Raw genomic sequence first — 60,948 nt, 5'->3', positions numbered from 1 at the left:
AGATTTTGATGCCAATTAAATGGCAAACACTTAGTATAGGGAGTGCACACATTTTCTTCTAATTGTGTGTGTGTGTGTGGGTGCTGTCGTTAAAACCTTTTCTTGCACTGACTACAATACTTTTTTTTATTGCTGCAGGTTTGGAAGATGACACTTGTGCTTTTCTCATGGGTAGTTGATTAGAGTTTGGAAGAGTATGACGGGAGTGGCAGTTCCATTGTTGGATGTTTCAAGCTGCTCCTGGAGAGCCAAGAAATTACCTCCCTTCAAGGCTACAGTACAATGCATGTTATGAATTGTGTCTCCTTGGCCAGCGAAAAAGAAAATGGGGATCTCTCAGCTGCAGCTGGATTAATGATTGGGCAAACAGCACCCCCACCACCACCTCCACCACCCCCACCACCACCCCCTCCTCCATTGCCATGTCCAGACAATGGGTGTCCTCCTGTTCCTCCCCCACCACCCTTACCAGGGGGTCCTCCTATACCACCACCCCCTCCAGGACTACCTCCTTCTTATGTGAATGGACACGGCCCCCTCAGTAAGAAAAAGAAAATGAGGAGTTTTTTTTGGAAAACAATTCCAGAAGAGCAAGTTCGGGGTAAGACCAATATCTGGACAATTGCTGCGAGGCAGCCACAGAAGTACCAGATTGATGCAAAGACTATTGAGGAGCTCTTTGGGCAGCAAGAAGAGACCAAGTCACCGATTCCTAGGAGAGGCGGAGCTTTAAATTCTTCCTTCAGAGACACTAAAGAAGAGGTAAGGATGGAGCCTGGAGGAATAAGCCTTCGCCACCCCCACCCCCATCTGCCCACCCCCACCCCCGTCTCCTCTGTGGGCATGCAGGCACGTGGTGCTTGTCCAACATTGGCCAGAATTCTCTAATTCCACTAAGGAAAGCTTAACATTTGGCTGGTTGATTCCTCTTCCTTGTGGATCCACTGGTGATTGTGGCCTTAATCATTGAAAAGAGAGCTCATCTTGTAGGTGGTGATGCTTTTGCTTCTCCCGTACTACTCTGTAGCATCATCATGTAATGGAAAGAATATTGATTTAGAAATTAAGAGTCCTGGGTCCTGGGCATTGTCATCGGTGGGATCTGTGGGATCTTGTAGGATCTGTATGTATGTCAATCTGTAAAATGCATTTTTTGTACCCTCAATTAAGACATAGTGTCTGGCACATAGTAGCACTTAATAAATGTCAATTGACTGATTTATTGACTTTAATTTTGTAAGAACTAGCAAATTATTTCTTTTTCAGTTCCCTCACCTGTGCTTCATTAAGGAAACAAAAACGCTTTAGCAAACAGGTCCTCCCCACCTGTAGATCCCCTCATCATGTAACATATCATTCCCTACCTCCACTTGTCAGCCAGAGCAATAGGCAGACTTAGAATATTGGATCTGTGCCATGTTAAAATTAGGGTACACATCCCAGGGAAGCACATGATTGGCAGAAAGTGCTGGAGAAGACACAGGGGCTACCACTATCTCTTGTGGTTTTGCAAAGAATGTGCTTCATTGTTTCTGAAGGGAGACTGCCAGTTGAGTCAGATTGGGTGGTGGCCATTGTGGATGGGAGAAGACTTGCCAACATTGCTCCCACAAGGACCTGATTGATTCTAGGCTATGGTGACTCAGGAAAAAAGGAAGTCAAGCATTTAAACAAATAAAATCTAAGCTTTCAATGGGTCACCCTTAGATTCACTCTCAGTATCAAGGTTGTAGGAACCAGGGCTTCCATTAAAGTTAGATCCACAAATGATCTTCTAATGGTCTGCGGATTAGTTTCTTTTATAGTTGATGCTTATGGTATGACAGTGTCTGTGTTTTTTATTCCTGGTATGAATTAAAATTTGCTTGGGATAGGTCCAGCTCTAAAATTATGATCATATTGGTGACTGCATTAGCATCAGCAGCAATTTGGGGGGAATAAAATTTGGGGGAACAGCACTTTTTGGGGGGTGAGAATCATTAGAGGCAGCAAACAGGTTAGGAACCCCATGGACCCTTTTGTCCCTGTGTGTTCTGAGGGTAGAAAAGTTTGAGAACCACAGTCTTAGAAGAAAGGAAAGAGGACTTGTCATGGATGGAATAGTGGCATAACACTTGATACCCCAGTGATGGCCAGTGCAAGAGCAGGCATTTGCAAGACAGAGGTTGAGGGAGAATCTACCCTCATTTAACTTCTTACTTGTTGACAATTGCTTGTCGTAATTTGAGTGAAAGAAGAAACTGCATAGGGTGGTGCATAAAATGCCTCTTAGAATCAGGAAGACCGTTGGCCAAATCTCATCTCTGACACATACTGGCTTCAGGAGCTTGAACAAATCACTTGACCTCTTGTGTGTCCATAGCCATGAAAAAGCAATCTCAGGTCAGAACCTCTGTCACCCCAAGGTTTTGAGTGAAGGCAGTGCTCGAAAAAGGAAGATGGTGCTCTGATTGTGTAGTCAAAGAACAAATAAGAAGTGACTCTTCCCTTGGCCTTAATCTAACTACATTATTTAGCCAGATACAAATATTCCATTTATAGTGAGTAACTCTTTGGGGAAGTGACAGGTAGGGGCTGTTGCCGAATAATAGATCCTTTCTAAAACTAGTTTCCCCACAAATGTGCCCAGTGACACATACATCGAAGCTTTATGTACTTTTTTTTTTAATAACTGAATTATAGATTTAGCACTAAAAGGGACCTTAGAGATCATCAGAGCCAACACCCCTCCTTTTACAGGTGATGAAATGGAGACCCAGAGAGGCAAAGTCACACAACTAGTAAGAGGCAAGACCGAGGATTCGAATCTACTTTCTCTAGCTCCAAATTTCAGTGCTTTAACAAACATCATGCTTAGAAATTTTGGTGAAGAACTTCTTGTGTTACTGTTAGTGAGAGATGTTACATCATCACAGCCTTGGAAGTTGTAACCTAGCAAGGACAGCTAAACAAAATTGCTATCAGCAATAAATCTTCCTTCTCACATGCTGGGTTATCAAGTGCAGTCCAGGGTTGAAAAGCAATAGCTCTTAACCACCTGTACTTGTGATCTGGAGAATGTACCAAGGTACATGCTAAGAAAAGTGAGAGATCCTGAAGCTGGAAATACAATTTTGAAATGTAATAACATAACCCATCGTTACCCAGATTTGGATAGATCATCCCTCTTGATACGTAATTACTGCCTATGGAAAATATGTGGTATTAGGTGGTTAGCTTGCATGTTTAAAAGGTTACAAAGTAACAAATGGGTTCAACTATACTTCAAAGGGAGAAAGGGAGATTTGAAACATTTGATTTGAGGAAGCTTGATTGCATACTGAAAGGACTGTATATCTGAAATTCTAAATTAGAAAATGTTTGGGTAGGAAAAAAAATGAGGGTTGAGATATGTTACTCTGTTTGTTGTATGTTTGACAGTTAACTAGAAAAGACAATAGATAGCCAGATGTGGAGGTGCACACCGGTAATCCTGCCTACTGGGGAGGCTGAGATTGATGGATCATGTGCACTCAGGAGGTGCAGTAGGGGTCAAGCTGATCAGGGGGCTGCACTGTCAGGGATCAGTATGGTGAGCCTGGGGAGTGTGGGGCCAAATGGCTGTGCAGAGTGAACTGGTCCAGATTGGAAATGGAGCAGGTCAGAGTTTCCATGAAGAAACAGGAGCGTTTGTTCAGGCCAATGGATGGCCAGGCATGGGTGAGATAGGGAGATCCATTCTCCAAGAATGGGGGAGGAGGGAGAGAGGGACAGAGCCAGAGCGAGACTGATTAAAAAGGGAGAGAAACAGAAAAGACCATAGTTGTAAAGAGTGGTAACGATGAATATAGAGCATGAGAACATAGGAACGTCTCCAAAGTTAAGACAGTAGGAAATTGTGAAAGAACAAAAACCTATTAAAATAGTTAAGGATACTTCTTATGAATACGAAGGTAACTTGAAACTTATTATGTAAGTAATAGCTGTAATTGTACTATTAAAAATAGCGTACTGCACCAGGGGCTGGTTGTTGATCTGTGTGAGACAATGCATTTATATTTTCCCATGTTGTTCAATGGTTTGCAATGCTGCTTGGAATCCTATATGATCAAATTTCATTTTATACCACTCCTAGGCATAGATTCATAGTCTAGCATTTTGGACTAAGGAAAGGGAAAATTGAAACTATACTCAATCTGGATTTTCCAGTTTTTGTTTATTTACCTTTTGGAGAAATTGTACAACTGTTTCAGTTTGCATTTAACAGAATGCAAAATGAAGTACCACATCGGACTCTAAGGGGAAAGAGAAGAGGGCAATCCCTTCCCACTCTGACTAGGAAGTTGATTTAGCAAATGGAATCAGTCAGTCATGAAGCATTTATTTTGTTCCTGCTGTGTGCCAGGTACTGTGCTAAGTGCCGGAATGGAGTATGTAAAAAGGAAGTCTTCCTTCGGTTATAGAGCAGTGGTTAAAAATACTTTGACCCATTTCTTCTGAATGTATGAGATACAGATTTTATGTCCATCTATAGAGGTGGGGTATGAAACATCCAGGTAAGGAAAGCCCCTCTACCAAAATAGGATGGTACCTTCTCAGCAATTTCTAGTCTTAGTTGACTGAAGCACTGAAAGGTTAAGTGATTTGCCCAGTACCACCCAGCTAGCTAGTATGTGTCAGAGACAGGGCTTGGCCCTACCATGGAGCCTCTCTCCCAACTAAGTGTTATCACTGTCAATTGAAATGCCTTAAGAATAAATTAAATAAGCCTGCCACTTTTCAATCTGTACTATTCCTGTTAATCCAAAATAGTTTATCTTTTGCCATTGGTAGAATTCAGGCTAAATAAAGAATACATGCAGATATGTATGCAGACACAGTAAAACCTTGGCTGTTACTTGGAATGATTCACATTTGGCAATGAATAATTCCCTTAGGTTTATGTAGAGCTAAACCAAATAGGAGACTTCAAGCTTCTCCTGTTCTGCTCCTCATTTCCTGGGTTGATCAGATAATATCAGCTGCTTAGTCTGGGTCTCCTTCTTGAATGACATTTTTGCACTGGTCTGTGTGTAGTATTAGTCCAAGAGTTGTAAAGGTATTCAGAGGTCCAATTTCACTTCACAAGATGTAAGGACTGGTTCAGACAGTGCCTCTCTAGGCTCTTTAGCTTGGAGATTGTCAAGCATTTGGAAAATGAGTTGGCCCCATTGACAACCACTTCCATAACTTAGTTCTAGAAATAGTGGCATTCATTGTAATTCAACAAGTATTCCTATCTACCATCATAAGATTCTGTGCTACAAAGACGAGCAAAGCAGTTCTCAGAGAATTTACATTTTCCTGAGAAAGCAATATGTACATATGTGAGTGGGTGAAAATGTATACAAAATAATTTTGGTGGAATCATGAAAGGCCTCCTGTCCCACCCCCATTGAGAAAACAATTAAAATCCATTACAAATATATACAGGTAAACAAAAATTCCCACATAGGCCATATCACACACACACACACACACACACACACGTATAGATAGATCAGATACATACACACATATGCCTCAGTCTGTACCCTATCTGATACATATATGTGTGTATTATGTCTATATTCATATCTATGTCTACATCTGTCTTTCTGCTTCAATCTTTGAGTCTAGCACCTCTCTTTCTGGAAGTGGGGAGCATGTTTCATCATGAGTCCTCTGGAACTGTGGTTTTCATTTTATTGATGAGAATTCTTAAGTCTTTTAAATTGCTTTGCCTTTACAATATTGTTGTTGTATAAATTGTTTTCCTGATTCTTCTCACTTCACTTTGCATCAGTTCGTAGAAATCTTCCCAGATTTTTCTGAAACCATTCTCTTCATCATTTCTTGCAAAGCAACAGTAATATTTTTTTATCAAATTCATATGCTGTAATTTGTTCAGTCATGCCCCAATTGATTGGCACCCCCTCCTTTTCTAGTTCTTTGCCACCACAAAAAAAATTGCTATAAATTTTTCTTGTTTTTGTGTCTTTTTCCTCCTTTCTTTGATCTCTTTGGGATCCCTGAGCTTTGGGGACATACATCCAAATTGTTTTCCAGAATGTCTGGACCAGTTCACAGCTCCAGCGACAGTGTCATTTTCCTGTGAGGTGATCTCTCAGAGTTGTTTTGATTTGCTTTTCTCTAGCTAGGTGGCACAGTGGATAAAGTGCAGAGTCTGGAATCAGGAAGACCTGCATTCAAATTTGGCCTCAGACTCTAGCTGTGTGACCCTGGGCAAGTCACTTAACCCTGTTTGCCTCAGTTTCCTCATCTATAAAATGAGCTGGAGAAGGAAATGGCAAACCACTCTGGTATCTTTGCCAAGAAGACCTCAAATGGTGTCACCAAGAGTCAAGACACAATTGAAACAATTGAACAATAACAAATTATTAGTGATTTGGGACATTTTTTCATATGGCTATTGTTAGCTTAGATTTCTTTTTCTGAAAACTGTTTATTCATATTCCTTGACCATTTGTGAATTTAAATACATTTTGAATTGCTTTTCTTCCTGGTGTGTTTTTTTTTTAAATGTACTGATAGATTTATTTTAGGCACAACAGATACTTAACCAAACACCCAGAAAATCCCTCTACAAAGTATATTCCCTAATCTATTGTGTTTTTTTTTAAAAACAAATTTTAATTGCTCCCCCTTGTTTTGATATTGCCTACATTTTCCACTGCATTCCTCCCCCATCTCATCACAGAGAGCCATCCTTTATAATAAAGAACGGAAAAAGAGGAAGAAAAAAAGATTTGGCAGAACTAGCTAATGTGTTGAAAAAAATCTGTTGTTAGTATGTGGGATTACAAATAAATGGTCAGCCACTTCTGCAAAAGAACAGAAGGGAGAGGGGTCTTCTCATAACCCATCTTTGGGGCCGAGCTTCACCATCATAGTTTTGTAGCATTCATTTTCAATAACGTTCACGTTATCCTTTTCGTTTATATTTTATAGCCATTGTGTTGTACATATATTATTTTCCTGGTTATGCTTACTTTGCTTTGTTTCAGTTCATATAATTCTCTGTTGTCATTTCTCTACAGTCATCATTTCTTATAGCACAGTATATTCCATTACATTCATGTACCACAATTTGTTTAGCCATTCTGCAGTTGATGGACATTTGTTTCTAGTTCTTTGCAACCACAAAGTTTGCTACTATCCATATTTTGGTCTTAGCCATATTTGGGCCTTTTTCTGGTCACTGGCTTCTGTAAGGTAAATGCCTGGCAGTGGAATCTTTGGGTCAAAGAGATGGATATTTTAATGACTTTTCATGTTAGCTTCCCAAACAAGTGGACCAATTCACAACTCCACCAACAATGCATTAGTGTGCCCATCTTTCTATAAGTTTTCCAACACTGACTCTCTCATCTTTCATCATTGTCAGTTTGCTGAGTGCTAGGTGTGACTTGAAACTTCCGAGTTGTTTTGATTTGCATTTATCTTATTATCAGAGACGTTGAGCATTATTTCATATAGTTAATAGTTTGCAGTTCTTTTGAGAACTATTTATATCTTTTCGCTTCTTTCCCTTGATCTACTCCGTCAACAGAACTGAGGGATGCGTTTCACTGTGACAGTGTGGTACTAGTCTTTACTGTTGTGTTTGACAAGAGTTTTGTTGCCTTTCCATGTCGACACTGTTACAGCCACAATCTATGTTATTCTTTTGGGTCAACCTTCTTCATTGTGTCCCAGTTCAGAAAATCTTCCTACAGCTTTCAGAATTCTTCATATTCGTCATTCCTTATAGCACAGTAATATCCATTTCATTAACATAGATAACATAGATTGTTTCACTATCCTCTAATTGCCGAGCACATACTTTGTTTTTCACATTTGGCTGTCACAGATGATACTGCTGTGAACCTTTTTGTACATGAAGGTTTTTCCTTGCCGTCAATAACTGCCTTTGCATATGGTCCCAGTAGTGGGCTCATTGGGCAAAGGGTATTAACAACTTATTAACTTTTACATAATTTCAAATTGTTTTTCAGGACAGGTGACAGAATCCATAGCTCTAGTAGTAAATTAGCACTCCTGAATTCTAACAGCTGCTCCAGCAATGAGCTTTTCCATCTTTTAGATTTTTTCCTAGCTTGATGGACATAAAATGGTATAAAGCTGTGTGACCCTGGGCAAGTCATGTTTTAACTTGCAGGTCTCCGATCATTCGTGATTTTGAACATGTTTTTCAAGCAGTTTATATGTCTTATTTTGAAAACTTCATAACCTTTTAGAAATACTTTACTTTGCCTTGTATCTTTGCCATATATTAGGAGAGTAGAGTTAACATGATCAAATTAACTCTTTGTCTGAACCCCTGCTTTAGGGGAGTAGAGGAGGCAATGAATTTGTCATGTAGGACAAACCTGAAGAAGGCAGGAGCAGTACATGTTGATAGGGACAAAAATGTGGAAAGGAGTATTGGGGGAAGTATTCTGCAAAGCATTCAGACTGCCTTTTCCAGTGATTTTTGGTGTAGAAAATAATAGAACAATAGAGGATTAAGGGAGGAGGAAGATAATCTTGGTATTTGAGCCCTGGGGAGCAATCAGTGGATAAATCAGGAGTTGATCTAGTAATCTCAGAGAATAAATCAACAAGCATTTGATTTTATAGCAGGAGCTATTACACTAAGTGTTAGGGATACACTCAGTGAGCTTACAGTCTGTTGAGAAGTAAAAAAGCATAAGGGTGGAGGATAGCCTATGGTTTTTTTTTTCGGTGAATTCAATACAAATGCAGACTAAAATTTTGTAAACTAAGGTTTATGTAGAAGAAATATGAATGTAATAGAAAGAGCCCTGAACTTGGAATCAGAGGGCTTGGGTTCAAATCCTGGTTCTGCTATTTAATAGTCGTATGATCTTGGACAAGTCACAGTTTCCTCACCTATAGAGTGGATTGGACTAGATCAGGGATTTTTAAGTTGGGATCTACAGGGACTGTGAATAGTTTTCAAGGAATCTGTGAACCTAGATGGGAAAAAAATTATATCTTTATTTTCACTAACTTCTAACTGGAATTCAGCATGTCCTTCAATTATGAATTTAGGCCAAAAGTATTATGCTGAGCAGGGGTCCATAGGCTTCACCAGACTGCCAGAGGGATCCATGACACACAAGAAGTTAAGCAGTCCTGGACTAGATAATCTATTACGTCATTTCCTCCTCAAAATTTATGAGCATGTGATCCTAAATTCTCATTCCTTTTTTCCTCATAATATGGGCTTTCTCTGTGACAAGGTATTGAGTTTATTTTTGAAATTTCTCTTTCTCATTCTTTCTCTCCTTCCCCCTGCCCCCTTTCTTCAATACTGAAGTCAAACCAAAAGTACTTGGTGGGAGTACTACTGCGCAGTCTGCCTACCCCTTAGCATCTGGAGTTGTTTTTTATGACTAGTAGATGAAAATGATAAAATGAAATATATCCCTTGGGCTGGCAAATCAAGAGCTTGTTTATTGACTCTCATCAGAAAAACTCCACCAAATTCAGTCTTTAAAAAATTTTATTTTATTTTATTTTCACCAAATTCAGTCTTACAAAAGATTAACCTTAAACAAGAAAGTGACATGGCATTGGTTAAAGTGGCTTTACATCTTCTTAGAGAACTATATAATGTCACTGACAGAATCAGGAAACTTTAGTTTGTAATTGAATTCCCTTTTGTTCAGAATAATAACATTCATTTGGAAAGGAAAAGGGTTAAAACAACATTCTTATTTGTAGCAGGTCACCACTTTTATTAAAAAACAAATGGAAAAAATTGTTTCCCCTTTAAGTTTATCTTTCTTCCCCAATCCTGGATTTTTACTTCTAGAGAAATTAAAGACTGGTCCAAAAAAAAAAGTTCAATTCAGCCTGTTTTCCAATCTGATTAGCCTTATCTAATTAATTACTTATGGTGATGCATTTGAATGCAAACCAATGACCCTACCTCAAAGGAAAAATGTGTTGAAATGAAGAATTTAAGCACCCTGGAAAGCTGTAGTATTTAAAAATCTTTCTGCCTGAGGGAGACATGTGAAACAGGCTGCAGCTGAAGTTTGCATGTTGACAATACATTAGAGTAAATGCAGAAAGAAATCTGGGTTTGCATTTTATGTGATGTAGGTTAAGTTGTTTTCCGCCTTTTTAGAACTTCCTCAGTAACAAATGTGTTCAATTTTGAGATCCTTCTTCCTCTGCCCTCCATGCTATTAGACGAGTATTTATTTTTTAAATAAAAGCAACTTTAATTTAGTTTTTTAGGGGGGAAGCATGGATGGAACAGAGGATTTCATGATAGTCATTAAAATATTTAGAGATTTCCTTCACCGTCTCCCAACCAGGGCTGGGAATCACTGTGTATTCTAAACCTGCACTATTAGACTTAACTCTCTCTGTTCAAGCCTCACTGTAGCATGGACTCAGACATCTGTTTCCGAATTGTGGCTATTAATAGTGGGTGGGCTGTATTGTTTCCAAGAAAAGACCACTTCCCCTCCCCCCTCTTTTTTAAAGAAATGGATAATCCTTCATGTTGTAAAAGAAAGCTGTCTAGACTACCAATCCTCAAACTTGTATGTTAGTTGCAATAAAAACTAATTTTATGTTTGATAGGTTTTAGTTCCTTTTCTTTTTTGTTGGTGTTCTAATAATCTTGTGGTTTTTCTCTCCTCCAGATTTCAGTCTTGGATGCCAAACGGTGCATGAACATTGGAATATTTCTCAAGCAGTTCAAAAAGTAAGATCTTGCGTTGGCATAGTTTGGATGTTGACAGCACTGCTATTATTAAGGAAAGTTTCAAACCCAGAGTGTGATGGAGGGATTAAATTTTAATGAGTGAAAATCCCTTTCCTCCCCCTCAGCTTCTTCATCCTCTTTTTAGATGGGGTAGTTGATAATACTGCATGAGTATGTCACTCTTTGCTGTTCTAGCCTGTGAAAAAATAGGCTAGTGATTTTAGATGCAGTAAGAATTATCCCAGGGCTCCACTTGGATCCTGCTGTGTCAGTAGGTTGGCAGGCTTACAGTTATGCTTGCCCTTTAAGTGTGTGTTGAAACTGGGGATGCAAAACTTGGTTAAATGCAAGAAATCTATCTAAAATGAAAAGAGGTAGGCTTGAGTCAAGTTTCTTTACCACCGCCACCACCCCGAAAAAACAAACAAGTAGATATGTGAAGTTTTTGTAAGGAAGGCCAAAGAAGATTTAAGTTAATGTAGTTCTTCACCACCAAGAGAAAAAAAAAGGCCCAGAACAGCTGTTGCTGCTTTGAGGTTCCCTGTGTGGCTGGTGGATTGTTTTCTGTGTAAAGGCAACATTGAACATTGCATTAGAGAGAGTCATGCTGTTTCCCTGGCAATCCAGGCTGCTGTTGGGAGCATTGATACAAAATAGCTTGTCAAAATGGGGAAGTTGTGGGCTTGAAAGGGTGTGTGTTTGGTTTGGGCAGGGGAGAGGGGTGATTGTGTCTTTCATTTCCTCTGGATTGTACCATGAAATGGGACTTGGTCCACTATCTCTTCAAGGTCTCCCCAGTCCATAGTAGAAGATATCCTCCAAGGAAATGGTGAACATTATGGATCAGAAACATTGCGAGAATTTCTTAAGCTTTTGCCGGAGTCAGAAGAGGTACATTGGTTTTGGGAAGGGATGGATGGGTTCTGGATGGGGAGGCTGATTGCATTCACCCGGCTCTTATTGTGATGGAAGTACGCTTGATATTTTGACTGGCTTTTCTCATGGTGAAAGTCCCTGTTCTGATCTCTCTTCTGGCCACAGTGAGAGCTTTTAGTGCACAGTACCTGGCACATGGTAGCCACCCAGCAAATGCTTATTGATGACTAGTGCATATGCATCCTAACAGAAATCCACCTTCCTCATCAGGTAAAACCCAACATAGTTAAGATCCAGTATATAATATGGCACTTTCCCGAGACTCTTTACAAATATTAATCTTACCCCATGTAAATTATTCTTTAATTTTCAACTGGGAATTACAAAGTACAGAGAGAGTTACAGATTGTTAAGATGCATTTAAAATGCCAACCTCCACATTACAACAATAAATTTAAAAAATAAAAGAGGCTACCCTTGGTTCATCAGATTATTACCTCCTTTGCCTCAGTTATAATTTTTTTCCTCTGAAAGGAAAACACATTTGAGAGAAACAGAGTGGAGTAGTAGAAAGAGGGCTGGCTCCAGAGTCAGAAAGATGTGGGTTTAAGTCCCACATCTGACACACACTGTCTGTGTCACTCTTGGCAAGTCACTTAATCCCTTAGTGTACCCTAGGTGACTTTCTAAAACTCTTAAGCTCCAGAGAAGTCCCAGCCTGCATTGATAAGTTCTCCTAAGGAGTTCCCTACATCAGTAAACTCACTGGCCTGGTTTCTGCTTCCTCAGAAGAAAACACTTTTGAAACTGAAGAAAAGTAAAGCCCTCCACAAAGTTGGTATGGAGCAATTTGTAAATAATCCACCAACCCAAATGGTTGAAAAGTGAAAAAAAAAATCCTGTGTAACAAACAGTTTTGTCTGAGAAACAAAATTAGTTTGATTAATTTTCAGAGTGAATTGAGGGAGTAGGGTAGAGTGAATTAACAAATTGTGCACGGTGGTTAGAAATTCTGTGATATCAGTTTGGAGAGAAAATCAAGCTTTGTGAGTTCCCTAAATTATGACACATCCCCTCCTGTCTTTTGTACAACCGGCTCTCCAAGTAATTCATTAACAAGCCCACTTGCACTTTCTCCTGGCATCAGTGGGAAACTCTAGTTTCAAATGTCATGTTTAAGGACTTGATGGGTAACTTGGCATTTTAAATGCACCTTCAGAATCTGTAGTTTTCTTTGTACCTTAGAATTCCTAATTGTAAATTAAAAGGGTAAAATTAATTAATAAAGCTTAATATTTGTGAAGAGTCTTGAGATTGTGAAAGGAACTCTGAAGATGTCATACCATAATTTATACTGAGTCCTAACTATTCTATGTTTTTATTGGTAAGGAATGTTTGTGCATTTCTGTTATGTTATACATAATCTCGTTAATTCAAAGTGTCAGTTCTCCCCTCTTCACTATGGAGTCCTCCCATGCCTGCTGCAGGAGCTGCTACTATGGAAACATTCATTACTTGAATGATGACTCTTTCTGGTCTTAAGTTGGCTGGTCCTTGGATGCCAGAGTCAGCTGCAACCACAGTCCATTCCCCTGGCCATATTGAAGCCTTTCAATGGACTTAGTAGGAGCTGGCAGAAGCCGCCTGGTACAGCTTTTGAGACACCCGGATCACTATCACATCTCAGTGAGACATCAGAGCAGATCAGTGTGGGCACTAGTTTATACATGTTATTTTGGGCAAAAAAACAAACATGGTTTTATTATAACTTTAGCTCCTATTCAGGGGAAACCAGGACTTTCCATAGGCTTTTCTTGCACAGTTGTGTCCTAGTTAGGACTAAGTTTTGTATATCCATCCTTATCTCAGCGGATCCAGTAGATAGCTAAATAAATAATCACTTACGAAATGCTTAGTATGTTCCAAGCACTCTCTTCACTGCTGGGTATACCAGTATAAACAAGCAAGGCAGTCTCTGCCCCCAGGGAGCTTCCATTCTAGTGGAGGAAGACAGCATGTGTAAAGGAGAGCTGGAAGTGGGAGTGCCAGAAAAGTGGCATTGTGTCAATATTGCTGGAAGGTGGGGAGATGTGAAGATAAATAAAGAGTATAAGTTATGAAGTCCTGTGTTCAAATCCACCTCTGATACCATGTGAGTTTGGTTGCATCTCAACTTTTCTGAGCCTCAACTTCCAAATCTATAAATGAGATCACGTGATCACGTGTATAAACTGCTTTTGAAATTTTAAAAAGCTGTACAACTGTCATTTGTTATGATTACCGGAGAGCCTGAAGTTTACAGAAATCTTAAGGGAGAAGAAAGGAAAATAATTGTCAAAACAGTTTATTTTAAAGATTGTGTTTCTTCCCAGAACAACTTGAGGACTGTCAGCTTTGTCTAGAATCATAGAGTCGTTGGATCTTAGATTTAGCGCTGAAAGGGACCTCAGAGGCCATGCAGCCCAGCCCCGTTGCTTTACAGATGTGGTAAAAGAGACCAGAGGAAGTTAAGTGACTTTCCCCAAGACCACACAGGGACTAAGCGTCTGAGCCTGGTCATCAGGCTCCAGTTTCTCACCTCAGGTGGTTGGTTAGCCCCTCCCAGGGCCTGGGAGTGGTCTCCTTAAGTTACTTCCCAGTTCTGAAATAAGCAGCAGCTGCTCCACATTGCTTTCCCTGGTGCAGGATCATCAGCCTCACAATCTGACAAGCCCTGTCACACTCCTCCTTGTTTACAGTACTTACTGTTGGTTCCAACTCACCACACCCTCCCCACTTTCCTTCATCAGGAACTCCCTGACGGTCCCTGGGTCGACTCCCTAGACCTCCCCTCTCTTCTCCTCCCCTCCCTAAACAATTCCAGCATATCCATGCTGTTGAAGGGAGTAGCAGCAGCAAAAGGCTGGTGACTGATGTCCTGAGCAAGAACGAGTTTTTGTGGGTGGTGTTAGTGCCATGTGGCTTCTGGCACCACAGGACCTGAAGCTCATTGTACCCCTCCTTCTCATGAGGATCAGATGCCAGAAAAGATCTCAGTGCCAGAAAAGCTAGAGCAGAGGGGTGATTTTTGGTGGGGGTGGAGGGTGGGTTAGAAGGACAGGGAGAGCGCAGGGAAGAGTCTAAAGAAGAAATAGTGCCAAATGGAGAAGCTGAAGAATATATGAGGAGCATGTCAGTGATGGAATGAGCCGTCATTTACTGGAGTGGTTATATCTGGGTTCATTTTGTGAAATAAAGAATAATGAATCGACAGAGGCAACATGGAGTATTGGATAAGGGCATAAGTGCGTTCAGATCTCACCTTCCTAGCCATGTGACCCTGGGCAAGTTGCTTAATCTCTCTGTGACTCAGTTGCTTCATCTGTAAAATAAAGAAGTTGGATTTAGTGTTCGCTAAGGTCCCTTTACTCTTTAAATCTATAATCCCAAGATTGAATAGTATAAGGTTTACAAAACATTTTGTATCTCTTTACTCAGAGCATCCTTGTAAAGTGCTACAGGTGTCCCCATTTTTTAGTTGGTTTTTCATACTTGTGATTTTATCTCTTCAATGAACTCCCACTATGGAAACTCTATCAATGCATATCTGCAGCTGTAGCTTAAAATCTAAGAGGCCTAAAGGCATTGAAAATTTAGGCTTGCCCAAGGTATGTACCAGAGTCAGAACTTTAAAAAACATTGTTTAGATTTGCTTTTATTCTCAGCTTGACAAACATCAAATAAAAAGAAGCATTTCCATGTACATAGCAGAACAGAAGAGAGGATTGCACATAAAACTACAGACCTCTATCATGATTGCTTTTCTTTTAAAGTATTTAATAGGACCAATTTGTAGTTTTCAAAACTATTCTGCCTGCCTGGCCTTTTTCCTAGCCTCCCTACTTCTCTTCTTTTCTCTGTATTTCAAAAGATGCTTCAGTGACTCTTTTTTCTACCTCATCCCTATACCCCTCCTCTGTCTCACCCTGCTCTTCCATTTAAAAAGAAAAAGAAAACCCATATCCTTGGAACAAATATGCATAGTCCAAATGAAGAAATATTAGAAGTGAGCCCCAACCTATCCCTTCATGGAGGTGGGAGGTGTTACACATTGCACATATCCCCAGACTTTTTTCAATGTATCAATCAATGGTGATGACTCCCACCACGCCAAATACTTTTTGTCGTATGGAATGGTTGTCTGGGAGGGGGAAGAGGAGGCACACATAATATACTACAGCAATATGATAAACAGAAAATATCAATAAAAACTTATTTTAGAAAACCAAATCTGCAGTCGAACAAAACAAATTCCCATCTTGGCTGCATCTGAGTCTCATTCTGCATCTTGAGTCCATTACTTCTCTGTCAGGAGGTAGATAGCGTACTTCCTTATCAGTCCTCTGGAACCATTGTTGGTCATTGCCTTGAACAGAGTTTTCAGGTCTTTCAAAGTTTTTCTTTGTAATGTTATTGTATAAATTGTTCTCCTGGCTCTCAATTTACTCTGCATCAATTCATGCGAGTCTTCCAGTTTTCTCTGAAATCATTTTGTGATTTTTTTCAGAGCAATAATATTCCATTCAGTTGTCTAACCATTCCCCAATGTATAGGCATCCCCCCCACTTAATTTCTTTTCTACTTCAGAAAGAAACACTAGATATTTGGGGGCATATAGGACCTTTTCCTCTTTCTTTGATCTCTTTGGGGTATAAGCTTATAGTGGTATTGCTGAGTCTATGACTCTTAGGGCATAGTTCCAAATGGATTTCCATAACAACTGGACCAGTTCACATCTCCACCAAGAGTTTACTAGTGTCAGAGGTAGAATTTGAGCCCAGTGTTTTGAACTAGTCACTATGCTAGATTCATAGATTAGAAAGCTCAAGCTTAATGGACTGAAATCACTTCTCATAGTCATAGAGCTAATAAGTATCAGAGACTGGGGCTCAGGCTCAAGTCTCTTTTGACTCTGTCAAAAGCAGCACTGACCTCTCTCCTTGCTTTTCTACCTCTTTTGCTATCAGAACACATTGGTATGAGTAATTGTCACTTGGATAATTTAATTTTCTCCCTGTGCTGGAAAAATAGGATAGAAAAAGCCCATTTCTTTCAGCCTTTCACAGTTAAGGAGCTGGGTTTTATTATTTGTTTCTCTTCTATCTAGTCTGTTAATCTGCCTTCAAATGAAGACAGAATGAGAATGTAGACAATAGGACACTTAAAAAGAGTGCATGTGTGGCCTCTTTATCCTACAGGGGGAGAGAAGGGGGCTTGGACTCAGCTCTCAGCCGGGGGAAAGGTCTAAGAGGTATTGCCTTCAGTCCCTTTCTTCCATCACACCCCTCTGTTCCAGGTCCTCCTGGTTGTTCCCCCACCATACCCACTCTGACTGTCTGGTCGACATTATAACATGCGTAGAAAGGAGGTAGAAAATCTAGACTGAATCAGGAAGCATATTGGTTGCTGTGGTCACCTCTGGTTTCCTTTTCCCTTCATTCCTTTGCATGTTCCTAGGGGAACAATGATAAGGAAGGAACTTGAGGGTTTGGGGTGTGTCGGGTGGGGAAGGCGGAGCATTACATAGGTGAAGGGGAGGAAGATTGATTCCTTTATTAAAGGACACAGAAGTCTAGGCTTTCATTTTTTCCCTAGATCTGGGCAGAGTAGACAAAGGGCCCTGTGGGTTTGAAGCTGTATTTTTGGGAGCATGCATAGTTTAAGTTTATGGCCTAAATAAGTCCCTTGCCCTGAGCCAACATAATGCTTAATGTTTAACGAAAGTTTCTTGATAAATGGTGGCACATGAATGTAATATTACTGCCCTGTAAGAAATGGTGAATATAATGAATATGGAGAAGCATGGAAGACTTATATGAACTGATGCAAAGTGAAGTCAGCAAAACCAGGAAAATAATATATCTAATATGTACAATAGCATAAATGGAAAAATACATTTTAAAAATTAGTGTTTTGGAATTATCAAGCCTGGCCTCAAAGAAGACATATGATATGGTGCCTTCCTTCCTCCTTTACAGATGTGGGGGACTATGGGCATGAGACACTGCGTATATTTTCAGAATTTTTTAATATGTTGGTTAGTTTTGCTGAACTGTCTTTTTCTTTTTTCTTCTTTGTTATAAGGGATGACTCTGAGAGGGGATGGGGAAAGATATATTGGGAAATCTAGGTGATGCAAAAACAAAAGATAGTAATAAATGTATTTTTAAAAAAGATTCTTGATAAGAGTGAGTGATGAGAGTTAATCATAATTACAGGCTTGTTCCCTGTAAACCTGGTTCAGTCCTTTGATTCACACGCTTCTACTATTGCTATGCCGCCTTTTCTTTAGCTGGCCTTGGGATTTTACTGGTCTGGAGGGCTTCCACTGAGGGAGCTCATTGTGCCAGCACAGGTCAGCACCTGCTTGTAGCTTCTACTTTTAAAGAGTTGCCCCGAGCACTGTGAGGTTAAGGCATTTGCCTGGTGTTTCTGTTCGGAGTGTCAAGATGCTATGGTTCATCCAATGAGGTTTTCAGTACTGAATGTGTCTCATTTTTTGAAATGGGGGTGGGCTAGGTAAATGATGTTGAGAAAGGGAAAAAGGAGTGGTTAGAGGAGAGAGGTCGATGTACAGTACACATTAGTCACTGGACATAGAAGATGCATAGATGCCCCATGTGCCTTAGTAGGAACAGACATGGGCTACATATTGAAAGGATCAGCAAATATAGGTATACAGAAGATTACTCTGAGCTTCTTTCTTCCTGGCAACCAAGTGCTTAGGAAGAAATTTAACTTTTAACCCATTGGAGGAAAAATTGTCCTTTTCTGTCTTAAAAAAATTTAAATACATCTGGCTCAACATAGGGTATAAATCTGGCCTGTTATTTCAGAGAAGTAGCTGATTTGAATCTTCTCAAAATGCAGGTTGTATTATGTGTTAGGTTTTATTTCAAACCTTCAGAAAACAAATTATTTTGATTCTCAATAGCTCCTGAATGAATTGATGGGAAGTAAGAAAGGGTAAGAATATGTAAAGTAGATCAAAAAATGATGAAAAAAGGAACATGCTTTCTTGGGGACATATGATAGCACTGATGAGTTGTACTTTTTGGTGTTGTTAAAGTATTACATACACGAGTGGTCTTAACGTGTGTTTTTTTTTATAACAAACCTTAGTGAGTATGTGTTGGGGAACAACATTTCTGTTGTCTGGGAGCCCTTCTGTAGAACCCTGGGGCCCACCCCAAGCTGCTGGACCTTAGGTTTGCCAGAACCAGGTATTTTTTTCTTTGTCAGTTTATCCTGGGAAGAAAATTTTGAAGAACTTTTCACTTACTGGATAGATGTTTCCTTTTTTCTCCTTCTTGTTTGAGAACTTCAGAATATGCCAGCGCCTTTCCATAAAACTGTTTATTCCAGGAATTTGGTACAATGTAGATGTTAGATCTCACACAAGTGTGTTTAGTTCCTAATATATAAAAAGTAGCATAGTATAAATTTTACCTGGAAAGCATGGGCCCTAGGGTAGTGCTGGAATGATGTTTCCCTTCAAAATATTCCCTTCAGACTCAATTCATCCTTTATTACTTCAAATCATTAATTAAAAAAAATCAAACCATTTAAATCTGACAATTATTAAATGACTGCCATGTGCCAGGTACTCTGAGAGGTGCTAGAGATACAAAGACAAAAACAATAGTCCCTGTCCTCAAGGAGCTTATATTCTGGCTCCATATCCTAATGGTGCCAGATCAGGATGTTTTATAATTTCATGTATTTATTCCAAGTAGTTCTATTTCAAATCTGTGATCATGGGAAAAAACAAAATCCATAGAGTAGAATCCTGCATGTGGTCTTAAAAACTCTCATTGTCTGTATTTATCTCTGCTTTTGTAATGATTTTATTTAACCCTTTAAAATAAAAAAAAATCCAGGCAGTACTAAAGTTTTTGATCATAAACTGTTATTTCTCTATTCTCCTCTCATTTGTCTTTTAGGTAAAGAAATTAAAAACATTTAGTGGAGATGCAGCCAAGCTGTCTCTGCCAGATTCCTTTATATACTTCCTAATTCAGGTGCCAAAGTAAGGATGTACTAGTTATTCTTTTCACAGTGAGTTCTTTGATCATCGATGTTTTGGGGTAAAGGTTTTTTCTTTTCTTTTTTTCTTTCTTTTTTCTTTTTGTCTCTTAGCTATTCACTTCGAATTGAAGCCATGGTGCTAAAGAAGGAATTTTTACCTTCGTGTTCTTCTCTCTGGGATGACATGTCCGTTTTAAGAGTGGCTACAAAGGGTAAGTAACTAATTCTGAGGTTATGCCTGCCTCTTATTTGTGCTTGTGTTTACTTATTTCTGTTTAACAAGCTCTTATCAAGGGCTTTGTGCCAGGCACTGGGGACAAATAGGGAGATGAAATAGCCCTTGCATGCAAAGAGCCTATAATCTACTTCTTCTGCCTATTTTTAAAAATTTTATTTTTCAACACTCACTTTTATAAGATTTTGAGTTCTAAATTTTCTACTCTTCCCTCCACTTCCCCCTTCCCAAGATGGCATGCAATATGAAATAGGCTATACGTGTATAGTCATATTAAACATTTCCACATTAGTCAGGGTGTAAAGAAGAATTAGAACCAAAGGGGAAAATCACAAAAAAGAAGAAACAAAAAATAAAAGAGAGGTAGTATACTTCAGTCTGCATTCAGACTCCATAGTTCTTTCTCTGGATGTAGATAGCATTTTCCATTGTGAGTCTTCTGGAGTCGTCTTAGATCCTTGTATTACTGAGAAGAGTAGAGTCTATCAAAGTTGGTCATTGAACAGTGTTGCTGTTATTGTGTGCAATGTTCTGGTTCTGCTCACTTCACTCAGCATCAGTTCATGTAAGTCTTTCCAGGTTTTTCTGAAGTCCACCTGCTCATCATTTCTTATAGCACAATAGTATTCCATTACATTTATATATCATGACTTGTTCAGCCATTCCCCAATTGATGGGCATCCCCTCAATTTCCAATTCTTTGCCATCATTAAAAGCTGCTATAAATATTTTTGTACATATGGGTCCTTTTCCCATTTGTGTGACCTCTTTGGGATACAGCCCTAGAAGTGGTATTGCTGGATCAAAGCCCTTTGGGCATAGGTCCAAATTGTTCTCCAGAATGGTTGGATCAGTTCACAACTCTACCAACAATGCATTAATGTTCCAATTTTCCCACATCTTTTCCAACATTTATCATTTTCTTGTTTTGTCATGTTGGCCAGTCTGATAGGTGTGATTATGGTACCTCAGAGTTGTTTTAATTTACATTTCTCTAATCAATAGTTTTTTGGAGCATTTTTTCATATGGCTATAAATAGCTTTAATTTCTCCATCTGAAAACTGCCTGTTCACAGCCTTAGATCATTTATCAATTGGAGAATGACTTGTATTCTTACACATTTGACTCAGTTCTCTATAGATTTTATAAATGAGTCCTTTATCAGAGACCCTGGTTGTAAAAATTGTTTCCCAGCTTTCTGCTTCCCTTCTAATCTTGGTTGAATTGGCTTTGTTTGTGCAAAAACTTTTTAATTTAATATAATCAAAATTATCCATTTTGCATTTCAGAATGTTCTCTGTCTCTTCTTTGGTCATAAATTCTCTTCCATTCTCCACAAATCTGACAGGCAAGCTATTCCTTGCTCTTGTAATTACACAGTCCACTTCTTTATGGCAGCATTTGAATTATTATTGTTTTAGATAAATCTTCAATTACCTCCAAAAAGAGCCATGATTATAGCAGTGTGGGTCCTCCCTCTCCCCACGGAATGCAGCCCCTCTGTGCCCTGGTAGATGGTTTAATGATTTGTTGTTGCCAGAAAAATTCATCACCTGGTGGCTCACGAGCTGGCAAAAAGCTTCTCTAATTTTAACTAAGGTGATCCTTGGATGACAGAGGCAGTACCCATTACCATGCCTGTACTCAAAGCCTTTCCAGATTAGGTAGAGTGGCCAGAGCTTGGGCATAGCTTTGGGAGCCCAGGGTCACCTCCAAGCTACGATAAGGAGTTGAACTTGAATAGAAGTTGGATGACAGCCAATTGTCGATAATACCCTAAATGTGAAATGGGAAGGTCATAGGTTCTTGGCATTAGAAAGGATCTTAGGGGTCAAATAGTCCAGGGCTTTCTGAACCTGGGCTCAATATTTTGAAAACTGTATTTCAATAATATTAGCTTCCCTTGTAATCTTGTGTATTTTATTTTCTGCATTTGACAACATGTTTCTGAGAAGAGGTCCCCAGGTTTTACCAGACTGCCAGAGGGGTCATAACACTAAAAAAGAAAAATAAAAACAAAAACTTGATCTAGTCCAATTCCCTCATTTTGCACATAAGGAAATTAAAGTGAAGTGGCTTGCCTAAGGTTCCAGGAAGCATTTTTTCTTTAAGTTCTGTTTTTTAAAGCTTTATTGATGCCTTTAAAAAAATACCAATGGAATAATTTCTCTATATAGTCTCCCTTTCCCTCACTGAATCCTCCTGAGTAACAAAGGAAAACAGCAGTTAAGTAAAAACAGCTGAACCACAGGTCTGACAGCATATACAACATCTCATACCCCTTAGCCCCCACCTTTCATAATCTGCTGTCCTTGACCAAGGAGAACTCATTACTGTCACAGTTCAGTTGTCCTTCATTTTGTTTTCTTTTACATTATTTTAGTCATTATGCACACACACACACACACACACACACACACAATCTTTCCCTTGGTATTTTACTTTACTTTTTATCAGCTCACATATTTCAGTTTCCGTGTTTCTTTGGATGGTGCATATTTGTCTTTGTAGAGTGCAGTAGTCTTCCATTACAAAATGGAGATTCCTTTCAGATACCGGTTGGACTAGATAACCACTGAGATCCTTTTCAGATGGATCCCATAAAATTCTGTGATTCTGCAGTTCATATTGGCTCATAGAAATCTAGGACTGAAAGGGCCTCCAGATCCCATTTAGCCCACCCCATTCTTTTTACAAATGGAGAATCTGACACCCACAGAAGTTCCATGACTTACCCAAGATTAAACAGGTAGCAACTCTCTGAGGTAGAATTTGAATCCATGTTCTATAGTGCTAGAGTTAGTACTCTTTTCACATATGCCACAGTTTGTTAGCATAGTCCCTAGTTGTAGGGTAGGGGTGGGATTCGGCCAGTTCACACTGGTACCTAATTTTAGGTTGGGTTCCCTAAACAGGTTGTTAGCGGGGGTGGGCCCTGTGCCTGCCACGTCAGCGGTGGGGGCAGTGCCTCAGCTCGGTTCTGGTTGTTAATTCATTTGAATCCCACCACTGTTGTAGGGTTATCTATTTTGTTTCTGATTTTTATGACCCCCCCCCCCCCCACCACCACCAAAAGAAGTCCTGTTTACTAGGATTATTTTTTTTCTTTTTTCTTTATTTACTTTTGGTTTTCATCATTCACTTTTATAGGATTTTGAGTTCTAAATTTTTCTCCCTCCCTCCCTTTCTCTCTCCCCTCCCCAAGATGGCAAGCAATCTCATATAAGCCATACGTGTATAATCATATTAAACATATTTCCACATTCTTCATATTGCGAAAGAAGAATCAGAAAAAAGGGGAAAAACTACAAGAAAGATAAAACAAATAAAAAAAGAGAAAATAAGATGCTTCAATCTCTATATAGCATTTACCATCTTGAGTCTTTTGGAACTGTCATTGCTGAGAAGAGCTAAGTCTATCGAAGTCGATTATCACATAATGTTGCTGTTACTATGTATAATGTTCTCCTAGTTCTACTCACTTCATTTAGCATCAGTTCATATAAGTCTTTCCAGGTTTTTCTGAAATCCACCTGCTCATCATTTCTTTTTCTTTTTTTGTTTTTTTGGAGGGGGGAAGGCAAGGCAGTTGGAGTTAAGTGACTTGCCCAAGGTCACACAGCTAGTAAGTCAAGTGTCTGAGGCCACATTTGAACTCAGGTCCTCCTGACTCCCAGGTCAGTGCTCTATTCACTGCACCACCTAGCTGCCCTTCATCATTTCTTAGGGAACGATAGTATTCCATTACATTCATATACCACAACTTCTTCAGTCATAGCCCAATTGATGGGCATCCTCTCAATTTCCAATTCTTGGCCACCACAAAAAGAGCTGCTATAAATAATTTTGTACATGTGGGTCCTTTTCCTTTTTTTAGGATCTCTTTGGGATACAGACCTTTGCTAGGGTTATTTAACCTAGCTTCTTGGAACCAGTATACTGGGGGAATCTGTTTCTGTATTTGTCTTTCTGATTTCACATTGAGTTCACTTGGCAATCATGCGCTAGTGTGGACCACTGGATTCGGAGTCAAGAGATCCTGAGTTCGAATCCTGCCTTGGATCCTTACTAGCTGTGTGACCCTGGACAAGTCTCTTAACTTCTGTTCCTCATCTGTAAAGTGGAAATAATACTAGCTTCCAGGGAGAATCAGAAGAGATAAGATACTGTATATAAAACACTTTTCAAACCTTAAAGTGCCACATAAATGTTGGCCATTGTTATTTGGTCATCCATAAACTTTTCTACAGTTTGTCAATGCTGGCTGGATTTCTTCTTTGTCACCCTTGAGGTTTCCAGTTTTATTTGAATTTGGATTTCCTGTTGTTCACTATTCCCTGTGGCTGAATTAATGTTTGTCTTTTTGGACCACTTATTTTACTGCTTAGAAAACTAAAAAATAAACTTTCTCTTCTTCTCATGAAATATGCTTTTCTTCTCCCGGTGCTACAGCAACACATGTGGTAGCTTTTGAAGGATTTCTGATTTTTATTTTGCTTAAGTTAGAAAAGGGTACTCTTCCCTTTCATGTCTAGTAGGAAACTGTAGTTTAATATTATTTGTAAATTAGTGGGCGTGGTAGAAATGGCCCTTATCTGTTTTCTCTTAGAGAACTGGCCTACTTAGATAATGTAACATAGGCCAGGATCCAAGTATAATTTAATTGAAAGTAATTCCAGGCATAGAAGGAGAGAGTATGCATGTCAGAATATTATAGGTGATTTGCAACTCTTAAAATCAGAGATTTTTCAGCTTTGTATACATATTCAAATAAATTTCAGGTGGCTAATTTGCAGCTTTTATAGTGCTGTTCATCTAACATTTACCAAGTCATTTTGTAGAGATGTTCAGCAGATGGGAAAAACGGTCACTTTCTCGCAGACCTGAAATGTGTCTTTTTGTTTTTAAAGAAACTGTCCATTTGAAATGAAGGCAAGGTGTTGACAAGGTGGCCCTATTGTAAGCACAGTACTTTGCCAATTATTTGCATGCTCTCTTGGCATGATTAGGAACAACAAAAAAAGCTTTTTTGGAGCTCATTGGAAAAACAAAATACCACCTGCTTTTTAATCCTTCCTATTATTTTAACCCAATCTTAAAGTGAATTTGAGAAAGAAAACTAAAGGAATAAAACTTGAAAAGGAAAGTTTATTTCAAGGACATATAGCCTTTACCCTCAGAGCTAAAATCTTAAGTTTAGAGCTAAAAGGGAGCTAACCTAATTGTTTGGCAGTTGAAGAAAGTGATTTCTTAAAAACTGGCTTAATTTTTTTTTTAATCTGAACTTTAAACACCAAATACAACGAACATTTCAATGCATATAGTAACGCAGAAAAAAGAGGATTTTACATTAAACTTTGTTCTTTTAAAGTATATAATAATTTCAGCACTTAATTTTCAAAGCTATCCTTGTCTGTGCTTCTGGCCTTCTGTTTTCTTCTGTTAGAATTAAAATTACATTTAAAAAATTACTTCAGTGACTCTTTTTCTTTCTTTTTTGGGGGTGGGTGGGTAGGTGGATGGGGAATGCCATCTCTGGCTATTCTCTGTCTCACTTTGAAAAAAAATCATATAACAAATATACATAATCAAGTAAAATAAATTTCCACATGGATGGTGTATATGTCTTATTTATGCCTCCAGAGTTCATCACCTCCCTCAAAAAGTGGTTAGCATTCTTTGTCAATGGTCCTCAGAATTTGACTGGTTATGGCATTGTAAGAACAAACTTTGTAAGCCTTTAAGAATTCTGTTCAATGCCATGTTCATGTTCAATGCATGTTGCTATTGTATAATTCTCCTGGTTATCCTCTTTTCACTCTGCATCCGTTCATATGAGTCATCCCAAGTTTTCTGAAACTGTGTCTTCATCATTTCATCATTTTTTTTTTATTTCTCCACCTATTTATTTTTTTTAATTTAAATTTATTTATTTAACATATTTGGTTTTCAGCATTGATTTTCACAACAGTTTGAATTACAAATTTTCTCCCCATTTCTACCCTCCCCCCCACCCCAAGATGGCATATATTCTGGTTGCCCTGATCCCCAGTCAGCCCTTCCCTCTATCACCCCCCTCCCCTCTCATCCCCTTTTCCCTTCCTTTCTTGTAGGGCAAGATAAATTTCTACACCCCATTGCCTGTGTATCTTATTTTTTAGTTGCATGCAAAAACTTTTTTTTTTTGAACATCTGATTTTAAAACTTTGAGTTCCAAATTTTCTCCCCTCTTCCCTTCCCACCCACCCTCCCTAAGAAGTCGAGCAATTCAACCTAGGCCACACCATTTCATCTTTTTGAAGTGAGGCTACATTACCTTCCTATACCATGATTTGTTCAGCTATTTCTCTGTTGATAGGCAGGCCTTCTCTTAGTTTCCAGTCCTTTGCTGTAACTAAAAGAAATAATAGCTCCTTTTTTTCTGGATTTGATTTCTTTGAGGTATAGGCCTTGTATCATTGATTAAAAGGCTATATGCTGTTTAGCAGTTGGGCAGGGGGGAGGGCAGAGTTCCAGCTTGGTTTCCAGAAAGGTTGCATCTTTCTGGCTCTGCTAACAGTGCAGCACAATGGTACCCATTTCCCCACAGGCCATCCAGCATTTTCCTTTTCTGGGGTCATTTTGGCCAATCTTAAGGGCATAAGGTAGAACCTCAGTGTTATTTTAATTTGCATTTCTCTAATTAATGAGTTGGAGCATTTTTTAAAATATGGTTGATTTTTTTTAAAATATGAAGTACTTAATTATTGATAGCTTATGTTTCTTCCTTTGGAAACTGCTGAGTCCCCAAGGAGTTAAGTTGGCGTGCCTAAATCTCCTAGATATATTCATGTGGCAGAGCTAAATTAGAACCTATGGTTTATTCTTGTTGGATACTTCTTCAGCCAACATGGATCAAAATCTCTGTTGTTTATAAGGGGCAGTCTTCAAGAGCTGCTTTACCCAATATTTCCCCAACTAGTGGCCAGCCTTCTGTTGATGACCCCATCTGCACTTAACTGGACGGGTCTTTCAGATGAAAAACTCATAGACAATTGCCTGGCATGTACTTGAAGCTTGGCAGGACCTGTTAGAGCATGTACTCTGCTGGCACAGCTTTTGAGAACCCAGTGTTGCCTTGAAACCATGGCGAGGAATATGAGTGGGACTCCAGTTCAGGAAAAAAACACATAGCCTTTGGTTTTGTTTTCTCATATTTGCAAACTTTTTTCACTGAGTGTTTTGTAAGTTACTAATAGTGGTCTCAGACAAATCCTGGTATATTTGCGATCTAAACCAAAGGGCCTGGTGGATTACTGGTAATGGTTGGGGAGATGAATTTATAATACACAAAAATGCGTTGTTTTGCATGTTGCATGTGCTTTGATCCCCTCCCGGTTTTGTGTGCAAGTGAAGTTTAGATACTATTCTGATAAAGGTGGATTAGGGATCAGGACTTAAGCTAAAAACCTCTTCAGGACCTTCCGTCTCTTCCTTTTTCCAGAGCTGATGTCCTGTGAGGAGTTACATTCTATATTGCACTTAGTCCTCCAGGCTGGAAATATTATGAATGCGGTAAGTCCGATTCTAACTGGAAATGGGGCTTTTTCTGCTTTGATGAGGCAATCAACAGAAGGTACATACCGTGTCTTTTGGTTTTCTCTCTTTAGGGAGGTTATGCTGGCAACGCAGTGGGTTTCAAGTTGTCTTCGTTGCTCAAATTAGCAGACACAAAAGCAAACAAACCAGGGATGAATCTGCTCCACTTTGTGGCTCTGGTAGGTAACAGTGGTTGCTGGTGGCTGTCTGGGGCCAGGAAGAGATGGACCAGTGAGATGACTGACCTGTCAGGGAAGCCACTGTTTTTGTGAGGGGGGGAGGAGTATTTCCCTGCAGAGATTTTTTATTAAGGAGCAGTGCTTTGTAAACTGCCAAACTAACCAGTTGAAAAACATATTAGAATTGCAGTGCCCCTCTTACCCCTGGATACCGGGGTCCTCCCCACTCTTCACCCAAGTTAAATATCCTTAAAAATGAGTCTAACTGAGGGACATTTTCTGGTTTCAGTTACGAGCATTTTGTTCATGTTTTTCAGTAGCATCCGATTCTTCATGACCCCATTTGGGATTTTCTTGACAAAGATACTGGAGTGCTTTGCCATTTCCTTCTCCAGCTCATTTTACAGATGAAGAACTAAGGCAAACAGGGTTAAGTGACGTGTCCAGAGTCACTCAGCTAGTATGTGTCCAAGGCCAGATTTGAACTCAGGAAGATGAGTCTTCCTGACTTCAGGCCTGGCACTCTATCCACTGAGCCACTTAGTCACCTAGTAAATCAGGTCATCATGTCCTTTCCAGGGGTGGGGAACCTTGAACCTTGAAGCCACATGTGACCTCCTTCTAAGTCCTTGGGTGAGGCCTTCTGACTGAGTTCAAGTTTTACAGAACAAATCCCTGTTCTGTGAAGTTTAGATTCAGTCGAAGGGCTGCACTTAAGGACCTGGAGGGCCATGTGTGGCCTTGAGGCCAAAGGTTTCTCACTCCTGCCTTTGACTGTCTCTGCCTAGATAGAGTTAAGATGGAACACATTTCCTCTTTTTTTAAAATAGTTTTATTCTTTTTTTTTTTAAATCAAGGCTATTTCTTCTTAACCCTTTACTTCCCCCAATGAATAGATCCTCATTATCAGAGAAAAGCATTCCCTGAAAACAAATTCTCATAGTGACTGCCCATGGTAGGATATAACCAGGGTCTTTTTTCATTTGTTTATCAAATGAAATCAAATAACCTACTTTACCCTTTTTCTCTCACTGACTTGAACTAGTTTTGATGTCACAAGCACAACTTTCATTTTCAGAGGACAGTAATTTATTTTAGCAACATACTTGGTTGAAAAGCTCATTTTCAAGCCCTTTGAGATACGTTCTTCTTTTAACCACAAATGGTTTGCACATGGAGGTTTCTGTCAGAGTTCTCTTGTTTCTGTTTCCCACTGACATAATCGGGATGGGTCTCTGCCCATGTAGGGTGAAGTTTCATTAGTCAGGAATCGTTCCCCTCCCACCTCCCATCCTCCCATCCTCTAAATAGGCACAGAATCCGAACACCTTCATGGTGTGCACCTTCTGATTAAGCTTACTCTGCAAACTGGTTTAACGGCTGCCAGATATCTTGATCATTTCAAGGCAAGCACTTAGGTATGGGTGGCATTCAGGCAGGAAATATTGGATTCTATTAGAAACAATGGACCCTGCTCAACCACTCCTGCCTCCTCCCACTCGGTTGTTGGGCCAAGAATTGTATCCCATATCAGGATAAGGTGCCGATTGCTCTGGGAAGTGACAATTTATTTTGAAACTTGAGATGTTCTGGTAAATCGTCCTAAGAACATCATAGTTCACTTTCTCATATATATATATATATAGCAAGAAGAGAATTGTACTAGTAAGTTTTAAGGTCCTTTCAAGTATTTAGAAAAAGTTCCTTTCAAATGATCCCTCCAGTGTGCTATAAGTCTATAAAGAGAAGAAATTGTGGTTTTTTTTTTGTTGTTGTTGTTCTAGGAAGCCCAAAAGAAAGATGTTGTTCTTCTGAACTTTTCTGAAAAATTACGTCATGTTCAGGATACTGCCAGGTAAGCAAGGGAAGATTCTTGGAAAAATTTGGGAATTTGACTGTTTTTTGTGAGATGTAGAAGCATGCTCCCAGTTTTAGCATAAAGTTCAAAATCTTACAACACATTTATCTTGTTTAGCTTTCATACCTTCATTTGATTGGCCTATGGAAGTGAATTTCCTTGTGCCCCCTCCAGCACCACCCCCCTTTTTTTTATGAGTCAATGTTGAAATGTTTGGAGTTTTTTAAAGAGAGTGAGCTCTATCTTTAAAAAAACAACATGAGAAGTTTTAAAAATCGGATTAAGGGGAAAAAGCGTATTAAGAACTTCAAATCCCTCCCCACCCAAAAGAGAGCTCAGACTCCATCATTCTACTCTTGTTTGTACCCTAATAAGGGGAGCAGCTTGGTGTAACCCAGGGTTTGAAGTAAAAAAAAAAATCTAGGGTAAAATCCCTTTCCACTATACTGCAGCATTTAAAACACTACGTTAGAAATGTGAATTTTTGAAAGAAATTTGTGGGACATTTTTTTCCCTCTGATTAATAAGGATATATTACAAAGAACATTTGTAACAGGAAAAAAGAACCAGTGGCAAATTCATGATTTACTTTTAAATTCTAGCTCCACAGTGAAGAATATTAGTTTATTAAACTTTAATAAATTAATTTATTAAATTGGTTTAATTGTTCCTGGATTATGGGAAGAAATATGTGAAAGTGTGTACTTAAAATTGGTCTGTTAAAAAAGTAAAGCTTCTAATGAGTGAGGCAGTATTATTAGCAAAATTGTGAAAATACAAAAGGTTAGTGTTGACTAAAAGCTCAAATGATTAAAATGAAGGCGGAATGCTTGAATTCAAACATAGAGTTGACTATAGTGTGGAAAATAGCCCTCCGACGAATTGGCTACTTTAGTCTCCTTGCTAGGACATTAGCACTCCTCAACTAACTGACAGATAGCTAAAAGTCACCTTATCCATTTATATTAAACATATGAATATGTGCGAATTAGTGATTAATTTGCTATGGGCTGGAACTCTGAAAGGAGTCCGAATCTAGACATTTCCATTTAATAGCTGTGTGACTCTGGGGAGAAATTATCATACCTCTCTGATTCTTAGTTTTCTTATCTGTAAAATGAGCACAATTTATATTACCTATGTCACAGAGCTCTTATGAGCAGGAATGTGCTTCCTAGTCTTTATGAAAATATGAAATGTCAAGATTATTACTTTTTATTGGAACTGGCATGTGGTTCCTTTCTCTTTAGAATACCATTACTGGTACAGGAAGTACTAGACTACTCTGTCTCTTATTTCCCAAGATTAACTTTTTCTGTAGTTTGCTTTTAATGAGTAGAAGAAAGCATGAATAGGTCTCTGTCTTTCTGTCTATTTTGATCTCTGTCTCTGTCTGTCTCTTTCTCTGTCTCTCTCTTTCTTTGTCTGTCTGTCTGTCGCTGTCTTTCTCTCTCCCTCTCTCTCTCTCTCTCTCTCTCTCTGTTCATTCTACTCCCTCCCGCCCCCACCACAGGGCTTGGGGGGGGGGGGTGGAGTATTACCATATAAGGATTTTCAGATCTCTTTGTGAGAAACCATACCAATAGATCGATGCAGTAGTCTCCCAAGTTCCATGTTTTTGATTGTTTGTCAGTACAGGACAAAGTAATGACATGAACTCTTTGAACCAGTTATCACTGTTTTGGATTGGTGAAAGAGTCATCATCTCTTCTTTCTCAAAAAAAAAAAGGCCCACAAAAAATGCCCCACAACAAAGCATGAAAAGAAACCCACAGAGCTCTAACCATGGGGAAGGCTGTTGTAGTAACTTACCTTCTGTTTTGATAATGTTGACCAACAGGGAAAGGTCTTGTTTGATGTACCTCTGGGACACATGATAATTCCCAAAACATGATAATCTGGAGTTATTTCCTCATCCTAACTGCCTACTTCTCCCTTTCTTCTTTTAGATTATCTCTTGATAACACAGAGTCAGAGCTTCACTCACTGTCTGCACGGACAAGATCTCTACAGGAAAATATCCAGCGGGATCCTGAGCTTTGTCAACAAATGAAAGCCTTTATTAAGGTTTGTTGTTAGTGGCTCAAAATTATACTTCCAACACTTCAAAAGGTCTTTTATTTCATTGACATGGCTACTCCCTTAGCCAGTATGGATCATAGTCCTTCCAGGCTTTCTTGACTTGCTGGGGCTGAAATTACTTCATCACCTGGTGTCCCACTCTTGGTGAAAAGTGAATTTGGTGAGCCTGGTACTCAGGCAGTAATAGTCTCTTCCCAAGCCCGTGTTGAAAGGAGCACCAGATCTAGAGTGAAAGGACCTGGGTTCAAACTTCATCTCTGTCACATAATAGCTGGGTAATGTTTGGGCAAATGATTTGACAATTCTGGGCCTTGGTTTCCTCATCTTTTAAATTGGCAGAGGGGTAAGAATTGATTGTCTTCTGAGCTGCCTCCCATCTCTAAATCTCTTTGCAGGATTTGCCAGAACCCATACTCTGCTAGTATATATTTTGAGAATTGCATCACCTCCACATTTGGATGAAGCTTTGGAGTAGGATTTTAGTGGAGGATTCGAAATTGGGTCCCTGAATTTCAGAGTGCATTGAAAGTGTGTTTGTGGAAGCAGGAGGTTTCCATTAATGTTTCTTTTCCAGGGCAGGAAAGAGAATGTCTATTCTAGTACCTATTGACCTATATGCCTAGTACCTATATTCCTTAGAAAAAATCAACCCCCACAGGTGTTTTATTCTCTTCTCAATAGAAAGTATTGGACTCTGCATCGATAATAATACTCACATTTATATAGTACTTTAAAGTTTCCAGAATGCTTTGCCCACATTATCTGATTTGGTCCTGAGAAAGCCTAAGAGAAGTAGAGTGATTTTAGGAAAGATTTGCCAGAGATTAGATTTGAACATCATTCTTTGCATGAACCCGCTGATTTGAGCATCAGTCAGATTTTAGTCCTGCCACATCTGTGCCTGGGTGTTTTTGTCCTGGTTTGGTTTGTCAGCTTTTAAATTACATCAGAGACCATGGAATTTATTTTTTTTCTCATTTCCTTTTTAAAATTCAGAACTTTAAAAAAAGCAAGTAAAATTAGCATTTCCATGTACATTGGAGAACAGAAAGAGAAGGTTAAAACTGCAAAACTCTGTTGTGGAAAAGGGACATCAGAGAGCTTCTCGCCTGGCATCTTCTTTGTACAGGGAGAGAAACCTGGGCCCAGAGAGGTGAGCTAGGAATGGAGACTTATGCTCGAGGTCACTCAGGTCTTAAGCAGAGGAGCCAGATTAGAACCCAGGTTGTCCACCTCCATATCCAGTGTTCATTCTACAGTATTGGCTGTAGGCTAAGATTCTGGACAATAGATGAAAAACTAGAGGCCTTGGAGTTCAATGACTCCTGATTTAACAGATGAGGAAATGCAGGCCAAGGAAAAGTTGCTTAAATTGTTTAGTTACTAAGCACAAGATATGGGATTTAAACCCTGTCTACAGAGAAATGAGTCATAGTTATAGATAGTGAATGGTAAAATTGGAGGGAACTTTTGAGATAATCTAGTCCAGTACAGATGAGGAAATCAGCCTCAGAGAAGGGAAGTCATCTGTGTGTTTTTCTCCTTGGTTGGTTGTAAGATAAAAAAGGTGAGAAAGCTGGATGGTTTCATGCCATAGAATGCCCTGGGATAGCTGTACTTATTCACACCCTCAGTACAATAGCCTGATTGGGTGTGTCCGATGAGCTGATCAGAATAACATAAACAAAAAAATAGCAGAGTGGACATGTTTGTGACAGCTCTCTGTGACTCATTAATTATATAGTCTGACATATACCTTTTATCTCCCATAGTGAAAAACAAAAGTGGCAACTTTTCACACTTGTAGGCTCAGGTAAGGCTCTAATGCTACTTACTCATGTGCTTTTAGCACTGTGAGATATGGGGTGACGGCCAAAGGATCCACAGGGGCTTTTGAATCACTGGTTTGCTTCTTTTTGGTTCAGGCTGATTTTGAAAACCAGCACGAATCAGAATCTCACCTTCTATGTGACTCTCATTCACATCCTTCTATAGATGTGCCCAGTGTGACCTTATATTTTTAATATCCTAAAATAATAATGATAATAACCATAATTGATGTTTATGTAATGCTTCAAGGTTTGCAAGGCATTTTTTACACATTATATTACTTGATACTCAGAACAATCTTGGAGGTTTGTGGTTATAGGCATCCTCTTAAATTGTAGAGAAGGTACTAACCTACATTGGTAGAGGGAGTTTCTTCACAAGAGAGTCCCTTATTCCAGTGAAATTACAGGTCAATTCTTTATCTTGTGCAACTAGTAATTGTCATAAGAGGTGTTTGAACCCAGGTATTCTCAGCTTCAACTTCAGCCCTCTGTTCATTGACACTGCCCATCAGATGCTTCTCTCACTCTCCTTACGTGACCATTCCTACCCTTTTCTGATATAGACATCCTGAATGAGGGCTTTTTTATGTCATTTTTTTCAAATGCAAGTACTGGGTAGTAGTAAGGTACTTGACATACCATTTATCTTTTTTTATTTGAATTTTCTTTTTAAAAAAACTATATTTATTTTTAGCAGTCATTTTTAGGTAGAACTGTCATTTTTTATTATATTGGCTCAGTCTACACATGAGCAATTGATAATTTTCCAGTTGCTTAGATCTGACTTTGTGTGAAAAATGTTTTATAATTGTATTTATATAGTTCCTGGGTTTGTCTTGCCAGTTAGATTCCCAAGCATTATATATTGTCTCCAGTTATCTTAAATGGAATTTCTCTGTCTCTTGCTGCTGGGCTTTGTTGGTAATGTAAAGAAATGCTGATGATTTATGTGGGTTTATTTTATATCCTGTAACTTTGCTGAAGTTAATTATTTCAAATAGTTTTTAGTCGATTCTCTAATTGTGTCATCATAACATCTGCAAAGAGTGATAGTTTTGTTTCCTCGTTGCCTATTCTAATTCCTTCAATTTCTTTCTCTCCTCTTATTGCCATAGTTAACATTTCTAGTACAATATTAAATAATAGTGGTGATAAGGGATATCTTTGCTTCACCCCTGATCTTATTGGAAAGGCTTCTAGCTTATCCCCCTTACAGATAATGCTCGTGGATGGTTTTATGTAGACACCACTTGTCGTTTTAAGGAAAGCTTCATTTATTCCTATTTGACATTCATTTAAAATAATTTTTTTGAGTTCCAAATTCTCTCTTACCCCTACCCCACTCATTGATAAGGCAAGAAATATAATATCAGTAATATATGTGAAATCATGCAAACTATGTTGCAAGAAAAATAAAGGAAGTGAAAAAAAATTATGCTTCAGTCTGCACTCAGACTTCATCAGTTTTCTGTCTGGAAGTGGATAGCATTTTTCATCATGAGTCATTTGGGATTGTCTTGGATCATTGTATTGATTAGAATAGCTAAGTCTTTCACATTTGATAATTATTAGAATATTGCTGTTACTGTGCACAATCTTCTCCTGGTTCTGCTCACTTCACTTTGCATCAGTTCACATAAATCTTCTCAAGTCTTTTTGAAACCATCGTGTTTGTCATTTCTTATAGCATAATGGTATTCCATCACAATCGTATACCACAACTTGTTCTACCATTCCGCTATTGATGGGCAGCCCTTCAGTTTCCTCTTTGCCACCATTTGTATCTTTCCATTTTTCTTTGTCACACCCAGTTTTGATTGTTTGACTTAAATATTAGCTTCCTAATGTGACTGCTTACATGATGAAAGTTTTCATTATTAGTTATGATAGCATGGACATTTCCAAACCAGCATCTTGGCCTTTTGATACTGAAGTCTGGTCAGTGTCCCAAGAAATTGAAGAGTAAAGAGTTAAGGTTTATTTGACCATTCAGATTTTAATTCATTGGCATTTGTGCCAATAAACACACCTCTCCTGGTGGACCTTAATTGTTTTGGTTTTGTTTTGGGTTTTTTTGTGCCTTTAAATTTTTACCGTTTATGACATTTAAATACATCCCAGAAAATGTCTTAGCAAGATAAAAGATTACTCCAAACTAGGGTTGTATTTTTCTTTTATCAATATTTTCTATAGAATTTGTCCCCCACTCAGGGAATGACTTTGGTTGGTTTTGTCTTCCTTATATTCCCAGGAACTAGAGAGCAGACCAACAAGGCAGAGTTAACCTGCCATGTATGGTCTTGTCAGGAGGCCTATTTTTCTTCGATTGAGTTATTTTTTGGCACTAGTCCATTTTCATCCTCCATTGGGAAAGTGACATGCAAAGATTTATTCCTTCATTTTCATACTTTCTCTCCCTAAAGATACTATGTGCTGCACACACCCTCAAACTACGTTGCCTTGGGCTGCTGGTTCAGATGCATACTTTCTCTAACATTCTGGCTTACTAAATAGTTTTCATTTTCCTATTTCTTTTCTGACATCGTTTCACACAGTAAAAAAAAAAAAGTCATTGTTTGTATTTGGGCACAAAAAGGACATAATCAGGAACAAAATTTCATTGACATGGGAAATGTTATTTTGGTGTGGGTTTTTGTTGTTGTTCAACTCCTTGATTTTTTTGTTTGTTTGTTTTTGTTTTGTTTTGAAGGGCAAAGGTTGATAGCTTCTTTAAGGATATTTAAACACCAGTTCATCTTAAGGTCATCACCTAGAACTTGATTCTCCCCAACCTTTCTGTGTCTCTCAGAAGAGAGAGAAGCACACATACGCAGTTTGAAATGTAATTTTTTCTAGAAAAGTACCATGGCATCATGGGGGAAAAAGTCAGCTTTGGAGTCAGAAGGACTTGGCTTCAAGTCCTTACCCTAAGTTCTCTTTTTAAAGAGGAGCTATCAGTCTATATCAGGGAAGGAGTTTCCATACTGGGAGGGTTACATAACGATGCCCTGCCCAATTTTTTTTGTTTTTGTTTTTTTTCTTATAAATATCAAAGCTAAAGGAAAGATGACACGATGCAGGCAAGGGGTAAAAGGAGGAAGCAAATATAGTGGATAAAACACTGGATTTGATATCAGGAAGACTTGGCTCTACCACTTAGTGAGCTGGCCTCTGAGACTTTCCCATTTGGAGTCAGTGCTGTTGTTCCTCACTGTAGCTGGCCATTGGTAGTACTGGAGAGTTACAGGGAACAGAACATGCTGGCAGCTTCTAGCTAGGCTCTCTCTCCCTTTGGCTAGAAGAAAGCCTATCCTTTCCAACTTCCCACCTCCCTGCCTTGCTCCAGGGGATGCTGCCGCTTGAAGGAAGTGAAAAGCAAATCCTTTCTCAGAAAAAGATGGGGAGCTCTCCAACTAGAGGCTGAATCCACATTAACTTTTCAATAGGCAGTATCAGAACCTACTAAGGACTTGGAATCTTACCCTGGAGAAAACAAACACCTCAGAAAGAGAGAGAAGGCAGAGATGTTAGTCGTTTGGAGCTGAGTTGCTGTCCTTCACCAGGTGGTTTATTAGCCCATCACTACCAGTTGAAGGACTCTCCAAGTAATTTGGAGCTGACATTAAAATTCTCCCTGGATTAGTTGGTTAATTTTAAAAATCTAGTTAACTGTATGGCAAAGAATAACAGCTTGGGGGCAGCTAGATCGCATTTGAGATGAATTTTTTCCCTTTTCTCCTTAGGATTTTCTAAACTGGCAATAAATTTGGCCTCTTCCGGAACTTGAACTTTCATTTGGGGTCACAAGTATCATACAGAATTAAGGAATGTAAAAATAGAAGGGACCTTTGAGGTCATCTCTTCCAAGATTCCCGTTTCACAGATGAGGAAACTGAGTCCCCCAGGAGTGAAAGGGATTTGGCTGAAGTCACACAGCCAGTAATTGGCAAAGCCAGGGCCCAAAACAGGTGTCACGTCTTTTGATGAGTTTACTGTCTGGTTCAGTGGAGATGCCGGGATGATGTGAATCTCAGACCTGAGCATCCAACCAGCTTATTTGCTTAAGCCTTTACTGTTTTCTTTTTCTTTAGTTTGCTCTGCAGAAGTTGGAGGAACTAGAGAGTTGGAGAGAAGAGCTCCAGAAGGAGGCCCATGCCCTCATAGATTTTTTCTGTGAAGACAAAGAAACCATGAAGTTGGATGAATGCCTTCAGATCTTTAGAGAGTTTTGTACCAAATTTGATAAAGCTGTTAAGGTAAGTAGGATTGGAGGCTATCCTAACATTGAACAGTATTTTTCCCCCGTTACTTTGATTTTTTCTTTTCATTTTCCTAACACGATTCTTTGCCTGAGGCAGGAAATCAGCCCAGCATTTCCATTTTCAGGAATTTTTGAGTTTAGTTTGCAACGTATGGCAAAGAATACCAGCTCACTAGGGTTTGGCTTGTTGAGAACTGACTCTGTCATCCCAGTCCAGAGGCCATTTGCATCATTGGGAGGCTAGTGTTCTGTTGTCTTTGTTTTTTTAAACAAATACCTCAAGTCTGTTTTTGGTGGAATAAATGAGTAAAGTTCATTTATGCCAACAGGGATCATTGGCAAAAGTCATCTTCAGGTGGATCCTTAATGTCCGTCCCACACAAGCACTCCCACCGCCCCTACAAAGAGGGGCTTACTGTAGGATGCCTGTGCACCTGCCCTTCTCTTTCTCATCTGACTCAAACTCCACAGCCAGTGTCTGGAGTCCTCAAAGTCAGGTCCATGCTGTCCTTTTGCTGTGTGCTGGTCTTGTATTTTTATTAAAGCACTCAGAGAGCACATTGGCTGTCCTAAAGAAAAAGTCACATTCCCTGCCCTCTGAAAGGTCACTTTCTCATGTTAGACGCCAGGCCCTGCAGAAAAAAAAAAAAAAAACCGATAGATGCCTGCTGATTCAGGAGTGGTTTAAAAAAAAAAAAGAACCAGTGATCCTGTTAAGAAAAAGTCACCCATTTTTCCTACTTCCACTCACTTCAGAGAAGATAAGAAGAAGAGTTAGCCATTTATTTTTTTCCTCCCGTTTAACCTGGACTGTGTCCAATCTAGGACTGCTCCAGTTTCTCTCAGGCCTAAGAAGAGCCTCCTCCAGTGAAGTCAGAGGCGCAGGCTTCCCCTCACTACACCTTCTCTGTCTCCTTCCAGCTCAGAGAGCGTGCACAGCTTGTGGCCACGTTGACTCTCTCCAGTCCAAGCAGTGAGCTCAGCGGCAGGCTAGGAGAGAGAGCACCGGCATCGGCTTTTTCAAAGGCCCCCTATTCCCAGCTGGAATCCAACAGCTTTTTTTTTTTCCCTTTAAATGAGGCCACCTGCTTAATAGTCTCAGCACAGCTGTCTTGGGAATGGGGAGCTTGCCTCCACCCTGTCACAGCTGGACCAGGAGAAGGGAGGGAGGAGGGGAGATGGAGCCAGAACTTCAGCCCCTGCAGGAAGCACCAGGCCACCTAAGGGGAGGGCCGAGGAGGACTAGGGAAGTTCAGCCAGAGGGCCCTGTGCTGAAGGGGAAGGGAAATTCCAATCATTGTCAGAGTTGATTTTAAAGGGCTAATGATTAGTTTTTCTTGGTTAGCAACAGCCGTGAATTCACAGGACAGAAATGTACTGAAAAACTCATCACCCATTAGCTGCTGGGGGTGTAGAGGGTATTGTTGCTTACAGTAATTTGTGAAGGGCTGGTGACTGACTCACCCTCCTAGTGAGAGGTAGGATGGGTGTCAGAGGGCATATTTGTGCAGGAGCAGAACAGCTGGCTCAAAGAGGAAAGGTACTTTTTCTCTGGTGGTGTTTCTCTGTTGCATTTCATGAAGAGTATTACTTTTTAAAGGAGCTTTAAAAAAAAAAGATGTAAACTTAAGCACACATTTAAAAAAAATTAAATTTTTATAAGCATTTATCTTTCCTTCATCCCACTTTGAGCAATTTAAAAAAAAAAAAAAGAAATGCAAAAGCAGCTTAACAAATATGCATGATCCAGGGAAACGGATTCCGAAATCTCTAGCTCATTTTGTATTTTAAGGCTTATCACCTCGCTGGCAGGAGGTGGGAGGCAGACTACATCTTCAGTCCTCTTGAGTCACGATACACAAAGTACTTTGTAAACCTTAAAGCTTTATAGGAACATTGGCTATGTAGGGGGAACACAGGGTTAGAATATATGAGAGTCAAAAGAGTTGGCGGGGATGAATGAGTGTCATGTTCAGATATTAAGTTCTAGAAACTATAAACGTGTCACCGAAGGGGGTAGAGCTCTGAATTTGGAATGAGGAAGACTTGAGTTCAAATCCTGATTTAGACACTTACTAGCTGTGTGACCCTGGGAAAGTCATCTCCTACTTATTAGGATTATTGAGAGGATCAGATGAGATAACATTCTTCTCATCCTCCATGGGGTTTTTCTCTCCTTTCTCTAGGACAACAGGGACCGAGAAATGCAGGAACTCCGCCAGCTACAGAAATTGAAGGGACTGGAAGAGAAGAGGCGTTCCTGGGCTGCGGGGGAGATCGGGGGCTTTGGGAGGAGCAGCAGTGAGAATGATGTGGAGCTGTTGACAAAGAAGAGCCTGGAAGATGTCCTCCCCTTCCTGCATCAGAGGCCCATCAGCCCTTCCCACCGACCCCCTAACTCCCGTCGCTCCCGGCTTTCCTTGGGCACCTCCGCAGATCGAGAGCTGCTCACTTTCCTGGAGACCTCCACAGGGGAGGACCTGAACAAATTCAACAGCCTTCCTAGGACTGGCACGAGGCAGTCCAGGCCTTCAATGGCCTGGATGGAACCCACAGGGCCAAAGGATGTGAACTCCAACCACTTACACTTCCATCAGGCCCCAGAGGCTGAGAAGGACAGCAATAATCCACCCCTGATTCAGCCTGGCCAGCTTCCCAATCCGTGTCTGGAGAATTCTAATGCCATCCTTTACCGTACACAGAACCATACCAATAATAACAATATACAAAGCAACAGTGGGCCTGGTGTGCCTCCATTGTCCACCCTGACCATGGGGATTGAAGAACGAGAGCTGGTTCATGGCTTGATCCAGTTTGACCTCCAGGAGCCGATGAAACAAGAGGAGTCCCCAAGGTTTATCTCGGAAGACTCTAGCCCAGTGGAATCGGAATCATTGGATGATGCGAGCTTGCCGTCCCTTACTGCTGCTGATGACATCCTGGTGCCCACTGGCCAAGACTCTAAAGAAATGACAGAAAGGGAAACTGGCAGCTCGGCCCCGAAGGACGTGGCAGCTGATGTCATAGTGCCTAGCAGTACAGTCTCTGCAGCCACGGACACAAGTGAGTCTGAAAATAAGGAGGCCGGAGTTATTTTCTACATCTCAGACACCACTGACTGTTCCTTGACTTTGGATTGCTCAGAAGGAAATGACCCCAAAATGGGAAGCAGTGAATCAAAAGAGGGGAAAACAGTGAATGGCTCCGTGTCTTCTGGTACTGGTGATATGGAGGGAGAGACCAGGAGTAGCAGAGTTCCCTCTATCTCAAATTTCAGTCCCACCGGGGAAGACTGTGCTTTTGCTGTTGGGAAGAATGAGCCTGGTTACAAATGTGGCCTGCCCAAGGACAAAGTAGTCAAAGGGAAAGAGGCAACAGGACCAAAGAGAAACTCTCTGAAAGACACACCTACAAGTGCCTCCAAACCTGGGAATGTGCGGCGTAGCCTGGGGCCTTCTTCCAAGCCAGTGCGGACCCTGAATGCCTCCGAAAATGAGAGTATGCGCAAGGTGGTTCCCATCTCCAAATCCAGCCGAAGTTCGGGAAGCTGGAAACGGCCTGAAGTAACAGCCCGGGCGACCCCTCGGGAGGCCACCAGCAGTACAGATACTCGACTACCCCGCCGAAGCTCCGTCAGAGGCACCGCAGACACATCCCCACGAAGGCCTTCTGGTGTGGCCGTAGCAGCAGCTGTAGCAGCAGAAGAGCAGAGACTGCAGAGAGGAAATGTTACATCCAGCAGCATCCGTTTGGGGAAGGACTCCCCCTTGCAACACAAGACCTCCCTCAAGAAACCCAGTGCCAAACCGATCAGGAATCTCCCCAAGTCAAAGACAGATGAAACTAAGATCTGCCGTACCAACCCTCAGGAATCAGAGGATGCTGAGGAAGTGCCCAAGCCCCCCCCACCTGTCAGTATCCCTCGGCCCCCACCCCCCATTCCAAGCTTTGCCCGGAACACGGTTGCCTCCTCTTCTAGGCGTTTGAAAACTGATTCACCTCCTGTTTCTAAGGTACCTGGTATTACCCGGGCAGCCTCTCAGAGGCAGCTGAGGATAAAGACAACCTCTGAAGACACTCAAACCAAGAATGGGGGTATCTTGAGGCGAACCAGCAGTGCCAGGACTGCCCCAAAGTGCCCAGAATCCAGTGGGAGCACCAGCGGTAAAGAGGAAGCCTCTTTGAAAGGGAGAGGCACAGTAGAGAAATCTTCTCTTAAACGAAAGGATTTGAATAGGACCACACTGGGGAAAATTCTGAATCCGTTATGGAAATGAGGAGGGTATGTTCTCCTCTTGACACCATCACTCTGGGTTTGGGGGATGTATGAACAGATTTTGGCAGTGGGATGTCAACATTGGATGTCTTCATTCCACATGACCCAGTGCATGGGTTGACTTCAAAGCCTGTTCGCTGTAAAGCCTCTAAAGGTGTAACCTCCTCCAAGGACCAGACGCCACATCAGTACTCCTCTCTCCGTCCTGTGGTAAAAGAACAATATGAATGTGTAGAGCTAATGCTGCTGTGATGGAGCTGAGGGCCTGGTGCCCAACTGAGCTTTTGGTGCGGGTGCATGGGAGCAAATGCTCCACCTCTCCAAAAAAAAAAAAAAAAGAGAGGACTTTGAATTAGAAGATGAACTTCTTATATGATAAGTTAAAAAACTTTTGGCCAGTTTTTGTATGACAAAGACTTATTTTGTAAGATGATATAAGTTAAATGTTATCAATTTCCTTTTCTGAGTGAAATGCCTCCCAAGGAACAGTACAGGGAAAAAACTGACTTTAATATGAAGATCTTTACTGTCTTCCTTTCATTCCGTGCCTCTCTCAGGGTCCTTTTGCTGGCAATAGGACCTTTTGGCCTGAGAACCCCAAAGTTGATGCTTCATGGTTGGCTTCATCTCAACAAATTCACAGCATAGTTATAGCGCCATGTGCATGAGGCCAGGTGTGTTTTTGGTGCATGTATGTTTATGTGTGTGCGTGAGAGAGAGAAGGAACGTGTGGGTAGGAAAGAGGGAGAGAAATCTCTGCTGGACAGAAAGCCACTCCTCCCTGTGGGCTACATACAGTATCTTATATTTAAAAACTGAGCTTGGTGGAAAACAGACACTGGGAGCATTGGGCAGGCCTGGCCTCGTTGAGGTAAAGTCCATGGCTAATGCTTTGATGAATGGCAGCCACGTGCACAACTTAGTTTTCCGTACTTCAGAAAGTGCCCAGTGTTTAAAACCTTCGTAGATCCAAATCCAGGAGGGATTGATAATTCAGTGCTAAGAACTAATTTGTTGCTCTTGTAATCTTCTATCCCCTTCCCCAATGTGTTCATTTGCTGTAAAATTATGTGAATGCTGCTATGGTTTGTGTAAACTCTGGTTAGAGAGACGGGGGAAAGTCTTTTGTTGTCCAATCTTCCTTTTCCTGTGATCGCATGGAGAGATATTGTCTGTGACATGGTGCTTTATGTGTTAAGCGTCTTCCTTTTGGTATGGTTTTTGAATTTTGCAAGAGGCCAAATCCGGATTTAAAAGAAAAACAAAAAACTACTTTTTGATAGGCGAACATTGCTTTCAAAAGATTTTTTATCGGCAGGGACAAAAAGCAGGGGGGGGGGGGTTAAAAATCAGGTTTCATACATGATGAAAGGTTTGGGCCTTAACCAGCTTTACCAAATGCCCTTTTCCATTTCCCTTTGAGAGTAATTTATGTCAATAGGGACCTCAAGGTAATTCTTATTCTTTATTTTATTTTTTTAAAGTTGTCTTTTTATTTACTTATTAGTGAGATCTTATTTTCTATCCAACAGTGGCAAGTATATTTAAGGCAAGTGCCGACCAGTTGTCGACTTCACCACATGTTATTCTTTCCCTCTTTCCATGGAATGTGTTGTCAGACAAAATGAATTTTATTACCTTTATCCTTCCACAAACCAGCCAAGTGGGACAGGATGAACTTTGTGACTTAAGTAAGGTGACTGACCACCAGACTTAAAGAAAAAAAAAAGACAGTCCCACTGAAATCTCTCTCTTCCCTGGGGCCTGCTTTTAGGAACCAACCCAGAGCATCTGAAAGTGTGGGCCTTAATGAAAATGCTAGATGGAGAGAATCCACTTCTAAAGGGAGATTTTGCTTGAAAATCTTGTAAGCTGTTTGGGGCTTCCCATGTGTGGACTTCCTATGAAATGGGCTCTTATTCAGTCCTATCTATCCTCTATGTGTTCATCTGCATGAGCAGGTGGTTGATTTTTATTACCTTTTATTGGTAGTGAGCTTGGAAAAAAAAATAATTTAAGTGAGTTCCAGAAAATGTAAATAAATTTCTATATAAACTTGTGTAAGATGAACTGAGTGTATTTAATGGACCATTTATACGTTCTTCAGCATCATGTAGTTTAATAAAGTTCCTGTTTATGGGAGTTGTAACTCATCCTCAGCCTTTTTATTTGGTGTGACTGGACCACAGTATATTCAGTTAGTTTTGGCAGAAAGGAAGACCAGAAGGCGGGTCAGATGGAGCTGATCATCATGGTTTCCAAAAAGGTGATATGGGCTATTTTGATGTAGCACAAACCCAGGTTTCCCCAAGTATTCACTGAGCCCCCTCCTCTGTAGCACCAGGAGTGGGAGTTGGGCCAGACTTGGGGGAACGCAGGCATTCATCTGAAATGAAAGACAGCGGAATGCTCAGCATCTCTTACATGTTCACGCTCTTCTGTGTTTTGGGGCCAAGCTCTGTAATCTCCGTGGGGCCAGCAAGTCTGGATCTGCTACTGGGCGTCCTCATGTGTTCTGGCTTAGCTCCACGGTTGAGACATTGCAGCTCACCTCTCAGTCTGGCTCAAGAAGGAAATGTGGCTCAGTTTTCTCTTGTCTCCCCTCTTAGGTATGCAGCTGTCTTGATGTCAGAGCTTAGTCCTCACTTACACCTTTATTTTATTTTTTAATTAATAAAAGTGCTTAAATAGGAAATCAAAAGGAAGGTGCTTCTACTAGAAGATCATAGAAGTAGGGCTAGAAGGGATGTTTGAGGTCATCTGTTACAACTCTTTTGTTTTACAATTGGGAAGACTGAGATCCAGACAGGTTAAATGACTTGCCTGACATTACATGGGTACTAAGTGGTCAAGCCAACATTAAAACTTGGGTCCCAGGACCCCTCATATTCACTGTGTCCTCCTTTTCAGCCTCTGGTCCCAAAGCTCAAGGAAATGGGAGCTGCTGTTGCAGTGTTCTACTGAAAACTCGAGACCCAGATTTTTCCCTTCACATATTTAAACTTCATCTCTGCCTGCTGACCCTCAGATGCTTTGATTCCTGCTGTGGGGGTGGGGTTATGGATGCAAACTACAAGTACCTTTTTTTCAGAGCAGTTCTCAAACAACCTATTTAACTCTCGGATCATTTTCACAAGGAGGCTGCTTTCTAGACTCCTCTTTAGAGGATCTGGGTGCCTGACAATGGCCGTCAAGGGATTGGTGTGCTCTGGGCAAAGTTCAAAGTTTTCTCCTCCCTGCTTCCCCTTTGAAAATGGTACCCTTGGTGATTTACTGTCTACCAAGAAAAAACTGGTGAAATTTAAGATTTCATTTGGAAGACCTTAGAGGTCAGCTACCTCAACCTCATTTTTGTAGATGGAGAAATGGGTCCAGATAAGGGAAATAACTTACTTAAGATACACGCACAGCTAGTAAGTAGAAGAGCTAGGATTTGAATCCAGACCACTTACTACTACTAATGATAATAATAATAATTACTAATAACTAACATTTACATAGCACCTGCTATGTGCCAAGCATTTTATAAGTATTATCTCATTTGATCCTTACAACCAGTTTGGAACTGGGTGCTATTGTTATTCCCATTTCACAGATGAGAAAACTGAGGCAAATAGAAGTTAAGTGACTTTCCCAGGGTCACATGGCTAGTAAATGTCTGAGTCCAGATTTGAACTCAGATTTTTTTTTTTTAGTCCAAACCCAGCACCCTAGCCACTGTATTACATGGTTGCCCAAATCTAGTGTTCATTTCAGTGTGCTAATCTGCTTCCCAATGGATAATAGTTCATTTCTATAAAGTCCTTAAAGCACCATTCCACTAGTAACTCAACAGTACAATAAGCATTATAATTCCAATTTTACAAACGTTGAAAATGACTGAGAAGTCAGCTAAGTTGTCCTTGGTTACACGGCCAGTGTCAGAGAAGATTCAGACCTAGATTTCCTGATTCCCAAGTTCATTGTTCTCTCTACTACAAGGAAAGTCCAAGGTGCCAGTCATGTGGTCCATCAGTAAGCACCATTGACCATAAACATAAGCAAAATTAGATACTACCAAGACAATGGATCTACTAAATCATACTTGTTCCTTAGGGGAAGTGCATTGGTAGCTGGTGGCTTAGTCTTACTGAGTGGTAGAGTTAGAGATATAACAAAGAGTAGTCTAGATCATCATTCCTTAAACTGTGGGTCGGGACCCCATGTGGGGTCATGAAAAATTTGGCAACAGTAAAAGGTTTCTGAACACGGAATGACCAAAAATTAATTAAAAAATTAAGCACATAATGAATCCGAGGTGTTTCTGGCAGTGCTTGCCTGTGTTGTATCAGGCAACTTCACTGCAGCCTTGATTCTGAACACAAAGCATGTGCACTTTGCCCCAAGCATGCCCTCAGGCCATGCAATGCCAAGGAATGCTGCCAAAACCCGAAAAGGGGTTATGAGTAGAAAATGTCTAAGAAGCCCTGGTCTAGATAACAAAGACTAATCTATCCCTTGAAGTTGAGATTTCATTTTAAAACATTCCCTGGGCACTGTGCTAATATTTTTAAAAATATCATCTCATTTGATCCTTACAACAGCTCTGAAGTGCTATGATTATTTTCATTTTACAGCTAAAGAAACAGAGTCAGAGGTTAAGTGACTTGTCCAGAGTCACGCAAGTAGTATCTGAGGCCAAGGTTGAATTCAGATCTTCTAGGGCCATCACTATATCCACTGTGTTACCAGCTGCTTTGCCAGAGAGGCTCTCTGGATTACTTTCTTTACTTTTTCAGATTTTTGAAAATATTTTAAAGTTTTATGGATGCCTTTTGTTTGCCAATCGCTTCCGTATAAATCATAGCCCCTCCTATTCAACCCTCCTTTGTAACAAAGAGAATTAAGGAAAATCAATATCCCAGTGACCATGGCCATGTTGTGTCTGATAGCACTTGAGCACATTCTCCACTTCTCTACTGAAAGGAGGGCACTTTAATTCATCATTTGTTTTCTTGGACTGAGATGGGTCATTACAACTAATCAGAGTCCATTTCCTTTTAACGCCTTCATTTTACATTTTTTGTATTCAATGAGTATACTATTCACACAAATCTTTCTTATTTTTCTCTGAATCCTTCGCATTTGTTGTTTTTTACACCATGATACTATTCCGTTATCTTCACATACCACAAGTTGTTCAGCCATTCTGTGCCTTGCTTCCAGTTCTTTACTTGTTCAGAAAGTGCTGCTCTCAATAGTTCAGTATTGGGACCTTTCCGCCTTTGATCTCTTTTGACTATGTGGCCAATGATTTTTCTCACATAATTCCAAATTCTTGTCCAGAATAGTCAAACTAATTCCCAGTTCCACCAATAGTGTATTAGTGTAAAATAGTGTATTAGTATTAGTGATATATACATTTTTTGTTGTTGTTGTCTTTTTTTATTGTTATCTTTTTTCCCACTCATCTGGGCCAACTTACTGGGTATGAGGTGAAAACTGGATCATTTGGAATCATTCCTAGAGTTGAAGATCAACTTTCTACCTCCCAGAACCTTGTGACTCTGTTTTCAGAAGCTATGAAATACATGGGAACTAAAGTTTTGAGATAGGATGCACAAAAATATCTGAATAAGGACCCCCCTGAATTCCTCTTTTATAGATTGGAAGAAGGGTCATATCCCTGAATAGTATTCACTATTTGCTCAGACATTAGCCATTCACTGAGTGCCCACCGGTTGCTTGGCACCATAGAGTGGGGGGTGGGTGGGGGTACACAATTCTTTCCATGCAGGGCATTCATCAAAATTCCCCTTATTGTGATTCATGCCAAGCTCTTGGATATAGTTCTTGTGGTTTTGCTCCCATCTCTACCTCCACAGAGATTGCCAAAGTTCTGGACTAGAACAGGCAGGCCTCCGTAGGGAAAGGAAGCTCAAGCTAACAGAAGCTGAGTTTAGAGACAAACAATAATACTGGGAGTCTATGATACATGAGCCAGGTATGTACCAAGAGTTTGTTAATAAATAGCTGGACAAGTTGAGTTTTGGAACTTAAAATGCATTTCCCCATAGACACTGTCATAGAATCAAGTCATCAAATCAACAAGCATTTATTAGGTGCTGGTTGACTGTGTACCAGGCACTATGCAAAGCTCTCGGGTTACAAAGAAAGGTAAAAAGAGTTCATGCCCTCAAAGAGTTCCCAGTTCAATAGAGAGACTAATGCGTAATCAAATATAAGATTGGAAGGGATCTCAGAGGTTATCTGGTCCAACGTCTAGAAAAATCATGGATTGTTTGGAAAATATCCTTGTCAAGTGATTGGTCATCCAGCCTTTGGGGACCTTCAGTGATGAGGAACTCACCACTCAAGGCTGGTCTGTTCCATTTTTAGGCACCTCATAGCTAGGTGACACAGTAGATAGAGTCAAGGGGACAATTCAAAGCTTCCCTCAAATACTACCTGTGGATCCTCGACATCTCACTTAACCTCTTTCTACCTCAGTTTCCTTGTCTGTAAAATGAAGGTGTTGGACTCAACAAAACCTTTTCTAGATCTAAATATATGATCTTAATTGTTCACAAAATTTCCCTGATAATATCAGTATTTATGTAGCACTTTAAAATTTACAAAGGAATGTATATATATTATCTCATTTATATCAGCTGAAATCTGGCTCTATTCAACTTCTTCCTGTGTGGCCTGGTTTTGTACTTTAGGATTAAGTCAAGGAAGTCTGGTCCCTCATTTACAGGACAGCCCTGTACCTATTAAGGCAGTTCTATTCCCATCTCCTCATATCTCCCTGCCTGTTTGGTACATCTCCTTTTGTCAGGCTAAATGTCTCCATTTTTTTCCCATTGACTCTTATGTATCATGTTTTAAAATTTCTTCACTAACTTGGTCGTCCTTCTTGATACCCACCTCTCTCTAGCTTGTCAGTGTCCCACCTAAAATGTGGCAACTAGGATTGGGCACACTGCTCCAGATGTGCTCTGTTCAGAGCAGAATACAGTGGGCACTATCACCTTTCTCACTGGACACTGCTCTATCAATATAACCTAAAAGCAGATTAATTTTTAGAGCAATTTAATTAAAAATTAATCAATATTTTGCCAAATAAGTCACATTGAACTTGTAGTCCACTAGAACCCTTAGGCCTTCATGTCTTTATTGTATTTTTTTTATAGTGGAGGATGCAGGCAACAATACCCTACCTCAGACCTTTGTGTCTAAAGGAAACATAGACTCCAAGAGTTGGAAGGAACCCCAGGAGCCATGTCTCTGAATAAAAATCCCTTCTACAATAATCTTCAGCAAGTGGCCATCCATCATTTACTTGAAAACTTCAAGGCAGTCACCTGTCTAATTTGGGGTTTCTCTAATTTTTAGAAAATTTTTCCTTACATCAAATCTGCCTCTTTGCAACTTCTGGCCCTTATTCCTGGTTCTAACCTCTGGGGCCTCACAGAGCAAGTACAATTCTTCACATGATAGCCTTTCAGTACTTGAAGACAGCTATCATGCCTCATCTAAATCTTCTATTCTACCTTAACCTCTCTCTTCGTAGAAGACCTCATGTTCCACTTTACTGAGAAATCAAAGCCATTCATTCTCTCCCTCCTCATCTCCTCTACTCCATACCTCAAAACATCTGTAAGTCTTTGTGAGGTCTGCCTCTCTTAACTCCTATTTTAGACAATGAGGCAGCCATTCTTGCAATGGTCAACTCCTCTTCTTGTACTTTTGATCCCATCTCCTCTCATCTACTCCAGGAAATAGTTTGCTCCATCAATCATTTCCTTTCTCTCCTCTTCAATCTCTCTATCTACTGACTCCTTCCAAACTGCCTCATATACTCATAGGAAAGACAAACAACTTCAGAAGACTTATGAATGCTGGTCAACACAATGACCAATCACAATTCCAGAAGACCCGTGATGAAATATGCTACCCACCTTCTGATATAGAGGTGATAGATTCATGGTACAGATTCATATGTAGATATAGAAATAGATATAGACATGATCAATGTGGGAATTTGGTTAAATCATACATATCTGTCACAAAGGTAATTAATTACAAGGGTAATTTTCCAGTGAGTTGAGACAGGGAAGCATGAGAGAAGGAAAGCAGATTTTTGTTCATTGAAAAATATTAAATTAAAAAATGTTCATGTCCTCCTATCCTAAAAAAAAATCACAATTCAGAAGAAGATAGTGAAGTTAAAACAACTACTTTTATTTCAAAGAAAAATGTCAAGTAGTCACAAGCCCCAAAAGAGTCCTTGGAGGAACTTAACAAAGACTGTAAAAATAAAAAAAAAAGAGAGGTTGAAGGAAAATTAAGGAAAAAATAAGAGTAATGTAAGAAAATCAAGAAAACTATGAAAAGCCAACAAAATGGAAAAAGAGATCCAAAAACTTAAGGACAAAATAACCCCTTAAAAATTAGAATTGGGCAAGGGGAAGCTAATGACTTCATAAGACCAAGAAATAATAAAACAAAATCAAAAGAATGAAAAAACAGAAAAGAATGAACCAGCCCAGTAGATAAACAACTGACCTGGAAGGAGAGACAATATTAGAATTGTTGGACTACCTGAAAGTTATGATAGAATAAAAAAGTCTAGACACTATAATTAAAGAAATTGTTAAGAAAAATTGCCCTGAAATTTCATAACTAGAGGGTAAAATAGAAATGGAAAAAAAAATCCACCAATCACCACCTGAAAGAGAACCCAAAATGAAAATTCACAGGAACATTATAGCTAAGTTTTGAAGCTCCTAGGTCAAGGAGAAAATACTTCAGGCAACTAGAAAAACACCCACAATTTAAATACTGTGGAACTACAGTAAGGATAACCCAAGATTTAACAGCTTCTACACTAAAAGACTGAAGGGCATGGAACATGATATTCCAAAGAGCAAAGGAGGTGAGTTTGCAACCAAGAATAACTTACCCAGCAAAGCTGAGTGTAGTCTTGCATGGGGGAAAATGTATATTTAATGAATTAAAGGACTTTCAGATATTTTTTGAAGAAAAGAACAGAATTGAATGGAAAATTTGACCTATAAGAATCAGGAGAAACATAAGAAGGTAAACATTAAAGACTAATTATAAAGGATTTAATAAGGTCAAACTATTTACTTCTTATATTGGAAAATGCTATGGGTAACACTTAAGAATGTTGGGTAGCTTGAAAGAGCATACATAGATAGAAGGCTTGAGTTGAGTATAGTGGAATGATCCTAAAAAATAAAATTGGATAGGGAGAGATAAAATGGAGCAATTATTTCATACAAATAAGGCATGAATGGAAGAACTGTTGCAGCGGAGGACAGGAAGGGGTGGAGGGCTGGCAGTGCTAGAACCTTGTTCTCATCAGAACTGGGTTAGAGAGGGAATACTGTATACATCTAGAAAGGTATAAAAGTTTTCTTAACTTACAAAGAAATAGGGATAAGGGAGGGACTCTTAGAATGGTGTACAGTCAAGAAATAGGAGGGTAAGGGGAGAGAATAAGGGAGGAATTTTTAGGTAGATTAAGGAATAGGAGGCGAGAAGATAAGGGAAGGATTCTTAGATGGGGTGCTGATTAGGGAGGCAGTGGTTAGAAGTAAATTAGATGTTTGAGGAGGGATAGGGTAAAAAGAGAGGGGGAGGTGGATAAACAACGAGGAGGAAAACAGAATGGAGAGAAATACACAACTAGTAATTATAACTTTTAATGTGAATGGTATGAACTCAACCATAAAACAGAAATGGATAGCAGAATATTGTGTAATATATATATATATACATATATATATGTATATATATATATAAACATATACAAGAAACACATTTAAAATGAGAGATACACATAGAGTAAAAATATAGGGCTGGAGTAGAATTTATTACACTTCAGTTGATGCAAAAAAAAAAGCATGGGTAGCAATTACAATCTCAAAGTTAAAGCTTAAATAGATTTAATTACAAGAGGTAAACAGGGAAACTACATTATAATAAAAGGCACCATAGATAGTTAAGTAATATCAATACTAAACCTATATGCACTAAATGCTATAGCATCCAAATTTTTGAAGGAGAAGCTAAATAAATTACAGGTGAAAATAGCAAGACTATAATAATGGGGGATTTCAATCTTCATCTTTCAGACCTAGGTAAATCTAAGCAAAAAATAAATAAGAAAGAAGTCAAGGAGATGAATAGAATCTTAGATAAGCTAGATATATGGGCCTCAAACTTTAATGTAGTGTTCATTATTTGTTTACTACTTATGAACCTCACTTGCGCAACCACAAGAATGTTGACAAAGATATCTCCATTCTGTTTTACTTAAATTCCATGTCCAAACCCAGCATGAGTGGGATGTCTTAATTTTTTGAAAGCCTCCCCCCAACTTATTTTTGTACCTCCAGACTACTATCTCTTGTCCAACGTGAGCAGGTGACCATCTTAAAGTCAGTGGAGATGACCCATGCTTCACCCATCCTGGGACCCTCATGCTGACATGTCATTTTTGGCCCTCAAGAGCAAGATCTACCAATCAATGAGATTCTATATTTTACCATGCCTCTTTTGCATATTTGGGTATCAAACCCTATAAAAACCAAGTCCTGGGGACCAGGGGCATCTCAGATTGTGAAGGTCTGAAGTCCACTTCATTAGAAGGGACCATGGACCCTTTAATAAAGTGCCATTAGCTCAAAGCTCTACCTCATTGGTTTTTTTCTTGCAGATTGGGCAATCATAATCCCCGTAAATAAATAATTTTGTTAGAGAGATTGACAGTAATAAGACAGCATATCAAATTATATGGGATGCAGCAAAAGCAGTAATCAAAGGAAAATTTATATCTCTAAATGCTTATGTCAGTAAAACAGATAAAGAGCAAACCAATGAATTGAGTATGCAATTAAAATAATTAGAAAAAGAACAAATTAAAAATTCTCAATTAAGCACCAAATTGAAAATCCTAAAAATTAAAAGTGAGATTAATAAAATTGAATGTGAGAAAATCATTGAATTAATAAATAAAACTAGAAGTTTGTTTCATGAAAAAACCCAATAAAATAGATAAACCATTGGCTAATATGATTTAAAAAGGAGAGAGAAGAAAACCAAATCAAAAATGAAAAGGTAAATATACCACTAATGAAGATAAAATCAAAGCAATTATTAGGAGCTATTTTTCCCAACTATGTGCCAATAAATTGAACAACTTAAGTGAATGGAAGAATACTTTCAAATATATGAACTGCCTAGATTAATAGAGGAGGAAAAAGAATATCTAAATAAACCTATGTTAAAAAAAGAAATTGATCAGGCCATAAATGAGCTTCCTAAGAAAAAAGCCTCAGGACCAGATCAATTTACAAGTGAATTCTAATAAGCATTTAAAGTTCATCTAATTCCAATATTAAATAAATTATTTAGAATGATAGGCAAAGAAGACGTCCTACCAAACTCCTTTTATGAAACAAATGTGGCGCTGATACCTAAACCAAGAAGAAAAAAAACAGAAAATTATAGACCAATTTCATTAATGAACATAAATGCAAAAATCCTAAATAAAGTGCTCTCTAGGAGACTAAAACAATGTATCACAAAGATTATACATTGTGACCCTGTGGGATATATACCAGGAAGGCAGGGATGATTTAACATAAGGAGAACTATTAACACAATTGATTATATCAGTAACAAAAGTAACAAAATCATGTGATTATATCAATAGAGGCAGAAAAAGCTTTTGAAAAAGTACAACCCTCATTCCTATTTAGAATACTTGAAAGCGGGGGCAGCTAGGTGGCACAATGGATAGAGCACCAGTCTTGGAATCAGGAGGACCTGAATTCAAATTCAGCTTCAGACACTTGACACTTAATAGCTATGTGACCCTGGGCAAGACACTTAACCCCCAACTGCCTCACCAAAAATAAGATAAAATGCTTGAAAGCATAGGTATAAATGGATTTTTCTTTAAAATGAAAAGAAGCATCTACCTAAAACCATCAGCAAGCATTATTTGTAATGAGGATAAGCTAGAAACCTTCCCAATAAGATCAGGAGTGAAACAAGAATGCCTATTATGACCAATATTATTCAATGCTGTATTAAAAATGATAGCAATAGCAATAGGAGAAGAAAAAGAAGTTGAAGGACTCAGAATCGGCAATGAAGTAACAAACCTATCTCTTTTTGCAGATGATATGATGATATACTTGAGAAATCCTAGCAATTCAACTAAAATGTTAGTTGAAACAATAATTTTTAGCAAAGTAGCAGGATATAAAATAAACCCACATAAATCATTTCTACCATTTCTACACATCACCAACAAAACTCTGCAAGAAGTGAAAGTAAGAGGTACCCTATTTAAAATAATTGTAGACAGTATAAAGTACCTGGGAGTATATTTGCCAAGACAAACCCAGGGACTACATTAACATAAATATGAAACACTTTTTATACAAATAAAGCCAGATTTAAATAATTGAAGAAATTTTAATAGTTTGTGGAGGGGCAGAGACAATGTAATGAAAATGACAAATTACCGAAATTAATCTACTTTAATGCCATCCCAATTAAATTACCAAAAAATATTTTATTGAGTTAGCAGTACCAGATCTTTATGTTATATGGAAGTAATATTAAAACTCTCTGGTACTAGCTAAGAAATAGAAAGGTGGATCAACAGAACAGAATAGACATGCAATATATAATAATAAATGAAAACAGTAACCTTGTTTTGATGAATGTAAAGATTTAAGCTTTGGGGAAAAGAATTCAATATTTGGTTAAAAAAGTGTTGGGAAAGCTAGAAAGCAGTCTGGCAGAAATTGAGTATAGATCAGTATCTTACATTATTTACTAAGATAAGGTCAAAACGGATACATGACCTAGATATAAAGCAAGCTATCATAAGAAAAGTAGAAGAACATGGAATAAATTACCTTATGGATAAGGAAGAGTTTATGTAAATAAGAAATAGAGTTCATTGTGAGATGTAAAATGGATAATTTTTATTACCTTAAGTTAAAAAGAGTTTGTACAAATAAAACCAAGATAGCCAAGATTAGAAGGAAAGCAGAAAATTGGGGGAAAATTTTTTATAGGCAGTTTCTCAGATAAAGGTCTTATCTTAATCACACAGAGAACTTTGTCAAATTTATAAGAATGGATCATTCTCTAATTGATAAATGGTCAAAGGATATGAGCAGCAGTTTTTCAATGAAGAAATCAAAACTATATATAATCATATGACAAAATGTTCTAAATCATTATTGATTAGAAAAATGCAAATTACAACAACTTTGAAATATCATCTCATGCCTATCAAATTGGTTAAAATGATAGACGGGGAAAGTGACAAATTGAAGGGATGTAGGAAAATTGGGACATTAATAAACTATTGATGAAACTATGAACTGATCCAAACATTTTGGAGAGCAATCTGGAATTATGCCCAAAGAGTTATCAAACTGCGCATGCCCTTGGACCCAGCAATACCACTATTAGGTCTGTTTCCCAAGGTGATCAGGGAAAAAGGAAAATAATCTACATGTACTAAAAAATTTTAGCAGCTCTCTTTCTTGAGGTAAAGAATTGGAAAATGAGGGGATGCCCATCAATTGTGGAATGGCCAAACAAGGTTTGGTATATTGTTGTGATGGAATACTGCTGTGCTGTAAGAAACGATGAGCTGGTTGATATTAGAAAAACATGGAAAGACTTGCATGAACTGATGAAGAGTGAAATGAGCAGAACCAAGACAGCACTGTATACAGTAACAGCAGTGTTGTACGAAGAACTACTGTGAGCGACTAAGCTATTTTGACTTATTATAAATAGTCAAAGCAACTACAAAGGACCTATGAAGGAAAATTCTCTCCACCTTCAGAGAAAGAACTGATGAATAGAAGTACACATAGTATGGTTTTACATGCATATATGTGTGTATGTGTGTGTGTGTGTGTGTGTGTGTGTGTGTGTCCTTTTCTAGTGCAGGGTAGGGAAGGAATGAGGGAGGCAGTTTGGAACTTAAAATGTAGCAAAAAAATAAATTTAATTTAAAGAAAAGAAAATTACAAGACAGGGAGGATGATAGATTGAATGGATAAAGAGCTTTCTGAGTCAGGACGTCTAGTTCAAATTCTGCCTCTGAAACACAGCAATTGTATGATCTTGAGGAAGTCACCTAACCTATCAATACTCCCAGGTGACTAAATAAAGCTATAAATTATAGAAAAAGTGCTAATCTACATTAACAGAGGGAGTTTTTTCATTGCGAGTCCCTTATACCAATGAAATCACAGGACCAGCGTGAAAAGAAATTAAACATCTGGAGAACGATAAATTGGGGAATGGGAAGGCATTTGTGAAATAATAGCTGAGCAAAGGCACTGAGGTGGGAAAGTGTAGATTGTATTAGAAATTAGATGAAGCATTTGTTAAGTGTTTACTACTTGCCAGGCACCATATACTACATATAGTTGGAGCATAGAATATGGAGAGAGGATTAGCATGAAAGAAGCCTGAAGAGTAGAGTGACTCCACATTGTGGAAACCATTTAGTACCAGGCAGAAGCAGCGGTCAAATGACTCTTTTGGTTACTGGGGACTACAACACAATTTTAAGTATTACTACTAGATCAGGGAAGGTGGCTAGTTAAAAGTCCTAAGGAGGTGACTGTGGACCCAGTGCCACTCTTGGTGGTCACATAATCCAACCTCTGTTTAGTCAGCTCATGCTCTATTTCTCCCCTGAAGTCAGACCTAACAAACATTTTGAAGGCAGCTGCTCATTCCATGCTGAGGCAGCTGCTATTTAGGTCACATTTTTATTAAAGAGTGAATTGCCAGCCTCTCATCTGGACTGAGGAATTGGTCTAATTTGTGCCTTTTTGAAAACAATGGCATTGCCAATCACACAGGTGGCTGATCAAAGAATCTGACATGTTTCATAACACTGCCATATCATCAGAGATTCCGGAACTAGACCCTGGGGAACAGAGGAAGCAACACTTACCTAAAGCTCTCTCATAAGAGGTGCTCATTTGAGAAGCTATAATTTAGGGATCTTGGTACTCTTTGGGAAGTAACTGCTAAACAATGCTCGCTGCCCCTCTGAGGTGCTGAAGGTGCTGAGGTGCTGGTTTCTGCCCCATGTGTCTTCTCCCAGAGGCTCTTAATTTGGGGTTTGTGAAATTTAAAAAAACTTGTGATAACTATATTTCGACATAATTAATTTCCTTTGTAATCCTTTGCATTTGATTTTATACTCTTAAAAAATTATTTTGATATGGGTCTGTAGGTTTCACCAAAGGGGTCCATAACTCAAAAAAGAATTCCTGGATGAAACTTCAGGCCCTGGGTATCTTGGGTCTTAGGGATTTTCATAGGGATTCAAACTCCTTGACCTTAGATAGGGCCTTCCTTCTCACTATCTGCTGGCGCCAAGAAGGCAGAAGTTGGGGCTGATCTCATCATTTAGGAAGAACTTCAGTTCTTTAGGATGGTGCTGCTTCATTTCATGGATAACGACATTCACCTATGTGTATTAAGGACCAAGATGAAGTGTATAAAGCCTGAGAAAATCACTTAATTTCTCAATTTTCTCATCTACAAAATGGAGACGGTAATAACACCCACTGTACAGGATGGTTAGGAGGATCAAATGAAGATAAACGTATATAAAATGCTTTGCAAACCTTAAAGTGCTACAGAAATATGAATTGCTGTTATTGTTATTGTGAATGCAACCCAGGTTTAAGCTTGGAACATTTATATAAGGCTCTCCTCTCTGGTGGAAAGAATAATGAATTGGAATTGGGCATTTGCATGAGGGGCAGAGATGTGAAAATTTGGGAGAAGAGAAATCTTCCTCCTTTTTTTTTTTTTTTTTTTGAGATAGAATGCCTGTGGTTACACACTTGCTCTGGGGAGAAACCTATGAAGAAAAATAACAGACTTTGGAAGGCAGACATGCAGTGTCCAGTTCCTTAACTTGTCCTTAATTTTCAGCTTACCTCCCTAGAGACTTTGGGGAATTTCCCCTTGGGTAAGATTGAACCCTCCCTCTCTTGGTTGAACTGACATATCTCATTTCCAGGGGAACAGCTCATTCATTCTGTTTGTATTCTAATATATATAGATTTGTCTGATATCTGTTTACTATCTGCTTGGATAGATGAGTTAATTCATTATTCACTATTTGTGATGATCTTTTGTGTAACTATCACAAAGGAGAGAAAAAAAAATCAAGACTTCAGATATGAGCTTGGGGTAGCCTTTCCTCTTCGAGGGATAGAAACCAGGAAAACAACCTGAACCTAAGATAAATATAATTTCCTTAGATCAGCAATATTCAAGTATGTGTTTTGGAAGTTAGACAATTCTAATCTGGTGCCCCTCTCTCAGAGGAAAGCAGCACAGCCCTTCCCCTATTGCTTTCATGCTGGAATCAGTCTCACTTGGAGAGGCATGGGCAAGATTCCAGGGAAATCTGTTCTTGCTTCTATAAGAGTCATACTTAGAAAATCCAAGTAGACATATATGTAAACTCCATGGCCAACCAACACCCCTTCCTTATTAAAAAAAGGAATCTAGAAGACTTTATCTCTGCCTGTTCTTTACCTCTAAAAATAGTCTTGTCAAGTATAAAGAGCATAATGGACTTGGAATCAGAAGATGTCGGTCTGCTTTTTATTTATTATCTGACTCTGGTCACTTCCATCCACTCCAATCCAACCCAACAAGCTGTTGCTTCTCCTCCATGGGTCTCTATTTCCTCTTCTGTAAAACAAAAGGGTTGAACAAGATGATCTCTGAAGTCCCTCCCAGGCATCAGAACCCCTTCCAAACCAACCAATTTCTTTTGAGGGCACCACCATCCTGTTAGTCTTACAAATGTGCAACTTTGGGGTCTTCCTCAACTCTTTTCCCTGCTTTCCATACATAGTCAATTGCCAAATGGTGTCATTTCTCACTCCACTACATCTTTTGCATTAGTCTCATTCTGCTCATGTAATCACCACTCTCATTCAGGCCCTCATCATCTCTTGCTTGCATTTTTGCAATACCCTATCATTCTCAGTACCTGATTGGTATTTGCAACGCCCTATTAGTATACAACTGTCAAAGTAATATTCCTAAAGCACAAATTTTACCCGGCCATTCTTCATCTCAAGAAGTTCTGATAGCTCCCTATGGCCTCTGGGTTAAAATGTAATAATCTCTTCTCTTAGCAGGGAAAAGGATAAGCATTTATAGAGACCTTATCATGTGCCAGGAACTGTGCTTTACAAATATTATCTCATTCAATCCTCACAACAACCCTAAGAGGTAAGTGCTATTATATCCTTATTCTATAGATGAAGAAACTGAGGCAAATGGAGGTTAAGTGACTTGCCTGGGGTCACACAACTAGTACGTTTCTGAGGCCAGATTTGAACTCAAGTATCTCTGACTCCAGGCTCCAGCACTCTCTCCACTGCACCACCTTACTGCCTCAAAACCAACAAATAAAAAGCAACTCTTTCATATAGACATGACTTTCCTTCATACACTCTATGGTCCACCCAAAGAAGTCTCCTTGTTCTCTCTCATCTAGAAATTTCCATCTCCATCTCCAAGCTATGACACTGAATATTCCCCCCATGTCTGGATTGTTCTCCCTATTCACCTTTCAGAATCTTTAGCTTCTACCAAAGCTCGTCTGACATGCCAGCTCCTAAATGGGGTCTTTCTTAATCCTCACAGCTGCTAGTGTTCCCTCCTTCCCAGAAATTGCCTTCTTTTGGGTTTACCTTTGCATATGTGACATGCTTATTTCTATGAGTACATAGAAAACAAGCTCAGGTCATGGATTATTTTACATCATTGTATCCCCAGTACTTAGTGCAGTACCTAGCTAGTGGTAGGTCCTTAATAAATGCAAATTGATTGGTTGGTTAGGTCCCCTATTACATCTATAAGATAATTATGATATTACTAACTCAGTGATTATCTAGGTCTGGGACATGAGTGGTCTGAGAAAGTTACTTCTCCTAGGAAACTCAAGTGTGGAGAGAATTAGTTTCAAATTATTTCTCTATTCAAAAATATTGATTTTTCCTGGCTTGCTCCAATAGATCAAAGAGATTTGGGTTATATTTTATTTTGATCAGTCCTATTTGACACTGGCAGCTCTAAAAACAGAGTGTAAATGAAGGGGTATAAATGGGGTTATAGAATGACAAAATCTATTTTATTGTGATTATTTAAACACACAGAAATTGCTATTTTTCTGGAAATCATATTTGCAATATAAAAATTGATAATGTCAAGAGAGATAAGTAGGGAAATTACATTATGCTCAAAAGAATCATAGACAATAGAAAAATATCATGTGTGTATCTATATACATAGATATACACATATGTATATGTACATATGCACCAAATTATAAAGAATTTAAGTTCCTAAAAGAAAAGCTAGGAGAATTGCAAAAAGACATGAATAGAAACACAATAATAATAATGACACTTTAATATTCCTCAGAATTGGATAAATCCAATTAAAAGATGCACAAGAAAGAAAATATTGAGTTGAATATATTGTCAGAAAATTAGATTTGACTGGTACTTTTTAATGAGAACATTAAAGAAATTTATCATGTTCCAGTGAATAAGGTAATTATAAGCAAATGTAAAGAGGCGGAAATAATAAACATATCATTTATAGGTGATAAAATAATAAAAATTGCAACTAGTGTAGAAAGTGTGAATTTAAAAATGTAGACTTAAATGGAGTTTAACTAATGGTATGATGACTAATGAATAGGTCAAAGAACAAATTATAGAACCAATGAATAATCACATCAAAGAGGATGGTATCAGAGAGGAACATATCAAAATTCACGGGACATAGCTAAAGAGGAAAACTTTTGTCAACAAAATAGAAAAGGAGAGAGTTAATAAATT

At 39.2% G+C, this 60,948-nt stretch overlaps 1 protein-coding gene across 1 annotated transcript; it reads left to right on the top strand.

Annotated features, from left to right (window-relative positions):
* The first annotated feature begins 282 nt into the window (after positions 1-282).
* FHDC1 (FH2 domain containing 1) lies at positions 283-42,072 on the top strand. Its single transcript, XM_036763848.1, has 12 exons — positions 283-762; positions 10,686-10,747; positions 11,536-11,638; positions 19,606-19,691; positions 19,802-19,902; positions 27,410-27,480; positions 27,576-27,683; positions 29,468-29,538; positions 31,491-31,608; positions 37,547-37,711; positions 39,903-41,355; positions 41,401-42,072. Exons 1-12 carry the CDS (start codon positions 283-285, stop codon positions 41,991-41,993), a joined length of 3,411 nt encoding a protein of 1,136 aa, XP_036619743.1. The 3' UTR covers positions 41,994-42,072.
* Positions 42,073-60,948: the final 18,876 nt, after the last annotated feature.

This window comes from Trichosurus vulpecula, chromosome 6 (genome assembly GCF_011100635.1).
Source record: "Trichosurus vulpecula isolate mTriVul1 chromosome 6, mTriVul1.pri, whole genome shotgun sequence".
Lineage (NCBI taxonomy): Eukaryota > Metazoa > Chordata > Mammalia > Diprotodontia > Phalangeridae > Trichosurus > Trichosurus vulpecula.
The sequence above is the reverse complement of the archived record's forward strand: the minus strand, read 5'-3'. Positions and strand labels throughout refer to the sequence as shown.

Coding starts and splice junctions, on each gene's coding strand:
- FHDC1 (XM_036763848.1), top strand. CDS start 283: ATGCATGTTATGAATTGTGTCTCCTTGGCCAGCGAAAAAGAAAATGGG. Junction 27,481..27,575: donor CTGGAAATATTATGAATGCG/GTAAGTCCGATT, acceptor TTCTCTCTTTAG/GGAGGTTATGCTGGCAACGC. Junction 27,684..29,467: donor TGCTCCACTTTGTGGCTCTG/GTAGGTAACAGT, acceptor TTGTTGTTCTAG/GAAGCCCAAAAGAAAGATGT.